The sequence below is a fragment of the Olea europaea genome, chromosome 2 (genome assembly GCF_002742605.1).
Source record: "Olea europaea var. sylvestris chromosome 2, O_europaea_v1, whole genome shotgun sequence".
Classification (NCBI taxonomy): Eukaryota; Viridiplantae; Streptophyta; class Magnoliopsida; order Lamiales; family Oleaceae; genus Olea; species Olea europaea.
In genome coordinates, this window is record NC_036238.1 from 23,011,109 (window position 1) to 23,082,619 (window position 71,511).

Below are 71,511 nucleotides of genomic sequence, written 5' to 3' on the forward strand. Positions count from 1 at the left end.
TGAATGAACTGATACTCGACAGGAGCATCATTGAATTTACCATTCTTCTTATCAAAATGTCGATGGATTTATAACATTAGCTAACATACCCCGTCAAGTACCAGAGAGACTAAGTCAATGGTGGAAGTGAATTGTGACTCATACAGAAGGATATGGTAAGGGTATCCTAAGAAATAATAAGCTTAGCCGCCTTCCATATTTAAGAAAAAGGAAGCCCAAATTCGGGGCTTTCTAGTTCAGTATCTTAGGGGCAGAATATTTGCATACTCTGAATAGGCTCCAATAAAGTAAACTAGCATTGAATAAACTTACATAAGCTAAGAATAGGATCCAAATGTGTAACTTGTTTAAATATCGTAAGTTCTTTCTTGTACCCTTGTTACGAGGTAAGGCCCAATGGCCCCTTCTAGTACTGCATTTTTATATTAATAAACGGGTAGAGACAATTCCAAACCTCACACTACACTATTGGGCAGGAGCCAAAAACTCCTATCCCAGCAGAAGTGTTTTACTTTAAAAAATAAAATTTAAAAACATTGGCATTACATGCTGGTGAGTAACTAAGTGAATATGCAAACTCATCCCACATTATTTGTGACTTATAACATGATTAATGAAGGACGGGGCAGTTTATGAGAAGACTTCATTAGTCTGAAGAATAAATATTGATAATAGAAATTTCTGGCTGAAAGAAAATAGAGTTTGCTTAAGCAGCTCGTGCAATACCTTCCATGGCTAAAGCTGTATGCACCATGAAGTGGTTTAATCTCTCACCTTCCTTCCTTTGTTCCTCTTGGTCAGGTTCAAATAGAATCACAGTGTGGAAGTTTCCATCACCAGCATGAGCAATGACAGTGCTGTTAAAGCATATGATATGTAAGAGCATAAGAAAAGTAAGGCGTAGAAGCAAGGTTTACAAACTCCTAACCATCTCCTTATAGAAAAACTATACCATACTAAAGATGAAGAATCCAGCTCTTGCTTAGATGTTGATATCAATTCTGCAAGGCGTGATAATGGAACACAAACATCCTGCGTGATAACAAAATCTCTCAGTTTTTTCAAGTTCAATAAGAGGCCAAAAGCAACTTACTAAGGTTAGCTAAGAACTAAAAAGATCCATGAATTATTTGAAATCTAGAAGGCTAAGAAGCATGAAATAGCCAGGCACAGAGAGGTATCACAGTGAGAAGGGGAAGAGAGGGATTACCACATCCAAAACGTAAAACTTTTACGCTTTACCTAGACATGCACACTAATTGTTTCCAGCCTAAAAATATGGATGTCAAATATAAAGAGAAAAACTCACCGTTATCATTGCTTCAAAATTTGGTTTCATAGCAAAGCATGCCCAAAGTGCCTCCTTTCTTATCTACATGGAAAACAAATTGAACAAATTAGCTAAACTAGAGAAAATCATCATAATTATCTAAAACACACACAAAAAATAATAATAATAATAACACTATAAGTAGAAGTTAATTTGTAGGAAGTTTCTTAAATCCCTTCAGGATCAAAATCAATTTTCATGGGACGAAACACGGAAGGTAAAATCATTTAGAAAGATATAGGATACAAGAGAAATTTATTAAAGCAAGGAACAATCTTGTCCAACAAACGTGTACATTTGAAAGTAAGTAAGGTGGGATTAAGGTTACTGGCTGATGTTACGAATTTAAATGATACAAAATTGGGATTGAAATAGTATTTTGACGTGAAGAAATACTCAGCCTTTTATAGCTAGTCTAGCATTTACAATAAAAGCAATAGTATCAGTCTTTCTACATTAAGCTACTTTGGAATGAAAATTCTATACTGCATATTTTCTTTATACATGCCCGAAGAAGCAAAAATATCCATAAACGCGTTAATCAAATAGTTTTAAAACTCTAAATATTAAAATCAGAGAATTAATAATAAATAAAAGAAGATGATTTAAAAGGCAATTTATTATCTCCAGTATTAGATAAAGAATATGGAAGCAGGAGATACCGAGTCTTGAGAGCAAAAATGCTACAAAAAGAAAGATAAGGAAAAAAGAAAAAAGAAAAAAGGAAAAGATTGTGTGCACATCGGCCCGTGATTTTTAGATGCATACCTTCCAAAGTTCTTTTTTCGCTTCAGAATCCTCTGCAAAAACAAAATCAGAGCCATTGTGCTCTGAAGCTATCTTCTGAACTATGAGCGTTTGTTCACGTGCATAAGCTTCTGTTGGACATTGAGAACAAAACAAAGTTGACGATCAAAAAATAAAAAATTTCCAACCTCAAATACTGTATTGAACTGTGAAGGACATTTAAATGCTCCAAAGAATTAAATGATTTAAATAGATTTTTCTAGTTAAATCTGTGGCACTATATGAGTTGACAAGTAAAAAACATTCTTGCTAAATTTAATCTTTTTAAACATCTTACCCAGCAAATTAAGATGAAACCGAAATTTTTAGATCGCAGGAATTTAATGGTTAGGTAGACTAATTTAACTCAAAATATGATTTGCACTAGCTGTTATGTATACCAAAAAAGTAAAGAATACAATCTGAGAACTGAAAAGCAGAATATTAAGGATACAACAGTCAAACCTACAACAGATTCAAACGTGAACAAGCAATACTTCAAATATCTAGCTACTGCCCACCCTGTAGTTGATTTCTATTTTGACAGTTGTACATTATTTTACACTCAACACTTCGATGATGTATGGAACTCAAATAGATCTTTATTTACAAATTTTCTGGTTATTAATATTTCAGGTGTGTCAAATGTGCATAGGGTCAAATGATCAAGGAATAACTCATATCTCATTGAAATAAAGGATTCTAGACGTACAACTGTTAGAATGTGATAACCAGAACACGACATGTCTAAATCAAACCCCCAAGACAATCACATTTACACACCCATGTCTCCACCACAAGAGCCATACACAAAAAAGAAGAAAGTGAAAGAGAGAGAGATGGTTACTTGTCTTGCCTCATCATAAAATAAGTGCTTGTTTTGATAGAATTATAATCTCATTAAAATTTGAAGTCAAAGTCAAATGCCGATTTAACTACTTCTTTTCATTTAATCCCATTTTAATTCTTCCAAACGAGCACTAGGATCAACTTCAATTTTAGGATGCATTATGGTAGGTAAATAAAATGACGTATGCAGTGGCCAATAATTGGAAAGAGACATGTTTCACCTGTGCCAATAAATTCGAACATCAAAGTAGGAACTTCGGGTAAATTTTTCCCGTTAGCAAGATTAATTGCCCTCACTTGAACTTCATCCATAAGCTCCACCCTTGAAACCTAGTTCGCATAACAGAACAATAACATAGTGGAGAAGCAATGGAGAAATCTAGCCTTATTAGCATATGCTATAATTACCAAAATATTCATATAAACTGAATCCAGCCTATGTAGTTCAAATGAGGTCAAGTTACAATCACTTTTTGCAGAAAGATGAAATGAACATGCAAGCATGTCACTTAAAATCCTTTGCTTACAAACAGGCACTAATATAAAGTCTACCTTATGATTTCAGCAGACATATGCAACATGCAACATCTATGATCTTGTCAGATACATACAGCTACAGAAACTTCTGAATGCCAGATTGAGTAGATTAATAGCAAATTTAGCATAAATCCTAACCTGTATGCCCGACATCATAGTGGCAATAGCAACATCTGCTGCATCTTTAATTGTAGGAAAGTTACACATTGCAACCTGAGCCATGATCAAAGCCAACAATAAATGCATATTTTAAGCCGAAATAAAACTCCAGACAAAACATATCAGATCTTAACATTTTACATTACAATTGCACCAATCAAAATAATGTCACATCTCACCTACACGTGTGTGTGAATCAATCGGAGGACATTATCATGCTCATTAGTGATACATACTGATTAGAGGAACAAAGTAGGCTCTTGACTCTTGTTAGCTTCTAATACGAGTAAGCTAACAAAAGCCATTCACTCACATATGCAATACATAGCAGCACATGAGTTCATGAAAACATGTTTAAGAGGAAGAAAAACAACGAGCTAGTGCCGAACCAATAGAGGACCACCGTTTTCAACAAATAGGGAATACCACTGAGTACTGTGGAATCTTTTGCAGACGTAGAGTAACTTCAGTTATAACACCCAAGGTCCCTTCACTTCCAATCATTAGACGTGTCAGATCATACCTATGAAGTTTACAAGTACACAAGTTACCAGGGTTCTTGAGTGAAATTATCTCATTACTCAAAGAACAAATTTTGAGGAAAAGCACACCAAATTGTTTCCTTTTTCCAGTAAAAACCAGCAGCCATACAAAGAATTGCTAAATTCCAACAAAAAAGAAGTGGCAGAAATGAATAATGGAACAAGAAAATTGAAAAGAGAAAATAATACACATTACACAGTGATTGAATTAACAGAAATTTTCTCCTCTCAATCATACAAAAGGAGTACAACCTTTTCCCTGAAAATAAATTAGCAAACCAAGTAACTCTGCGCATTGCCTTTTGTTTCAACAGCATAATGCAGCACAAGTCTCTTATAATTGGCTACAATAGTTACATATGGGGTCCTCTCTCAGCACGCACATATTGAAAACAAGAAGCTAAGGAGGACAATGATATTGACCTTTGGATCTATATAATATATATGGGACTTATTATAAACAGAAATTGAGAATTAATTCAAATTAATCAATTTTTGCTGCCATTTAATATATCAGGTAAACTTGCAGAGTTGTCAGATTGGATAGGCTACAAATTCCATATTTTCAACATTTAATGGACACATGTTTCTTTTATGGGAAAATTAGGTTTGGGCTCCCCAACTTTGCATGTGGTACGGTTATGGGCCATCAACCTACTTAAATATGTTAATATGGGTTTTTACTGACCAAAACCATCAATATGGAGGTTAGAAATACGTGCGAATTTCAGTTGAAATTAGATAAAAATGTTATATGGTTAGACATTTACGACCTCCATCTTCAAGTGATGAGACGTGACCGATTTTTCATAAATATTGACATATTGGTCAAGTTGGGGCCTAGATTCATACATTTAAATAGGCTGAAAACCAGAACCTCACTTTGAAGATTGAGGATCTATAACAACGTTATGTGGAAGGTTGGAGAGCCCAGCTCTAATTTTCCCTTCTTTCATTTATTTTATCTCTTTAATACATGTAATGTAGATAGCATCTCCAAATTTAGTTTCGTTGCAACTTCTATCGTCCTCTCCACATGTTACTCTACAAGGCATGAACTCCCCCCCTCCTATGTGTACTTTATTGTTTATTAGTAGACATGGTAAGGCATAGCCAACACCTACCACCCCAAACGCTGGGTTTAGGTTGAGGCCTAATAATCCCGCCTAGGCTATGCTGGTTTTCAAAAAAATAATAATAAAATTTTGCTGCCTGGAAAAGACCAAATTTGGATGACAAAATTACCTATGCAATTTGCATGCAGAAGGAAAGCTAAAGAAATGTTTCTGTTATGCTGCAAAAAATAAATACACTAAAAAGATAGAGATCAAGGTGAGAGTAAATATAGATGATAGCTCGCCTTATTAGTAAACGTTCCTTTTAACCGTTCTCAAACTTTCTTTCTGTTAATATAAGGTCAATCCAATATATTTGCAAGAAAGAGTACAAGCAGCAGAAATGCAACAAGTTCATACTGAAATAGAATCAGTCTTTGCTACATGAAAGGGTAATTACAATATCATTAAGCAGATAACCAGTGCTTGAAAGTGAAGATCCAGTACCAAGCATGCAACAAAAAATACGAATTCTTATGCAGAAACAAGCTTCCGAACAGAAAGTACGAAACATCTGCATAAGAATGCAACAATAACTTCTACCAGCGTCTTGCAATCGCTGACCAAGATTATAAGAATGGCATTAGCATTTGTTGAACCAGTTGATCTATAAGCTAGAGAGTGACGACATTTATGTATTTAAATTGTGCCTTAAACACGCCCCCCCCCCCCCAATTATAGGCCAGGTTTCCCATCTAAAGCCTAATACATGCACAATTGCACAGTTTTAATAAATGGGAGGCGTTGATACTCTAGCTCAAGAGCTTTATGTGATATCCTGTTGAACCATTTAATCTAAAATCCTAAGGAAAGGACATGTGTGCATTTTAAGTGCCTTCACCAGAATTTAATTGATTTACTTATTAACTTACTATACCAAGGATGTCAAACATGTGGCCAAGAAAAAGAAAAAAACCCACATAATTTCCTTACAATTTAACTCAGAGCCTCATTTTTTTAGACTGCAAAATAATCAATTGCGAATGGTCAGAGAGAAAAAAGACACCTGCTCATATTGCAGGTAATCTGTAGCCTCCTCTTCTTCGCAATCCCACCCATCAATGATATAGATAAAGGGATAGAAGTTTAGGCCTTGTAGTTGTTTGAAAATGCTTTCACTTGTGTTTTTATAGTAAGTTAAGATGCTTGAACAAAGTATGAAGATAAAGATTTTATAGAGTAAGGTAAATAAAGATATAAAAAAGGGACAAACCCAGCAGCGCTTTTCCTTGCACGGGATCCTGTCTTGACGATGTCTCCATTGGCTAGAACAACCTACAAGAAAGAAACGTTGTCAAGGTGATATACATCAATGATCAAACACACATTTAATGAAATTAAAACGAACCTTCAGATTGATGACATTATCTCGCATAGTTCCATACCTACATGCTAGAAATAAGAATAATTAACCAGACTTAATTAAATGCAATAATATTGTCACAAAATTTACATTTTTCTCACTCTAAGCTAAGGCAAATATTGTCCCAAAGTTTAGATTTTTCTCACTTTAAGCTATAGGCAAAGGTTACTTATACCAGACATGCAGATCAGTCAAGAGCATCACATGGGGCCACTGGTGGAAGAACAATTTGACTAGGTATGCTGAGCAGTGGGAAATATTATTATCATATTCTATAGCAACTTTCTCATGGCAGTTTGAACAAAACTATAATGTCAATGCATGACAGTAACCAATAAATGATAAACTAAAAATAGGGCCTGATTCAGAAAAATTCTTATTATTTTTATCAATGCTTGAATGATCAAAAGGAATGGTGTGAAGGAAATAACATCCATGCTTACAGAATTGAAGAAGACAGGTATGACCTTACAGCTAAAGAACCAGAGCAACGTGTAGCACACATTCCCCCTATCGTTGCTCCAGGACCTGCCAATTAGTAAGGTTTTATTACATAGTTCTTGAATATATAAAACATAAATCTCTTTGGTTGATTACGTAATAATGCTACGAAAGTGAGCAAATCTTTATGGTTTAGAGACAGGAGCATTTTACTATTTTCTTTCTTCACATGAAACCAGTCAAATAACTATATAGCATGCAGATATTTAAAACGAAAAAGGATATTTACTCAATTTCTAGGATTTTCACTCAATTTCTAGGATTTTCTCTACAGAAAATAAATAAACATCATCCTAAAACAGAAGATCTGAAAGTAAACACAATAGTTCTGTTGAAGATGGAAACTATAGAAGCACTGATTGACAAAGATCAAAAGAAGCTGACCTGGATCAAGAGGAAAGAATAGGCCATAAGGCTCCAGGTGCTCATTAAGTTCCATCCACCCAATCCCAGGTTCAACAACCACATCCATGTCCTCAAGATTTAATGATTTGATGTTCTACAATTTAAACAGCTTTCAAGGTAAGGAACTAGGAAAATTTCCAATAATGGTTACAGACACTATTCCAATTGATGACAGCCTCCTAATGTAGTTACTGCACAGATGTTGCAACCAATCAAGTAAACTTTTTGGAAAAATATGACCTGATAAACATATGGTGGAATTTCGGAAATAAGACCTGAATAAACATATATGGCAAGAAAGATTCAACATTTGAAGCAAACCAAAGAAGACAAAAAATCCAAGAACCACAGAGAAAAGACATCTAAGTATTATATCATGAGAAGTGCTAGGTAGAAGGCCAGTGGAAATATCAGAGAAAAACTAATGTTCACCAACTACTCAAGCCTTTTGTTGAGAAAACAATATTAATCGTATTCAATTTTTTTGTTGATCTTGGTATCCATCTGCCCACATGTTCTTTTCATCTATGTAGAACTTACTTTAAATGGACAGGACCATTAAGCTAGAAAAAATTTAGTTATCTAATCATGTTAAGTAGTAGATTTCAGATATTTTTTCTTTTTCTTTTTATTTAGGGAAATAAACTTGTATTGCATTTGGGAAATGATCATTCTCTCATGTGGTGGTTTATCTCTTTTAGATGTATGGTATGCATATAGGTTAGAGACAGTGTTTGATTATTTTCTATATCACGGTTTTGAGTAATCTTTCATGTATTTGGAGACTCATAGTCCACTTTTCTACTTTTCATCTTTTATCAATTAAACTTCCATCCAAGCCACATAAACAGAAATGATAATATGATTTGACAACTATAGTTGATTCATTTCAACACTAAAAGGGAAGGTGGGTTATCTTGTAAATCTTAAGACATCAAATCAAGTCAGGTATATACAATCTGTGGTACTCTTACTTTCATTTGAGTCATGTCGATACAAATGCCACCATTAGGGGATAACGTGTGGCCCTCAATTGATGTAGCTCCACCATAGGGAACAATAGGGACCTGATAAGAAAAATTAGTGAAGTAGAGAAGCAAACATCAAATGGAGTAGGTATTTAACTAAAATGACCAAAACGATTTGGATTAATTGATAGGGTATACTTCCTTCCATAGTAATCATTAAATTTTACTCCTCTTTCACAATTTATTTAACCACTACACAATCTGGAAGAAAAACAATTACTCATAGTACTAATAAACTCAATCAGAAACTTGGAACAAAATAGAAGCTTGGACCTTGTGCTCGTTACAAGATTTGACAATCTTTGACACCTCCTCTTGAGACCTGCAATAGGGCAAGAAAGCCAGGAACTTGAACATGATGTGATCCCAAAAGAAGAATGCAGCTAAAAGCTATGGAAATATGTTCTACCTCTTCAGTGTCATTTGCAATAAACTGCTAAATCATTTACAAAGATAAGGTAATATGTGCTCTTTATTTTTAGTTTAAACCAAAGGACAAGATGAACTACTTACACAACTTACTGCAGATCATGGAATGAAAGCTTCATTATATCACACAATTACCCGTTGATATGCAAAATACAACATGTGGTAACCCATTTCCCACACTACTTGTTCTTTCTTGTCATCATGAATTTTAATTTATAAAAGCCAATCAGTCACCCAAATAAAAGGGGAAAGAGAAAAGAAAAGAATTAGAAAATTAATCAAACAACAGAGCCCAGTTTCTTCACTTTCGATTTACAAAGACAGACACTAAAAACGGCCGAGTTTATAAAGATTTTTATCTCGTGAAAATCATGACAATTCAAAATACAAAATACTTATCAAAAAGTGGAAAATAAAGAGCTGTTTTTCAGTTTGAAAACCTCTCGTGACTCTTCTTTTTTATTCTAACACTAAAGTTACTGGAAAATCGAATGAGAAGATTAAATAAAGTCCTAGATTAGTTAGGAAATAATATAGTTTAGGATTCTTATTATTTCCTTTCCTTTTAGAGATAGGACTATTTTCCTATACATAGGTTTGGTTGTAATGCGTATATAACATTCAATAATTCAATTCTGCCTGAATTCTAAGTCTGTCTATGCCATTGATCATCAGTGTTGATAAACAGGTATGTTTATAAACAGGTTTGGTGAAACTTTTGGAGAGAAGAAGATAATAATCTTCATCTTGTTTACTTTCATTACATAGAGAAAACCAAAAATACAAGTATGGAAATAAAATAAAAATATGGAAACACAATAAACTCAATTGCACTATTGCCTAATTTGTGTGATTCTAATTTATTTAGATCTTTGGTCTGAAAATATTTTTTAGAAATTGTTTCAACCGAACAATCCTATCTGCATTATCGCCAGTGATTACAGCATCATCTATATAAATTACAAGGATAACATGTCCTGATTCAATGTGTTGATGAAATACTGAATGGTCTGTCTCACATATCTAGACCAAATTCCAAAACAACATTAGAAAACTTCTCAAACCATGCCCTTGATGATTGTTTTAACCCATATAAAGCTTTTTTCAACTTACAAACATAGTTCTGGTATTTCCCTGAGCAACAAACCCAGGTGGTTGCTCTATATAAATCTCTTCGTGTAAGTCACTATAACGGAAAGCATTTTTAATATCCAATTGAAATAGCGGACAACCAAGATTAGCAACAATAGAAATCAAAACGCGAATAGAAGATATCTTAGCAACTGAAGAGAATGTCTCATCATAATCAATATCATAGGTCTGTGTGTAACCTTCCGCAATCAGTCGTGCTTTCAATTGATCAACAATCCCATCAAGATTGAACTTCGGAACATAGACCCATCTATTGTCAATAAGATATACCCCAAGAGGTGATGGAACGAGTTATCTGCATTATCGCCAGTGATTACAGCATCATCTATATAAATTACAAGGATAACATGTCCTGATTCAATGTGTTGATGAAATACTGAATGGTCTGTCTCACATATCTAGACCAAATTCCAAAACAACATTAGAAAACTTCTCAAACCATGCCCTTGATGATTGTTTTAACCCATATAAAGCTTTTTTCAACTTACAAACATAGTTCTGGTATTTCCCTGAGCAACAAACCCAGGTGGTTGCTCTATATAAATCTCTTCGTGTAAGTCACTATAACGGAAAGCATTTTTAATATCCAATTGAAATAGCGGACAACCAAGATTAGCAACAATAGAAATCAAAACGCGAATAGAAGATATCTTAGCAACTGAAGAGAATGTCTCATCATAATCAATATCATAGGTCTGTGTGTAACCTTCCGCAATTAGTCGTGCTTTCAATTGATCAACAATCCCATCAAGATTGAACTTCGGAACATAGACCCATCTATTGTCAATAAGATATACCCCAAGAGGTGATGGAACGAGTTCCCAAGTCGTATAAATTTTCCCATAAAAATGAAGGACGTACATCACTTCAAATAAATTTCAATAAAAGAGAAACTACCACAAGAAAATATGCCGATCAACAATTTATGAATTTTCTCAGACACTTTAATCATCAAAGCATCCCAACTATCATTTTCATAACATTCCTAGACAAAAAAGAAAACAAATATATTTGGACTGCACTTTCCTTTCAAAGAAAAGAAGAGCATCTCACACAAGAAGCCATAGAAATTCTAGGTAAAATAACAAAGAGTAAGCAGTTCTATAGATTTCTGAGGATCGAAGAACTGATCTCACCTTGGAAAAACAACCACGTCAGGGATGTTCATTGCTTTATGAAAGCTATTCTGAGGCTTCCCATGGAAGTATCTATCATCATAGTCCATTGTCATGTTATCCTACATGCTGAATAACATTATAATCCATTCAAAGCAAACAAAAAGGTCTGCAATCGTATCCTCTCTTCCAACTCAAAATTCAAAAGAATGAATGTAGTTAAACATTTCCTTTTTTTTTTCACGCAGAAAGAAACTCAAAATGCTATATTCAACGAAGAAAAAAGCGTACAAGGAACTGGAAATTAACATAAAATAAAGAGTAAGATTGAGGAATAAAATGTTTGTAGTGGTGTAGGAGAAAACAATCAATACTTGATTAATGTCAAAATGAGATAAAAGACCTATGATCTACAGTTTACATGGAAAATTGAAGAACCGGGGTTCGAAAATTATTCTTTTGGTACATTTGTTGCCGAAGATCTTGTTGATTAGACAATGAAATATACACTTATCATATATCATATAGCTCTGGTTGCTAGGGGAACCATCTCGGCCAAAGGAGTTGGCAGCGGCGTTGGCATGGGCGAGTTTCTACATACGGGACAGGTGGGGTGCATCCGCAGCCACGGGTCGACGCAGCGGAGGTGGAAAAGGTGTCCACAATCCGGCAGCCCCCGGAGCATATCACTGTTCTTGTAATCTGCTAAACAAATGGAACAGCATGTGGCTGTGGAGTCCTTGTGATTCACTTTGGCCTCCGAGTAAAGCATCTTGGGGTAGCTAGTGATAGTGGTCTCATCAAGTCCGACGTCTATGACAGAGTGTTGCACTGCGTCCGACGCCGGTGGGGCAGCAGCCCTCCGCGGTGGTACAATTGTTGTATTTCTGGTGCAGTAATATGAAGCCACCGTGATGGTTGTGATTAGGAGGAGGATTCCGACGGAAACTCCGATGCCATAACCAAATCCACTGATGTTTTCGGAGCCCAGAAATCCGCCGGAGGTGGTGGTGCTGTTCATGATCTGGGCGGTAGATGGACCAATATTGAATGAGACAAAATTAAGGTGGTTTAATTAGGTCAACCATGAGGATATGCAGAGAGATAACGGAGGTTTTCAAATATGTGTAAAGTCAACGGTAACAAGAGATTGATGAGAAATTGGGGAGCTAATCAGGGGAAGACGCATTTGAAATCAAAAGAAGAAAAATGAACCGTTCAAAGTGTAAGGTAGTTAAATGATATTGTCACTTGATTTTGGCCTTGGATGTATTAGCAAAATAATCCATTAAGTCTTTATACCTAACACAAATGTTGGTGTCCAAACTCATAATCGTCTCCGACTCATATCAAATAAAATTAGGGGTTTAATAGAAAACACAAACCACATAGCAAGGTCAGATGAGAAGCTCATCCAAAGAGCTCGCTCAAGTGTTGCCATCAATTTTGAACATCATCGTTATCCCCTGAAAAAAAGATGTTTTTCGATGATATCGTCACCTCTTAAGCAACCATTCTTGAAAGAACAAGTGTCACCTTTAATATTACCACCTCTTTGATTCATTAGTCCGAATGGAGCAATGGCTGTCTAAATTGTAAGCAATAATAATCTAGGTTGTAGCTATAATCTAAGTAGAACGATGATATGTTAGTCGAATTCAACAGCCAATCAAAAACTCTTCAATCATGACGATGACACACATATCGAGATCGAAAGTGTAGCTTGATGTGAATGAGGATGGCCAACCCTTGGTAGGAGACTTATAAATAGGAGCTATGGTTCCCTATTGAAGTCCGAACTCATCCTAAACTTTGTAATACATTCTCTAAGCCATCTTCAATAAGAATTGCTTTTCCTTTTACAATATTCCAACAAATATTTTACATAATTCTTCGTAAGTTACTCTAAAATTGTCACACAATTTATAATCATCAACAACAAATATGATACATTTTGGCACGTGAAGACTAGAGATTAACATTTTAACATACAAAATTATGATCCCCTCCATACATACATGTTGGAAGATTACATGGACTTTATAGACACTTATAAACAAGGTGAGTTGGATATTTTTGGAGTAATTTTTTAAGAAGGTGGGTCCCATACGAGACTTCATCATGTGAGTTGTCTATAACCCTCTTGTAAAATATCAGCATGTACATATAACTTTAATTCAAAATTAACTTCTTTCATTATTAAGGGTCTGTTCGGTAGTAATTTTGAAAATTGATTTTTTGATCGTTAGGAGAAAAGTGAGGGCCACTTGTAAGAGAAGAAGTCAAAAATTATGATTGAAATGATGAAATAACGGTCAAAAAATCAATTTTTTTGGTGAAAAATTACTCCCAAATGAGACCTAAGTATTGTCCGTTACAATACAATCGAACAATAACAATATTTCTCTATTGATTGAGTTGTGGTTTGCAAGTTATTAAATGTCAACGGTTTTGGGTTCTTTTTATCCTTTTCATTTACGCTTGCTAGTTGTTTCATGTGACTAACTCGCTGCAATTAAATTCTTCACCTATTTAAATAACTATATTATTATTAAATTCACCTCTCTTTTTCCATGTTATTGTCAGTCTCGTATACAATGCACGTTCTATGCATCATAAAGTAAGATTATGATGTGTTATTACTTATTTTATTAGAATAAGGTGGAATGACATTAAGATGGGCTGTGCCAACATTTTGCATGTATGACATTAGGGTTGTAGGATGGAAGTTTTTCAAAATAAAAAAATAAAAAATGATATATTAAATGGGACTCATGTGAACTTCGATCTTTGATGTCCAATAAGTTGGTTAGAGCATCCATCTTATTTTATTATTTCTCAGCAATTGATATACACGGATCTGGGCGGTAGATGGACCAATATTGAATGAGACAAAATTAAGGTGGTTTAATTAGGTCAACCATGAGGATATGCAGAGAGATAACGGAGGTTTTCAAATATGTGTAAAGTCAACGGTAACATGAGATTGATGAGAAATTGGGGAGCTAATCAGGGGAAGACGCATTTGAAATCAAAAGAAGAAAAATGAACCGTTCAAAGTGTAAGGTAGTTAAATGATATTGTCACTTGATTTTGGCCTTGGATGTATTAGCAAAATAATCCATTAAGTCTTTATACCTAACACAAATGTTGGTGTCCAAACTCATAATCGTCTCCGACTCATATCAAATAAAATTAGGGGTTTAATAGAAAACACAAACCACATAGCAAGGTCAGATGAGAAGCTCATCCAAAGAGCTCGCTCAAGTGTTGCCATCAATTTTGAACATCATCGTTATCCCCTGAAAAAAAGATGTTTTTCGATGTTTTTCGATGATATCGTCACCTCTTAAGCAACCATTCTTGAAAGAACAAGTGTCACCTTTAATATTACCACCTCTTTGATTCATTAGTCCGAATGGAGCAATGGCTGTCTAAATTGTAAGCAATAATAATCTAGGTTGTAGCTATAATCTAAGTAGAACGATGATATGTTAGTCGAATTCAACAGCCAATCAAAAACTCTTCAATCATGACGATGACACACATATCGAGATCGAAAGTGTAGCTTGATGTGAATGAGGATGGCCAACCCTTGGTAGGAGACTTATAAATAGGAGCTATGGTTCCCTATTGAAGTCCGAACTCATCCTAAACTTTGTAATACATTCTCTAAGCCATCTTCAATAAGAATTGCTTTTCCTTTTACAATATTCCAACAAATATTTTACATAATTCTTCGTAAGTTACTCTAAAATTGTCACACAATTTATAATCATCAACAACAAATATGATACATTTTGGCACGTGAAGACTAGAGATTAACATTTTAACATACAAAATTATGATCCCCTCCATACATACATGTTGGAAGATTACATGGACTTTATAGACACTCATAAACAAGGTGAGTTGGATATTTTTGGAGTAATTTTTTAAGAAGGTGGGTCCCATACGAGACCCACATCATGTGAGTTGTCTATAACCCTCTTGTAAAATATCAGCATGTACATATAACTTTAATTCAAAATTAACTTCTTTCATTATTAAGGGTCTGTTCGGTAGTAATTTTGAAAATTGATTTTTTGATCGTTAGGAGAAAAGTGAGGGCCACTTGTAAGAGAAGAAGTCAAAAATTACGATTGAAATGATGAAATAACGGTCAAAAAATCAATTTTTTGGGTGAAAAATTACTCCCAAATAGGACCTAAGTATTGTCCGTTACAATACAATCGAACAATAACAATATTTCTCTATTGATTGAGTTGTGGTTTGCAAGTTATTAAATGTCAACGGTTTTGGGTTCTTTTTATCCTTTTCATTTACGCTTGCTAGTTGTTTCATGTGACTAACTCGCTGCAATTAAATTCTTCACCTATTTAAATAACTATATTATTATTAAATTCACCTCTCTTTTTCCATGTTATTGTCAGTCTCGTATACAATGCACGTTCTATGCATCATAAAGTAAGATTATGATGTGTTATTACTTATTTTATTAGAATAAGGTGGAATGACATTAAGATGGGCTGTGCCAACATTTTGCATGTATGACATTAGGGTTGTAGGATGGAAGTTTTTCAAAATAAAAAAATAAAAAATGATATATTAAATGGGACTCATGTGAACTTCGATCTTTGATGTCCAATAAGTTGGTTAGAGCATCCATCTTATTTTATTATTTCTCAGCAATTGATATACACGGATGAATTGATAATAGTCGACAATTATATAATTATTATCTTTAATAAATCTACAAATTGACAATTAGTGCACTAAAAGTACAATATAAAATTTGAAATTAAATTCACAATGTAACTTGTCAGATTTTGGGGGACTAAAAGAAGAAAATGCAAAGGATTTTTACTAAACTTTCGATGAGCGTGCAACTGAGTTTCTTATCTTTAAGTTCAAACAATCAGACTACTCAAATTTGATTTACATGCGATCATAGCTACATCTACTGCATTTGTGTGCAAGTCATGTTAGAGATGCAGACATATTCTTAGGTACTTTCAAGCACACGAAGGTAGTATAGTGTGTAGGCAGTAACAGGGACGCATGCACAATCTCAAGCAATCTCAAGCACACCGTGCTGCTTCGATGTACCTGAAAGTGTCTGATAATATTTGAAAAATGTTCTTGCATCTCTGTCATTGCCTGCACTGTGTTGCTTAAAAAACGTGCTTGTGTCCCTGCCACAACCTGCACACAATGCTGCCTTCGTGTGCACGAAAGTGCCCAAGAATCTTGAAAATGTATCCGCGTTCCTGCCACAGACGTATAAGTTGACATGGATGTTGAAATTAAGAGTAATGTTATTCATATATTACAACATCGTTTTATGTGGCACTAAGTGTTGTTAAATGTGGGATTGGGCATAGTCAGGTTCGATTCTAATCGGAAGAATCGAATCGAGTATCAATGAAAATCTTAGAAATTGAATCATTGGTTCCATATTAACTATAGAACTTAACCAACCAATTTTGATTAAGCTCGATCATGTTCTTTATATTGGAAATTTATAAAAATAAAATAGGAAATTACCCGTCATATAAAAAAGAAAAAAAATCGAAACCATTTATCATTCTTATAATCTAATAATATAAAAAAATCAATTGAACAAGGTAACAAAACAGAAATATGCTCGGGGGCTCAAGATCAATTAATAATGTCGTGGAAAATTATACCTTAATAAACACGATATAAATTACAACATTTGTATCAAAAATTAATTTTTAAGAAAATTCATACATAAGTATATATTAAAATTGTATATAGTATTTATACACATGATTATCTTCAATAATCTTAAAGGAAAAGATCTTGATTAAGATGATCGAACCACTTTGAAAATGACGAAAAAGTTGAATTCTTAGGAAAAATTGAACAAAAAATACACCTTTTCTATTGTAATTGCATTAAAGTTGTGAATTTCTATAAATGATTTATAAAATTATTTAAGTTTAAATTTTGAATACTTATTGATTTATTACAAGAGAGAGAGAAGAAATAGCATGTGAAAAGTGAAATTTTGCGCGTGAGATAATTTTTGGGTCTAATGTTTAAATATTTGGTACATATTTATGCAATACTCCGACAAAAAGAGAAATGAGGAAGAATCGAATTCATTATTGGTTTTTAAGATAGTACCAATAATCAAACCAAATCGATCAATTCTCGATGTATGGTCCCAAAATCGATAAATTTAATAACAAATCGAAATCAAACCGATCGATTCTATTCAATTCCAATCTAGCTCCCCAAAAATGCCCACATCTAATTAAAAGAAAGGCACAATTAAATAATCATGTAATTCAACTTTAATTGAACTTATCACATAATACTATATAAATGAGTACTCTAACACTATTGGTATTAAATAGCATTATTCTAAAATTAATGGAGGAATGACGAAAATATGAATTAATAAAATTGAGGAAAGATGTTGTGTCTATGCTCGTTTTGTTATTTTTGTAGGATTTTAAGATATTTTCATCATCTGAAAAATTCAAACTTAGGCTATGTTTTATTGCACCCCAATTCCATGAAAAATGGAAATCAAATTCCATATTTCCAATTTTTTGTTGTTTGATTGGCAAAATTTTCCCTAAAATTCGAATTCCACCTTTTATGCCACCTAAACTAATTTCCATGTTTTCTTTGAATTTCAATATTCTCACCAAAATGGTGAGAATTGGAATTCTCGGTTACTATAGCACTCTTTTTTTTTGATTTTTTTGTTGGCAATTGAACAAATTTTAAAAATTATTGTAAAAAAATATTTCCCTTTAAATGACAATTTCATGTAAAATAAAGTCAAACAAACACCAAAAGATAGATGATTTTCTTGAAATTTTTTTTTTGTACGTTGGCAATGGAAACAAATTTTATCCCCAATACCAATAAAATCTATCCCTTTAATTGACAATTTTCATATAAAATAAAGCCAAACGGAGATCAAAAAACACTTTTATTTCAACATTTTCCACATGAAAAATTATCTCAATCAAACACAATAATTTACAATTCTCAAAAAAATAATTTATAGGCAATTCAATTTCCTGAAATTCATTTTCAGTTCAATTCAATTCAATTCCATCTTTACAATCAAACGAACCCTTGTATGTTGAACATTGTTAAAATGAATGTCTATGATCATTATTATTATTATTATTATTATTATTTCCTTTTGTAAAATTTTAAGATATTTTCATCATCTGTAAATTCAAATTTATTGTGTGTTTCGTTGTTAAACTTAAATTTAACTATTGCATAATTGATTAATCATTAATCGTGGGATTGAAAATACACAATACGTGTGCTTGCGATATATAATTTTTAGACAACAATAGGTCGGTGTCATTTTTATAAATTTAGTGACCAAAATTCAATCACCTTAAAGTTTAATAAACAATCAAATATATTTTTCAAAGTATAGTGAGTAATCAAATACGTTTTTCATAATTTGATGAGTAATAAAAGATGCTTTTTTATGTGGTAATTTGGTAATGGTGTGACAGGACGTCACTTATGAATTCCGTTAGTCATGTAATCAATTTCATTAGATGTTTAAAATAGATGTTATGTCAATGAATAATGTTCAACGTTTGGATAAATTTAGTAACCAAAATTTGATAGTTTAAAATTGAATGGATAGTCGAAAACTCCAACGTAAACTCAAAAATGACTCAGGTGAATAATTAAAAGTCGCGTAATGTTTGAAGTTTTTTTTTCTAGGCAAACCTCCCAACTGCAAAATTTCAAAAGAATAATGCTCATTGTACACCAAGTCTTAGGGTAACTAATAATCTAGAGCTCGGTGTACAACCTAGGGTTGGCAACAGTTCAGTTCAGGGTCAGTTCGATCAAAACCATCAGCAAACCAACAACTTTTTTGTTATATCATAACTGCACCATAACCATATAAGTCAATTTCAGTTCGAGGCGGTTAATAACTGTGAAAATAAAATATTTTTCATAGGTCTAGTCATCAAATTGAAAAAAAAAATTATAAAAAAATCACATATGATGGTTATCAACTGATAGTCGAGTAAATTATATTGGAGCACTTCAAACAATTTGCGTTGTTGATCACTTACTAGATCAAAATTGTACAAAGGACCGATAGAGGGTACATTTGTAAGAAAGCGACGATTTATGGTACCAAAGGTGATGTCTACATTACTAATGACAAAATAAAAAAAGGCAAAGACTATATATATTTAATTTCAAGCCAATCCAAATGCCTAAAACTAATCAAATGATTAAATTTATCGTAAAAGAATAAGTTTTTTGAAACTAAAATTGTTGATTCAATTCGCTTCAAGAGCGAGTGAGTTGATAACCATCGTGTGTGACTGCAAAAAGGAAGAAAAGGGGTCTTGTGGAGTTTGTAAAATTGGATATTTTTATTACATATATTTTGCATTGCATTACTATTTAGATGAAAATAATAAATTTAACGGATAATCGGTTCGGTTTGGGGTGACGGCGTAAATATCATACTTACACCGGCCTGAATCGATTCATTAAAATCAAATACAATATCTATCACATTGTACTATCGTTTCGATTTTTTTGCCCCGTTCGATTCAATTAACTGCAATTTTTTATTTTAGCGTTTCAAATTGTACAAGTACAAGCTCAGGGCCCATCTGAGGAAGGCTAGGTGTACAATTAGCAGGGCCGATTTCAAAATTCTTCAACAGCGAAGAAAAACCAAACAAAATCCAACTCTCAAGCCTTTCCCAATCATCAATGGCGATTCCAAAAACCCTGAATCCAGCAGTTCCCTTTCTCATCATCCTCTCAACTCTACTCCTCTCCGGAGAATCAAGAACTGACACGAATAATGTATTCTCTCCTTGCGGCGATACGAAGGTGCAGAAGAAGGATGGCTTCACATTTGGTATCGCGTTTGCTTCAAGGTCGGCCTTCTTCTTCAACAACAACAATTCCGTTCAGCTGTCGCCGTGTGACAGTCGCCTCTCGCTCTCCAACGGAAACTCCCAGGTCGCTGTTTTCCGCCCCAAAGTGGACGAGATCTCACTCCTCACGATCAATACCTCCAGTTTCTTCCCGGTACTATTACTACTTCTATATATCTGCTTGTATTTTTTGGTATAAATTAACTAATTATGGGTCTATGCAATGAAATTAATTTTTTTTCTTGGGAAGAATTGCGTTTCTGATTTTTGGTTTACTTTTTCTTAATTTTATTTATCTGTCTGGCTGTGAAAACATATGGTTCTCGGAAATTGGGTTTTAAAAGGAGTAAAGAATTGGGCATTGGCAGTTACATTTTTCCCAGCAGAAGTGGTTACAATATGAATTTGGTGCAAGTAGGATTGGGGTGGGTTTCATCAAGAGAGATATTAAATGTGGAAGTCACATGTTTATAGAGTTCATCCACGTGAAAGACGACCAAATTATATAAATATTGTCAGAAAGTATAATTTGGGATTATAGTCCATGAGAGAATGGATTTAAGGACTGTTCTAAAGAATATATGTTAGGGGGTGCTAAGATAGACATTCTTGTTGCCTCATTGATGACTGGATCAAAACATCAGAGTGGACGTTGTGTGTGAAAAATGTTGTATCCTTAATTTGGGTGGTTGATATAGCCAAATGCACTTTGCTCTTTTAGATTTTTGACTTCTTTCGGTATTAGACTGATAAAAATACGGGCATTTTGTGGTGGATCATTCACGTCCATTTTTTGTATACAAAGGGCATGTTGGCTTATTAGTGTGGAGTCAATGCAAGGGGATATCATTATGTAGGAATACTTAAAAAACAATTGAGGGGTTGCCTAAATATATAATGTGAGCATATAGATGACACAGCTGGATTGGATTTCGATTTTTACAGTTTTCCATTATTATCAGGATGTATTATAGTTTAATCTATCCCTGTCAGTCCTATTTTGATTAAGCCTTCTCAGATTTACAAGTGTGGCAAAAAACTAATCTAATGCATTAGGTCCGGCATTCCAGAGATGCAAACTAATTTGAAAATATTTTGTGCTTCTTGGAATAAATAGTGTATAAAAGGACTTAATAAACCAATTATGAATGATAATAGGAAAAGGAATGATTTTTAAAGATCATAATGTGAGGATGATTAGAATCTAAACAATTTAATGAAAATTAATACTCAACAACAAAATAAAATGGATTGAACAACTCAACCAATATAAAACCACTACCGTTGGTGAATGTTGAGGATGATTTCGGAAGTACAAACCATGTCAGATATTTAGGTAAGTTTGATTTCAAACAAAATAAACAGCTTACGAGCTCGATTAAGCCTAAGATAAATTCCTATCTATCTTATCTTCTGTATTTTTTTGAACATCTCAGGAATCTTTTGGAGGTTATATGGTTGCATTTGCTGGTCGAAAATATGCTGCAAGGTCCATTCCTGCTTTTGTTGCAAATGGTACATACACTGTAACAAGTTTTACTCTGGTATGAAGAAAATCATTACCTCTTAGTTTCTGAGCTAGTATGAATTCACTTTATATCTAACTGGATAATTTTCACATTGATGCAGGTTCTCGAATTCAAAAAGGGCAGGCTGCAGAACTTGTATTGGAAAAGAGACGGCTGCTCATCTTGCTCTGGCAATTCTAACTTTGTTTGTCTCAACAATCAAGACTGTGCAATAAGAACTAATAACTGCAAAAACCGAGGGGGAGGAGGTTCTGTAGACTGCAGCCTTGGTATTCAACTGACATTTTCTGGTACAGATAAGCACGATTCAGTTTTTAACTCGTGGTATGAAGTTCAGAATCTTCGGCAGTATTCCCTTTATGGTCTTTATTCTAATCTCAGGAATTCTCTCACCAGTCAATACAACAGAATCCTTTAGTTTTCTTTATTCTGTTAAATTAGATTTTTCATGGTGTGGATTTCTGTTTTAACTCTTAAATACGTAATATGTTATTTTCAAGCTGTGCACTTGGTGTTCTTGTATTTTGAAGAATTATGGATGGTTGTGTATATTTAAATTCTTTCATGGCTTGAAAAGTATGATGTATCAAAACAAAACGATGCTTTGGATTTTGAGCGAGCGGTTTTCCTCCGACTGTATCTTAATTTTGAATTTGGATGTATATGTTTTTAACTTCTCATTGTTTGAAGCTAAATTATATTTGGGTTTTTTCACTTTGCCAGAAGACTTTAACAGATTCTTTGACGTAATTTGAGGTGGTGGATGATATGATTTGATAGAAAAGCTAACTGTATTTAAATTCGTCAAATGATATAATATCACATGGAATCAAAGAGTCTCACACTGTAGCATGATTGAGGATGGCAAATGCTTTTACTCCAGATCAATGTCACCAACCTGGAAGAATTACTTGTGTGTGAGGAGAGGAAATACACGAAAATGGCTCTTCCACTGTAGCAAAATTTGATATTGGCATTTGACCCATTAAATGAATTAAAAAAAAAACAAATTAAGTTAAAAAAAAAACTTCACAGTAAAAGGCGATTTTACCCTTCAAACTGTTTGAAAAATTTTCTCTAGCTGACCGATCAACCACCGGCAACTACACCAACGTTGCAGTCAACGACCTGATCTACACCGAAAATAAATAATCGGTTAGTTTTCATCACTTTTTGTTTCAGTAGAAAATTTATTGAATGAGTAAAATTAGTATTTTCCACATTATTCAGTTTAATTAGATCCATGGGCATGAGTAGTTAGATTGTGGGCATGCTAGGAGTGTGAAAATGTGGATTTTTTTGCAATTTTTGAAACTCACAGCGCCGGCAATGGCTATTTCCGGCGGGCAGGAACGAACAGTCGGCCCAGATTGAATATTTAAATTTTATTTTTTTTATAATTTTTGTAATTAATTAAATTTTTTATTTGATTAAATAGTAATTATGTTATTTATTTATTTAATTTTTATCATTGTCAATATAATATAATAATTGAAATATTGTAAAATTAACAATGTTGATTCTTTTTTTTTTTTTTTATGAAATTATCTTTAATTTATTTTTTCAAATTTATTTAAATAATATGAATAGTCTTTACATTTTAAAAAAAGGTAAAGTAATTATTTATTTAATTTTTATATTTGTCTTTTATATAATTTAATAATTGAAATATTCTAAAATTAACAATTTTGTTTTGTTCCTTTTTTTTTTTGAAATAATCTTTCATTTATTTTTTCAAATTTATTTAAATAATATAAATAGTCTTTAAATTTTTTGAAAATGTAAAGTAATTATTTATTTAATTTTTATATTTGTCTTTTATATAATTTAATAATTGAAATATTTTAAAATTAATAATTTTGTGTTGTTCCTTTTTTGTTTATGAAATAATCTTTAATTTATTTTTTAAATTTCTTTAAATAATATAAATAGTCTTTACATTTTTTGAAAATGTAAAGTAATTATTTATTTAATTTTTATATTTGTCTTTTATATAATTAAATATTTTAAAATTAACAATTTTGTGTTGTTCCTTTTTTTTTATGAAATAATCTTTAATTTATTTTTTAAATTTATTTAAATAATATAAATAGTCTTTACATTTTTTGAAAATGTAAAGTAATTATTTATTTAATTTTTATATTTGTCTTTTATATAATTTAATAATTGAAATATTCTAAAATTAACAATTTTGTGTTGTTCCTTTTTTTTTATGAAATAATTTTTAATTTATTTTTTCAAATTTATTTAAATAATATAAATAGTCTTTACATTTTTCGAAAATGTATTTAATTTGAAATTTTTTGTTTGTAAATATATTTTTCAAATAATAATTATTTTATTTAATTATTCAATTTTTATAATTTCCATTTTTTTATATAATTTAATAATTGAATACATAATATTGTTCGAAATTAACAATTTGTTTTGTTCCTTTTATTGTTCTTTTATGAAAATCTTTGATTTTTTTCAATTTATTTAAATAATATTTATATTCTTTAATTTTTTTGACAATACATTTAATTTGATTTGTTGTTTTTTATAAATATATTTTTCAAATGTAATATTTGTGATTGTATGATAGTTAGAGTTCGGTTCCCTTAATTTTGTGAGATTATGCTTTCTTTTGTTATCTCTTGTTCGATGCAGCCATGGAGAGAAGCAATAGGCTGTACGAGACGTACTTCCAGGGACATGGGTCGGTGCTTCTACCCGACTTGATGGTCGCGATCAGGGGGTGCGACCATATGCTAGATAGATTGAAGCTTGGGCTAGTCTATATCCTCGAGAGTGTGATGAGGTGTCATCACAAGAAGACTGCCATCGACATTTTTCATTTACAAGTTGTTGACGACATCGATGGGTTCAACAACTATCCATGGGGTCGAAGATGCTATGAAGACACCGTACATGTGTTCACCAGATCGCACTCGAGGCCCAGGGGGTCGATGCGTAAATACGATACATATGGATTGCCCTTAGCGGTGCAGGTAAATGTTTAATATAATCAAAGTTAAAATTTTAGTGTATTACATTGATGTTTAATAAATGTATGTGTTACAGATTTGTGTGTATGAGATAGTTCCTGTACTAGGGGCCCGCTTTGCGCAGCGAGGGGAGACACGCTGCCCTCGGATGCATCATTGGAGATCATCGCGAACGGAGGGATGTCCCACTGGGAAGCAATTATCGGCCCTCCTCGACGACATTTTTCATTTGCAAGTTGTTGACGACATCGATGCGTTCACCAACTATCCATGGGGCCGAAGATGCTACGAAGACACCGTACATGTGTTCACCAGATCGCACTCGAGGCCCAGGGGGTCGATGCGTAAATACGATACATATGGATTGCCCTTAGCGGTGCAGGTAAATGTTTAATATAATCAAAGTTAAAGTTTTAGTGTATTACATTGATGTTTAATAAATGTATGTGTTACAGATTTGTGTGTATGAGATAATTCCTGTACTAGGGGCCCGCTTTGCGCAGCGAGGGGAGACACGCTGCCCTCGGATGCATCATTGGAGATCATCGCGAACGGAGGGATGTCCCACTGGGAAGCAATTATCGGCCCTCCTCGGCGATCCTCAGGTAAGTATTATGCATTTGTGATTTATATTATACGTAATTTAAAATTCTGTTTACATGATCGTTAAGTAGTTGAAATGTCAATATGTCAGCTTGAAGTCATACCTGAGTTGACGCCATCGATGGAAAAGGAGGCTCAGGGTCTTGTGCGGGATTTAGGCGTTCCGCACACCCCAGACGAGGAGATGTCTGATCCGAGCCTGGATCGAGATTGGGTATGTGAATGAAATATAATTTATTGAATATCGTCGACGTATAAATTTATTGAATAATTTTTCATTTTATTTATGTAGGAGGGCGGTCCAGCTGATCGACGATCACCTCCGCCGAGGGCATCACCGCCACCATTTGTATCACCTCTGCCGAGAGTATCATCCCCGCCATTGGCATCACCTCCATCGAGGGCATCACCGCCGCTAGTGGCATCACCTCCGCCGGGGCCATCGCCGCCGCCATTGGCATCACCTCCATCCAGACACCTCCCCCGTGTGTCTCCGGGGCACAGTAATGATTTGTATGCCCGTTTGACTGGATTTATAGCGGAGAAGGTAGGCGCGCTACGACGAGATTTAACGGAGAGGGTCGATGATCTGGGACGAGAGTTGACAGGGAGGGTTGACGATCTATCCCATGATGTTGGAATACTACAGTCTTCCGTTGTCGACCTTCAGGATACAGTAGTGACGCTTAGAGGAGATTTAGCCGGCAGACGATGGGGGGACAGAGGGGATGGCGGAGATCATGATCGAGAGGGTGGCAGAGATGGTGATGGAGAGAGGGGTCGCCCACATTTTTGGCGTGATGAGACATTGGAGTCATTGTGGTTGTCTATGGAAAGGGTGGCCCCGATGGGGATGGAAGAGGGGACTACGGAGGGTGTGGCCCTGACGGGAGGGGCGGAGGAGGTGGCGACGGAGGGGGAGGCCCCGATGGGAGGCGGAGAAGGTGGCCCCGGAGGTTGAGACGACGCCCGGCGTGATTGAGGGTAGGAACATGCTGTTGATGAGACGGAGCAGGTGGTCGGCAAGAGGTTGAGAGTGCCGTCACAGTATGTTGTTTCCCCCTTCACAGTTGAGGTCAAGAGGAGGACGTTCATCGATGAGACGTACCCGAACTTATTCAGAGAGGTGGACAATGCCAAGTGGAAAGCGTTCGAGACAGAGTGGAGGAGAATTATCCCCGGGTAAGTATTGTATGATTTTAATAAAGCACTGTACGCTAACTCGTCTACGCTTATTTTAACATTTCCCTGTTTTTTACAGAGTTAGCCGCACGATAGGTCAAAGGACGGTCTCAGACCCTTACAAGTGGTTCCACAATATCACCACTGCGGGAGCTTGGCTCGCTGACGATGTAAGTGAACTATTCATTTAGTGTTTTTTATGTATATGTGACATTGTGTTTATTAAATGAATAACTCATACTTTTTTGGTGTTTCCTGCTGCAGCACATCGACCTGGCCATGGACTTGCTGCGAGATCGAGCTCAAAGACATCCAAAATCATTTGATGTCCATGGTCGAGTCATATTAAACACCGAGTTCCTGCGTGATGTTACCATAGAGTATCAGTCGCTCGAACTTATGGGTATCGAGTACACGGTGCCAGAATATATGCTCGAGTGGGTGATAGGACTGTCACCGAGTGTCGGGGGAAATCATGGGAGGGTTGTACACATATGTACATTCCAGCGTGCATTAATAAATACTATGTTACGCTGGAGATCGTTTTTGCTGACTCGACTATATATGTGTACGATCCAGATCATTCATGTTTGACACAAGGCCAGTTGGAGCAAAACCTGAAGTCCGTGGCTATAATTGTTCCTATGATGGTCAGATGAGCGGGGATAAATGTACAGGACAGATTGCAGATCGTTCGGAACACGACGACAGCGCGACAGTCCGTAAGGTAATTGTTTGAACTTTGTTGTTTTCATCTTTCAAATTTAGTTTTTATTTACACAGTACTGAACTGATTCATTCTTGTTCAATTGTAGCGGCGACTGCGGCATATTTGCCATTAAGTACGTTGAATTTTTAAGTATAGGACATAAGGTTGATGGAATCAACCAGTCATGGATACAGAACTAGAGAAAGAAGCCAGCATGTGATTTGTTCGAATTTAATGCTAACCCGTAAATTTCATTTATATATACGTAACATTTCAATTGTAAATTTAATTATTTTTGTAATTATGAAATAATTGTAAATTTGTGTTCAATGTATATAACATTCAAATTGAAATTTTAATTATTTTTTTGTTATTTTACACGTATGCCGAGTATGGAATTATTTTTTTCATATGAATCATTATAAATACCATTTATCAAGAATAAATATTGAATATGGAAGATTTATAAGTAACAAATATTAAACAGTGTAAAGTAAAAGGAAATATTATTCATTTCACGTACCTGTCTAGTCGTCATTTAGGGGAATTTGACTGGTACAAAATTGCCAAGTATGCTCAACGGCTCTGCACCGGCCACACCTACGCGGTCGAGGAAACTCTCTGGTAGATGGTATTTTAGATGTACTTGGACGTCTAGGACCACGCGGTTCAACTGCTGGTGGTAACAAATTATGAAATGGGAGAATGTGCTCGGGAACTTCCCACTCGACTTCATTCGGCAGGGGAATATAGTCTCGTCATATGCTGTTCTCCAAGACTCAGTCGTATAATACAAAGAGCATAACGTTCTCGCAGTAAAGCCTCAATACATGGCTACTGCAACTACATGCTCACATGGAAAACTCTCCAACTGAAATCTCGTACAAGTGCATGTGTTATCAGTCAAGTCCACCATATATGCTGTATTACGTGCACATTGCACAGAGAAGTGAAACTCATCTAGTACTTCCACATTCAACTTCCTCGCAACCTCTGCTACCTTAAACAATTTCTTCTCTTGAGCTGGGGCCAACACGCTAGTACAACTCTGTGATGCCGCACGTCGTCATGAAACCACTGTTGTAACTTGTTATGAATGTTCTCAATCATTGCGAGAATTGGTAACTTTCGATCCTTCTTAAACAATGCATTGAGAGACTCCGCGTTATTCGACGTCATCATGTTGTATCGACATCTTGGAAAGTATGACCGCGCCCAATGTTCGATCCCCATCTTCGTCAGATACTCCAACGCCGATAATGATTTACTTCCTATCTCGATCATGAACTTATTACACTCTTCAGCACTGTAAGCTTCGGCTGCTCTCCTGAATAATGAAACGATCCCCGATACCTAGTTTTCAAATTACCTTGTATATGGTACATGCAATACCCGTGATGTGCTCCAAGAAAAACTTCAGCGATACCGTTTATTATAGACTGTCCCTGATCGGTTATAAAGGTAAGGTCTTTGACTTCCCCGATCACTTCCCTCAATTTAGAAAAGAACCAACGCATGGACAGATCATTCTTGCTGTCGACTATGCTGAATGCAATAGGGTAAATTTTGATGTTGGCATCTTGACATGTAGCAATAATTAATTTGTCTTGATATTTAGTTTTCAGAGTTGTACCATCAACTAGAATTACGGGTCGCATTGCATTTCGAAAATCCCGAATACATTATTCGAGAGCCATGAAGAAATACTTAAAACAGTTATCGGCCCCCGTCTCAATAAAAAATGCCGTGCCAAGATTAGTTGTCCCCATGTTATGGCAATACCTAGCCAATTTAGCATAGCTCTCTTCAGCCGATCCCATTAAATCCTCCAATGCACATTCTTTGGTCTTCCACGCTTTCTGGTAGCTCATGACCACTTTGTACTCTCGACGGACGTCGTTAATGATGTCCGAAGGCCTGTAGATCGTCCGTGGATCCTGATACTTGTGCATTATTTGTCGACTAATAAACCATATTCGAGCTTGCCTGTAATCGTTTCGAAGAATTCCCACTTTGCAAGTATGTTCCCGTGAATACTTGCAAATTACGAAATACTCATTCGTGTCCATCTTACTTGCTCTCAAGCGCCAATTGCAACTGTCTTCGATGCAAGCAACTGTCAACAATGATTTGTTTGATTTCTTTACCTTGAACTCAAAGTTATATTTTAATGTCAGCCGGTGCACAGCTTCCTGCAAATCTTTCTTGGTTTCAAATAGTTGCTCGACCTGCAAGTTCTCATCATCGGGAGCCACACAGGAAGAATTGGAGGATGGTCCACTTGTTCCAATCTGTGAGCTCCCACCTGGCTCGTGTCTCTGTCAGGATAAAACAATCAAATTCTCATTTGTAAACTCGTTTATATTCTCATTGTCTTCAACTCTCGACGGAATTCTGCGCATAACAGCGACATCACGATCAGAACCAACTGTCTCAGGAATACCCACATCATCCGCAGGTACTATTTCCACTGTCTCCCAAAAACTTCGATCATTGTTATCCGCCCTATCTGAATCTTCGCGTTCACCTTCAATAACATCCTTCGTAATTAAAGTCACATCAAGAACAGTCGGAGTCCGATGCATTTTATTCAATTCTAATAAATAATTCAATTCAGCATCATTAGTAACGAATATCGGTGGCATCGGAATGGATGAATCCCCATAACCGTTGAATAGATATCTCAATTGCACATCGTATTGAGATTGATCGACATTCAGCTTATTTTGCAAATCATGGTACATTTCTAAGTATGGTGTACTCTCTGTTATAGGAATTACAATACAACCACGTATGTTACTCGTCCATCTCCATTCCCACCGATTATTTTCATTCAATTCGAAATCACCAAAATAACACATGGGAATTATCATATCTGTATGAGGAAATGGTTTTGATCAACTTCATTTATTAATTATAAGAAAAAGGCCAACAAAAATCAGCGCAAAGTCAGGTAATTGGCTGTTTAACAGCAAACAGCCAATAGTCGGCTGTTAACAGCCAAGCAGTCGGACTGTTTTCGACTGTTTGGCTGTTAATAGCCAAAACAGCCAGTTTGGCTGTTTTTGCGCAGGAGAATACGATTCTAAAGATCTGTTTAATTTTTTTTGATAGGTAAAATCTGTTAAAAAAAATTTATGCTAACTACTATGTCGACATAAAATTTCTCTATTCAAACGTATACTAATTTACTGAAAACGAAATTAAACATGCATAAATGTACTTACCGATTTGAAGTAATTGATATGAAAAAAATTTTCGGCTTCAACGTTTCAAAGTTTTTCTAAATTTTGAGATTCAAGCAGATGAAAAGATGAGAGTTTTTCCTGTGTTGGAAGCTCGTTTTGAAGTTTTTATAAGTGGAAAAGTGTTTGGTTTTCAATTATTAACTAAAAGGGTAGTATAGTCATTTTAACAATATATTGTTTTGTAATTGTACAAAATATTTAAGGGCATCTTTGTCTTTTACCATACAAGAGGCCAATGTCATAATATTCATGATTTTGGAAGTCAAAGTGGAATTCAGGTCCTTTGACTGGGTCAAATTTAAAAGTACCTCGTGTGACGATGAGTAAATTAAATTCTAGACCCCGTTTGATAGCCATTTTCTTCAAAATGTATTTTTCTCTATCTTTTTTTCAATCACACATTCTTTATTAAAATAATATTACACGTAAATAAAATTTTTTTCCTTATTTTCTAACTACATATTTCACATCAATTTACTATTTTAAAATACATTTTTACATAAAAATATCTATCAAACATCCCCTAAACTGCTATAAAATTAGGACCGGGCTATGGGTACAGGAATTCAAAATGGGAGTTTTGACAGAAAATATACAGAAATTTAAAATGGCTGAGTTGGCATAAAATGACAATATAAAATTACCAAAAAACTGGGTAAAAAACGAACAAAAATCTCGCAACCCGATTGACTGACTAAACCCAAACGAGTTCCCCCATTTTCCCCGAAGAAAAAAGCTCTAGGTCTTTTCCCGAATTTGCTGGAGTCGCGACTTCTCCCGCAGCCAAGTTGACAACCGCAGTCTCCGTCTCTAGCGTCGACGACGAGCCCTCATAGTGTCCATAGTGTCCATCACTTTTACACTGTCCATAGCAACGATTCGCAGCCAGCGTGCCCTACGCTCGAGTGTGCGCTAGAATCAGCCACTGCCCTCACCTCCGTCCCCAGTGCCGGAGTCACCGCAGCCATACATTCATCCCTTAGCATCAACGTAAGTGTTTGTGGAGTTGTTGTTTGACATGGTTCTCAACTTTTTCCATGGTTATTTATAAATATCATGTTTGAATGTCCAAAGTTTTCCCATTATACAAGTTTGGATTTTGGATGTTGATTAATCTTTGTTTGAGTTACATTTATTACGAGACTTCTTGGTTTGTGAAGATGGGTGCCACCAATTTAGCTTTGTTTGTAACTCGGTTTGCATAAATGTCTTCACTGATTGTTGAATTCTGGCACCCGTTGGTTTAATGGGGAAATCAAGAATGAATTTCCTACTCCGGTTATTCTGAATACATGTATTATGAGAACTGTTGTTGTTGTTTGATGAAGATGAATGTCCTGCACCGGTTTGTATAATGGGAAAATGAAAATTAGTATGCCAGTGATACTTAAAAACACAGCTTGATTGTTTCATGTATGTATGACTGAAACCCTGAACTTTTATTTAATTATGTCTGTAGGGATAAATCTGAATTTCACGTATGTACGATGGATGAAAGATGAACTTTTATTACGAGATATTTTCAATCATTTAACTACGTCTTTGATTTTTGACGAGTCTGTTTCATTTTCAGACCTTGGCTAGAATGAGAGGAAGAAATTTTGGAGTTTGTCACGGTTGCAGAAGCAGTAGGCACTACTTTGAACAATGCTAGTTAAAACTTCGATGCCCTAGTTGTGACCACGAATATCGAAAATGTTTTGAGGTCGAACGAGAAACCAGTAACAAAGGTCGATTGTTCTTTACCTGTAGCAATGACTGCAGGTACTTTGATTGGGTGAAAGATGAAGATGTAGGCGGGGAATCGAGTTCCATTCAGCATGCGGTTAATCAGTCGCCCGACAAGGAAGACGAAGAGCTGCCAAGACTCTTTGATGGGCTAGCTAGAATTAGCGAGAAACGAGACGTTGACATGTCATTGCACTTGACTTTTAGCAAGGGAAAGGGAATTGCCAACTGTAATGGGAAAGGAAAGAGGTCGGATTGAGGGGTTGATTTGAGTCATGTCTTCGGTCGAGGCACTAGTATGATGTGAATTTCAGTTCGCATAATAATGTATTGGTCGTATGTATGTCTAATTTGTATTTCATGGTGATTTATAAGACATTGAATGTTTTCATAAAAATATGCTGTTTCCTTCCAAGTTTTGTGCCAGAAATTTGTACCAAACTTTACCTAATTCAAGCTTGCATCCTTCACAAAATCAAACACAGCTGCATACCTAGTAAGGCCGATGTTATAAATAAAAGTAAACAAATTCTTCGAGAAAGCAAAACACTTATATTCTTTCCCATTCGTTGGCATATAATGTAATAGGATCCCCATTCGAAGGAGAGTTTTTGTACACAAAATGAAATGTGAGACACGAAATGAAATGACAGACACAAAAAATTCATGAAATGATGTCAAACATAAAATCCCAAAATCATAGAAAAACTTCTGTTTGTTTGTTTATTCATTACAGCAGAAGTTATACAACAGTAGAAGTTTCTTCATTACAGCAGAATTTATATTCTTCAATGTCCTCGACGAGTTTCATGAAGCTACTGGCTGCTTACCCCATTTCTTGACGGAACAGGTTCGACCCTAGTTCAGACAACATAGTTGGCGAATGTTGCTAAGGTTTGTCACGTCTATTATGCATGGACTGCTCAGATTTCTTCTTCTTACTCTTCAACACCTTAAAACATCCCATATTGCTTGCAAAAATCTGTAGATACTCACTAGGCAGAATGATGTCCTGTCATTATACAAAACAAAAAAGAAAACCAAGCTAAGCTTATAACATTATAGATATCATTAACTTAAAACATATGATTTCCAATCTTGCTCAGGAAAGTAAAAGAATTATGATTGAAGGTTAGGTGCATTTCACCATCATGTATAACACTGTTTAACATAATGAAGACTATGAAAATTCAAAAAAAATGAAATACATCCAAGAGTCAAAAAAATCTTGCCAGCCATCGGTAAAGATCAGCTGTAAAAATTTAGAAAGCAAAAAGCAAAGAGAACAGCTTTTCAGCATGTGTATTATGCAAGCAGCACCTGTCTGAAAGCATATATTGCAGCTAACTTAAAAGCAAGTTCACTGGAATCCACAGTATGGGCTGCACCATCATTGAGAACAATACGGATATTTTCAACAGGGTAGCCAATAAGAGAACCCCTACACAAACAGATCCAAATTTTGGTGAACAACCAAAGAGCATTATATATCTCACATACACACATAGAGGGCGAGGAAGAAGATATCAATGAGTGCCACAAACCTCATCGGTGCAAAGTCCTTTGACAATATATAACCACGAGAGGAGATTACTAACTGCAGATGAGGCTAGAAAAAGTGCAATAGAAACATACCAATGCAGAATTAAAAAATTAATTAGGGATTCTTTACTTCCTAATATCGTAAGTTTCAGTTTATTTCATTGAGAAGGTTTGTTCTACCACAATGCTTTAAATGTTGATACAGATGCAATTGAACACAACAAACTATCAAAGAATCAATGATAAAGGAGAAAAAAGTAGGGAACAAAAGGAAGAGAGAGAGAGAGAGCTCTTGGAAATGTATTCAATAATAATGAAAAAATGAAGCCATTCAAATGAATTACTAAATGGTAGCATTCACCCAAATTCTCAACTTATGTATAAAATATCTCCAACGATCAACAACAACTTAAAAAACACAGAATGAGTTCAAATTAACTAAAATTAGTCAATATCAAAATATCAACAAAACCATTTCCATTGCAACAAAACCATTTCCATTGGTTCTAATTTTTCCATATCTATGCTTGTAGGTGAACATGAGTATAGCAATACTTCCAATGTCGGAGGAATTCAACTGGAATAGTGCTACTGTTGGTCTAATTCAGTCTTCATTCTTCTGGGGTTATCTGCTAACACAGGTTTTACGCATTATATTGCAGCATTTGAAAAGGAATAATTATTTTCCCATCTTAACGCAACCTTTTACAAAGCATCTGGCAGTAAAATCATTTTTCTAATGCTAATTAGAAAAATAATAGTTGTTAAGAAGCATGTTGCTTCTGTTCAACTATATCCTTTATTGCTTTTGTATGAATTCCGATTTAATCTCCAATGTTATAGTTGTGATGGATATATTTACTATTTGAGAGAACTTTGGAATTTATACTGGTACAAGTGCCATCTGAAAATATCTTTAAATGGTGACTCCTAAAATTTAAGGGAATGAAAACTTATATGACAGGGGCATACATTTCATAGACCAACGAAAGCACATATTGTCAAGCAATGCAATCCCATGAACATATTGATAAAGGCAGAGGGCAGACCAAAGTAGCTTTGTGTCTTTCATCATCTCAAGCAGCCCTCAGATATCAAAATTCCGATTGCATTAAATACCTAATTTACATGGTAAACATTAAAGGACAATGTGACGTACCTTCTCCCCGAAAATCATAAGCGCGTCGCACCTTGTTGGGGAAAATCTGGATAGAAGCATGGCATAACACGACCTGATTTACATGGTAAACATTAAAACACAATGTGACGTCAAGAAACATACATAAATACCTAACACAAACCTTCTGCGTTGACCACGACATTTGTGGTTGCCGGATGGACGGAGTATTGTAATGGTGTCGGCATAGGACATTGTGGTGGTACAGACGCCTGGGCATCGATTGATCTCTCTTCCACATTACTTTGAGTAGCTCTAGGACTCTTCCCTTTGTTCGACGGTGTGGTGGCCTGCATGTGCAACAAGTGAAATGATTAGTTGTTACGAATTCATTATAAACAAAGATAGTAATAGTAAAAATACCTTCGTCCTCTTTGAACTACACTCTAATGGTCCTTTCCTCCGAAGTTTTTTCGGTGCGCCCTTTCTATTAGAAGTTACTGGATCCAATATGCGTCCACCGCTACTGTTAGGCTAGGAGTAGACAACGCTTCCAACACTTGACTTAGACTTTCGTAACTCTTTTATTTGCGATGTCATCCACTCCATTATAGTGTGTGTCCATACTTCGTCATCTGCTGCTAGGTCCGCCACCTCTGAAAAAATTTGGCACATCTCGTCGTACCTCAACTGTCCAGGACTACTGACCAATCTATCATAATGTACTGCGATCCTCGAGTGTGCACTACTAACATCTCGTCTCCACCTCCTTAAGATTGTATCCCTCCGAAATGATACGTAAAAAGATTTTTTCTTGCGGTGCTCGTGAAGAACGACATCCTCACGAACCTCGTAAGTCGACCAATAATAGACATTGGCATTTTCAGATACAACGTCGTAGTACACTTTCCCGGTGAATTCCTACTGAATTTCTTTGAACTTTTCGATGGTATAAACCGATTGAAATTGCTTTTCCATTTCGTATGTTGTTGCACACGGAACTATCTGGGAATAAGACCTAAAATCTGCCTGGAACTCCTTCTCCACCTTATTTCTTAATGCTCTTTCGTACTGCTCCACAAACTGCTTCAACGAGGTTTTCGAATGCACATATCCATTGATAAATGCATTCATGCTTTCACTTCATTGTGTCGTGGACATGCCTGCCCAAAATGTGGTTTTCAAAAAACAAGGCACCCACCGACCTCTGTTCTCATATAATCCTGATAGCCAAGCATTATCATGCAAGTCATACACATCGAGCATCGACCTCCAACCTCTTTCGAATTCTTGTACATTCTCCGCATCATATACCAGACCATGTATAGCAAAAAATGTTGAGCTCTTTTCAACGTGGTATGCAAACTTTTCAGGCAACTTTTTCATAATGTACCATAGGCACCATCTATGCTTCGTGTTTGGAAGAGTAATCTGAATGGCATTTTGCATTGCCCAGTCCTGATCAGTAATGATGGCATTAGGAGCTTGACCATGCATACACTCAAGCCAAGTTCTAAACAACCACACAAACGTCCCTGTGTCCTCGTTCGACAACAATCCACAGCCAAGCAGTGTGGATTGACTATAGTGATTTACGCCAACAAAAGGGGCAAACGGCATGTCGTACTTATTAGTGAGGTAGGTAGTATCAAAAGTGACAACATCACCGAACTCCCTGCAAGATTGCCTACATCTATTGTCTGCCCAAAAAAATTCTTTAGTCTGCAGTCATCATCTAAGTCCATACTAAAGTAAAACCCCGAGCATCGTGCCTGCATCTTTGAAAAGTACGCCTGTATTGCCAGGGCATCTCCTTCCCCAAGATGTAGTCATCTCACCTGTTCAATGTAGTTCCGACAATCCTTCTCCATAAAAGTCGTGTTCTCATATCCACCAGCCTCAACAACTGCAGAATTATAACTCTTATGCAAGGGAATTCCTGCCATATCATTCACCTCAAGCTTTCGTTTCACACTTGCACTCAATTTTCTGTTGCATCGGTACAGCCTAGACTTTGATGGGCTTGTTTTGTGATTGTGGTCAAGGTACACTTTGTTAATCCTCCATATTCCCAGAGTATCTAAAGATGCAGATATTCTTACTTTACAATCAGTTTGACATGTTGGTTGCGGTTTCAAGGAATCGCCTATAGCATAAGTTCTCCGACCTTCATGATTACATGTGAATGTCACATATCTCATAACTCCATCTTCCCCCTTTTTTGCACCGAAAAGCCAACGGCGTAAGCATATTTTTTTGTAGAAATCAAACATTTCCTTCTCATCACTAAACGTCATACCCACTTTAGGCACTAACACCATATCTTCTCCTACATTTTCATTGTCCACCATATTCAAATTCTCCATAGCGTTCTCATTATCAGATTGTAGCAACAAATCAGGATTCCCATCTTCCATAATTTCGTTTCTTGCCACACAAATTATAAGAAGCAATTAATGCATCTACATATTTTTAGCTATTCCTTGAGCAACTTTAAAATGTTTTTCAGGTGAGTGATTCTATAAGGTTTGGAAAATTTCAGAGGTATACCAAAGCTAGCACTATCACCATTGCTTGCAGCCACGATGAACTCGTACAGAGAAGTAGGGATCAATTGCTGTCTCATTATGGTGATTGGCATAGTGAAACATTTTTATTTATTTTCAAGCAATTTTATATAGAAATTTATTATTTTTTTAAATCCAAAAACTATAACATAAGAAAAAAGATTACAGAAAAAAGCGCTTCTTGAAATTTTAAAAAAAAATTACGTGATTTTGTTTTCAAAAAGTTGATGCAGTGAAATGCTCAAATGGTTCAACAGCCTTTAATCAGTCGCCCGGTTCATTGTTTTGTTACAAGAAATCACTTTGTTAATCCTTCATTATTTTCCCATGAAAGCCATACTGGAAAAGCTAAGAAAATGCACAAAATACGCAATAGGTCAGAAGATGCTAGAAATAATTACCACGGGAGGAAGCTGGAAATGAAGAGGAAGCTGGAAATGAAGACGGGTTATGGTACAATATTCATCTCCATAGCCAAGTCGACTCCACCCGATTGACTGCCAAGGAAAACGAAATGGGTACCAATCGCTCGAAATGCAAGTTTGTACGGTGCCCTCTTAGCTGGGATATGGTCGTCGGCGCCGGTGAATTTCAGATGGACTCTGGTTGTCTTCTATTTTGGGAGGGAAGGGCTGCTGTCTTCTATTTTTGGAGGGAACAAATGAGACTTCCTGGTAAAACAATGGAGACTTTTATGTTTTTTTTTTCTTTTTCTTTTGTTTTCTTTATTTTTCTCTCTCTCTCTCTCGCCACATAAGTCGAATTCAAAAATCTGTGAGTTTCCTGTAAAAATAGTCTGTACCTAGAGTTTTTTTTCATAAAATTACTATTACACGTTAGGCATGTGAACAACAGGGATCGTGTCGGGATTTGGACGATTCTTCACTGATTCGATGATATGATGCACGTGTAACCTAATCACTTTTCTAAAAATCACAAGATAATTCACCTGTCAATTCAATAATGATTTTGCACTCCATGCTCGTGGAACATTAAGAATTTTTGCAGTTGGCTTAAAAATCCTTATCAATTATGCATGTTTACATCCAGTGAGATCTTTATGTATGCGGAACTTTCTGTTTACGCTGCAGCTGCACATAAAATCTCAAGCTAAAACTACAGAGCAGTCATTGCTCAAATCACTCTCCAAACTATCATCTCATTTTCTTCATTCAGAGAGCCATGGTGTTACTACTACTACACATAACAGACAAACCCATAGACAATACTTGGGCAAGCTCTTACTTTCACCAACCCAAACAAGTAATAATTCCATTGTGTACTATAAAACAGTCCACGCCCAAATCATTTTATGTGGATTCGAGAACAATGTGTTTCTTAGTAATGTTCTTATTTCTTTGTACTCGAAATGGGAGTCCATACTTTCTGCCCGTTGTCTGTTTGATAGAATGCCTGAAAGAAACTTAGTTACTTGGTCTTCGATGATTTCTGTATATACTCAAAATGGGCATAGTGAAGATTCCTTGATATTGTTTCGGGAGTACAGAAAAACTTGCAAGGAGAGTTCTAATGAATATGTTTTAGCTAGCGTATTTCGATCTTGTACTGAATTGGGTAGTGTTGAAAATGGGACATGCTTGCATAGTTTTATTATTAAGGTTGGTTCTGATAATAATGCCTATCTGGGTACTTGTCTAATTGATTTTTATTCAAAAACCAGTGATATGGAGTCAGCAAGATTGGTTTTTGATGATATGAAATTGAAAAATGTGGTGACATGGACTGTGATCCTGACTGGATTTGCCAAAAGTGGAAGGGGTGATATTTCACTGAATTTGTTTAGGCATATGGTAGAAACTGAAGTTGTTCCTGATAGATACATGATTTCTAGTGTTTTGGTTGCGTGTTCAATGCTTGAGTTTCTTGAAGGGGGAAAGCAAGTTCATGCTTATGTGCTTAGGAGGGGTGGGGACATGGACGCTTCACTGGGTAATGTGATTATGGATTTCTATATCAAGTGCGGTGATGTGAAAAATGGAAGAAAAGTTTTTCACCAGATTGTGGTTAAGGATGTGTTTTCTTGGACAACAATGATTTTTGGGTACATGCAGAGTGGCCTTGATTTAGAGGCTATGAAGCTGCTTACTGATATGAACAGTCTAGGTTGGAAACCAGATGGATTTGCTTGCAGTAGCGTCCTCACCTCGTGTGGTTCTGTTGGTGCTCTTGAGCAGGGTAGAGAAATACATGCTTATACCATGAAGACCAATCTTGATACTGATGAATATGTGAAGAATAGCTTGATTGACTTGTACTCAAAGAGTGACTGCTTGATCGATGCTGAAAGAGTATTTCACGACTCGGAAAATGACAGTGTGGTCTCTTATATTGCAATGATTGAGGGATACTCAAGAAAAGGAAATTCGTACAAGGCACTTGGCATTTTCACCGAGATGAGGCTTAATTCGATCCCACCAAGTTTACTAACGTTTTTTAGCCTTCTTGGAATGTCATCTTCACAAATTGCATTGGGAGTATGCACGCAACTTCACTCTCTCGTGATCAAGTTTGGGTTCTGTTTTGACATATCTGTTGGAAGTTCCTTGATAGATGTTTACTCAAAGTGTTCATCTGTTAAAGATGCGAGGCATTTATTCGAAGAGATTGGTGACAAAGACATTGTAGTTTGGAATTCCATGCTTTTTGGCTATGCAAGTCAATCAAAAAATGAGGAGGCTCTTAGGCTCTACTTAGAGTTGCAGCACAGTGTACAGAGGCCTAATGAGTTCACTCTGCTTGCCATGCTAATGGCATGTAGTAATCTAGCATGTCTGTTGCATGGTCTCCAGTTCCATAACCAAGCAATAAAGCTGGGTCTCGACTCTGGTCCGTTTGTTACAAATGCACTTGTCGATATGTATGCAAAGTGTGGAAGCATAGAAGCAGCACGAAAAGTTTTCAATTCTATCGTTCATAAAGATATTGTGTGTTGGAATTCAATTATATCAATGTATGCGCAGCATGGGGATGCTAAGACAGCTCTTGAAATATTTGAGGAAATGAAAAACGCAGGAATGCGTCCCAATTATGTCTCCTTTGTTGGTGTGCTGTCGGCATGTTCCAATGTGGGGCTTTTAGATGAAGGATTCAATTACTTTGAGTCCATGTCTAGATATGGGATTGAGCCAGGAATTGAGCATTATACCTGCATGGTTTCTCTATTTGGTCGAGCTGGTAAGTTGTACGAAGCAAAGGCTTTTATCGAGAAAATGCCAATACAACCAGCAGCTATAGTTTGGAAAAGCTTTCTCGGCCCATGCCAAGTCACTGGTAATCTGGAACTGGCTGAACATGCTGCTGAGATGGCCATTTCAATTGATCCAAAGGACAGCGGTTCATATACCTTACTCTCAAATCTCTTTGCGTCTAAAGGCATGTGGATTGATGTAAAGAAGGTGAGGGAGAAAATGGAGAAAAATGGGGTGGTGAAAGAAATCGGGTGTAGTTGGATAGAACTAAACAACGAAGTGCACTTATTCTTTTCACGAGACAGAACTCATCGCGACACTGATTTGATTTATGCTCTGATTGGCCGCTTGATTAAGCATATGAAAGGAATGAGTTACGAGCCTCCCATGTTATGTGATTGATGTTCTTCAAATGTAAAATCATTCTAGTACTCAAAATTCTTCTTCCCTTTTTTGAATCTCTTTATTTTTGGGTGCATAAATGTTCTACACCGTGCTAGATATTGAGATATTTAAAGCAAATAGGCTTTTAGCAACTACATCTTGTGTAAAGTGAAATGTGTTTATATGGTTATACATTGACCATTGCTTTTCCATCCATTTCAATAAATTTCGGGTGATATATACTTAGAATATTCATTACAGTGTTAGCATATTCCTTCTATTAATCACCCAAATTTAATGGTAGCTTATCACACCATGCGTAGTGGTAGTTGATCTCTAAACATCTTTTATGCATTCTCGACTTTTAACACAACAAATTTTACATTAATTAACAAAAAGAAAACTAATGAAGTGATCGATGTCAAAGAAAAATTGATGTCGAGTAATTAAATTGAAAATTTTCAAATCCCCTGTTTGGCCACCATTTTTTCAAAATTAAAATGGGTGGTGATGCTATCAAAAAATATCACCTGAAAGATCTCGAGTTTGATGGTCGAACTTCACTTTGATGAACACGACCAGTCTGTGAATACCTGCAACAAAGGCAACGAGGTGTGTGCTCGTCGCCCCTCCGATACTTAAGTCGGATAGGGATTTTAGTGCGTGAGGTTATAAACTGAAGATAATGAAAAAAGTACCTTGATGTTGAGCCTTGGCCAAGTATTTATAGGTATTGGTGAGGGAGCTGTTGAAGGATTCTATTACTGAAACAGTCATGTTCCTCTTAGGACTAGGTGTTGGAGTTTAATTAGAAGTGTATTGTTAGAGTTCTAATTAGTGAAGGAGTAGATTTAGGTGGGTTCTATTTTTTGGAGATTAAGTTGACGGGTAAAGTCGAATTAGATAATAACCCCGACCTTAAACAGGCGTGACACGCGAAGATCAACTCAGGGGTCATAGGTCGAGGTCAAGGATTGTGGGCAAAATGAGGTCTAGTTCGGGGTACCCAATCCGGAGTCATCAGGTGGAATATTATTTTTTTTTAAAAAAATAAGTGGTTGAAAAGAAAGGAAAATTCTTCGATTTATATGTAATATTATTTTATGAAAAATTGTGTGATTAAAAATATAAGAAAGAAAAATAAAATATAATGTAATGGGACCAAATGGGGTTGAGGTACGTACAACTTTAGAGCATATTTGGTAGAGATTTTAATTCAATTAATATCAATTTTTTCACCGTTATTTCACTATTTCAATCATCATTTTTGAATCTTTCTCTAACAAGTACAACCCACTTTATATCTAACAATAAAAAAATCAATTAACAAAATTCATACCAAACAATCACTTAATTCCAATTTTATCCTCTTCCGGTCTTCCCCACCCAATAATCCATTTTCTTCTCTAAAAATAGTCATCAATTTCACGATACAGGAAGCATTTCGAATCCGAAGAAAAATCTAGGGTTTCAAACTCGATTTCTTCTCCAGCTGTCCCTCCACGTTATATATTATTATTCCCTCGCTTCTTCCTCAATCTTCAATTTTTCAGGGAAATTCACCCTTCAGAAATAAACCTTGTCCAGTTTTCCCAAGAATATATCATTCCCAGAATCCCAACAGTGAAGATTCTGGGAATATTCACCTTGATTTTTCAGCTACATGTTCAGCCTCCACCGAGCTCGAGGTGATTATCACGCGTTGTGTTTTGAATATGGTAATGTAGATATTGTGAAATTTTAGAGTTCTTGGAGTTGAGGGATTTTTTTCTTCTTAATTTTCTTTGTAGGAAATATTTTGGCTACGAGATGTTGGTGAAAGCGTCGATAATGTGTGGGATTGAGGAAAAAAGGGAAGTTTTTACAAATAATCTCGAGGGAATTTATTAATATTCCCAGAGGGAGGTCTGGAAGCGTTTGATTTTGTAAATACTCGTTGAAATTAGTTTTGAGCATCAAACTAGATTCTTCGAGTGTTGAATTTGAATTGGAGTGTTTGAGACTTAGTGAACGAGTGTTAATCGATGGATTCTGAGGATATGCCCCCATCAATTAGTGTGGTTGAATGTTGCAACTGCGGGTGTAGCTGTTCGACGATGAATGGGTCATTTTCTGGTACGTGTCTCCGGTCTGTGAAACGGAAGTTCAATGAACTTAATGAAGAGAACCAGTTCACAGTCCCAGGGCTCATTTTACCACAAAATGCTCGTGTGGAAATAGGAAATGAGTGTATGGCATTGCGTGAAACAGTCGGCAGCCAACAGCAGACGATTCAAGACCTCATAGATGAGTTGAAGGAGGAGAGGGATGCGGCCTCCTCAGCTGCCAATGAGGCCATGTCGATGATTCTGAGATTGCAGAGGGAGAAGGCAGAGATACAGATGGAGGCTAAGCAGTTTAAGAGGTTTGTAGAGGAGAAAATGGCACACGATCAGCAGGAAATGTTGGCGTTGGAGGATTTATTGTATAAGAGGGAGCAATCAACTCTATCGCTTAGATGTGAGGTGCAGGCCTATAAGCATAGGATAATGAGTTATAACCTGACTGAGGTTGAGGCTGATGGAGAGAACAGTATAATCCGGTACAATAGTATAACTGAAAACCTTGATGGGCAATTTGAATTGCCCCCTTGCGAGCTTTACCCTCCTCTGAGGTGCAATTTTAGTGAGTCCCAGGTTTATCCTGATGGTGATGATGAAGATGTTGACGTTGAGAAATATGCAGTTGGGGAAACACCTCGTTCTAAGGTTCATTTGAAGGATTTTGAATATCAAATCAATCAATTAGAAGAAAGTCCTAGGATCATTCATCCTGAAGCAGAACTTGGTGGTGTTAAAAATATGTTTGAAAAGGTGATAGTTGGTCAGTCCCCAAGGCAGCCTAGGCATTCTAGAAAATTCTCAGATGATAGTTCAAATTCCTTATTTGCAACGGGTAAAGATTTGGGTCCAGAATCTCCAAAATTTGGTGGAAGTTTTAAGAATGAATTTTTGCAGATGGAGAACTCTAATTTGAGGAAGGTGGACAATGCATCAGAAGTTGGAGATGACATGAGTGACAGAGTTTATACAATTGATTCTGTTCACCAGGAGGCTCTTGGTCTGAAGGAGCCCAAGGCTTCTGTAGGAATGGGGGATGACTATATGACGACAACTCCTCCAAGGGAGTCACCTTTTTGTTCAGACATTAAAGATCCAGAGATCCAGAAGCTGTATGCTAGGCTTCAGGCTCTTGAAGCCGATAGAGAATCAATGAGACAGGCAATTGTTTCTATTGGGACTGATAAGGCACAATTTGTGTTGTTGAAGGAGATAGCTCAAAACTTGTGTAAAGAAATGACACCGGAGAGAAGGATGCCTGTGAAGAAGCCATCAGTAGTTGGAAATTTTTCCTTTATGGCAATATTCAAGGTGATCTGATACGCATAACGACTATCATTTCTTCATTTAGTTGTGATGGGTTCAAATTGGGATTAATTCGTTGCATGCCTCCAATTATGACGTGTGTTTGTACTTCATCCTGCTCAATGCATTTTGATCAGTTTGCTTTGTGGACACACTGCATTTGTGACACATCTGATTCTTTTGATTACATTGATATCTTTCTAGATTGCCCTTGTGCCATTTTTTATGCTTTCAGTTACTGAATTGGACTTGGTATAGTTTTATATTGTTATTTTCCTTATTGGAGTTTTTAACATCTTTTTTCTGGTTCTAGTCTCCATTCCAAACTTTTTAGTTCACACCATCTGATTCTGATTTCCATGCGGTTCTATTTTTAAATTGTGTTATATAATTACTTCTTCGCTACGTATTATTATTCTTATTTCCAAGTTTTATTTGACATAAGTAAAGACTGAAAAGCAAAAGCTTTTTCAGATTATTTTTATGTTGTATATATCTTTATTTTTCCCAAGTTTTTTCTTATGTTCTGCAATTATCCAATCAGTTCGATTGTATGAAATGTTACTATAATTTTATCAAATTTTCCTTGTTCTAGAATCATGCCTCACATCTGTTTCATAATTGCTCACTGTATATTATCTCGTTTTCATGTTCAGTGGATCATAACCTTGGTTTTCTGGAGAAGAAAAGCGCGCAGATGCAGGTGAGTATATCTTTACTGACTCTGTAAGAGAGATATCTGTTCATTAAGTAATTGCTTTAAATAATCATGCTGCAAATTTTGCTAGGTTAATTATTTCTGTTCTATATATATATATTTCCACTTAATCAAATTGCTTCAGTAACTAGGATGTATGAACTGCAGATCATATTTTTTAAGCTAGTAAACAGTAGTTGTCATAAAATATTATTCTCCAGATTTTACTTTGGACATTGACTTTGGCATTGAGTAGAACAATATGTACCTTCTTAGTATGAAAGGGCGGTCATATAATTTTTGTCCCGGGACAATGGCAGCCTATGCCAAGGGTACTCAGATATGTTGATAGATATGCAAGCCTGGACCAATATAACTGTCTCTCAAGTCTGTAGCAGAAAAAACTGATTGAGAGGATTGCATGCTGGATGGACATATATTCATCTGATAATTTATGACTAAGTTAGGCCATCATTTAGTCTTGTAATTAGTAAGTTATTTTCTGGAGCCAATGAAGAAAATGTACCTGAACTCGTAAAATTTTTCTTATGATTTTAGATACATGTTCGGGTTATCGAGCAACAACAACGCAGGCTTGTTAATGCTCTTAGACAAGGGACCTCATGTGGGGCAGTGGAGATATCTTTCAAGTACACGAGTATAAAACAGATACCTAGTGCCTCTTTTCCGCTGGTGAAGATTATGGCCATCTATTTGAACAGAGGAAATGTTTGGCACAGTCGTAGACAGGACTCGATAGTACAATGAACAAGATCTTTAGCCCTTTCTCTTTAAATATTATCGAGTGCTATCCATTCCACCTTATCAAACACACCGTGAGAGGATTCTAGTACCACTTTCCATCATCGGGGTATGCATATCTTTTGGATTCCTTCTTGGTGCGGAATTGAATTATTTGCAGTGTGCTTTTACTTCCATTTGTTGGTGTAGGATGCCTTCTACTGGTTGATCAGCAAATATTGTATTCTTCTGCGTATTCTCTTTTTTTTTCTTTTTTTTTTTTTTAACGAGATGTCTCAGCTTACGCCAGACTATATCCTCGTCCCTGAACTTCCAGCCCCTCAGTAGCTCAGGGAGGTAAATCGCGGGATGTGCCCAAGTTGACCAGGGTTCGAACAGCCTTTATACTCCTGGCTCCAAGGGAGCCTCCTCCATGGTTATTACATCACCAAGCTGTTCCAACCCTTCCTCTGATTATTACAACACTCAGCTGCTCCAACCAGGAATCGAACTCCCCACGTCGGGGTTGCGAGCCCCGCACTGTCCTTCCTTTGCCAACTTGGATGTGCCCCGGGGGGCTTCTTCTGCGTATTCTCATTTGGCTTAGAGAGTGTTATTGCCTTGCTGGTAAGTTCCCTTTCGTATATTACACATTTATGTATGATTTCTCAATCAAAATTCCGATGTCTATTCTTTTCTAACCGAATCATTTGGAATGATTTATTGTACGCGACACAGACAGATCGTTGGTCATTACCTTTACTTATCCTTTGCAATGCTTCGTCCTTTTGACTTTCTCAAAAGATTATTTCTTGAGATATTTTTGTGAAGACAATTGTGATTGGTGAAATTGTGAAGAGATTTGTTTGAATTTGATGATATTATCACGATTTAAAAAGTAGCCATGAACGTGGTGTGGTTTTCGTGATAGACCACCGGTCTCGATTTGGAGTATCATCAGGTAAAACTAGTTGGTTCAACATGAAAGACGAGCCTGACCAGTTGAACCGGATGGTTTCTGTTTCAGTTTGGTTACATTTTAATGAATGTTCGTTCAACCTATATTTTTATTAATTCAACTTCATAGTTTAGGAAAACCCATTGCAAATAAATACATTTGAAAGACACTGCTATAGTAAACGACGTACTTCACAACAACATTCATGTATAGTTCACATTTTTCCATCTAAAACTCGAAACAAATGACAACAGTAAGTCCACAGAAAGACTAAACTTCACCTGTTTCAAAATTCCTTAACTAGATTTAATGACAGACAAAGTAAAAATCAAATTCAATCGACAAATTTCGTTCCTGTTGATCGGTCATGATTTCCCTAGGATGTCTAGCATGGCACTTCTCATGCGAGTGTCCTTAACCAAGCAAGTAGCCTCAGTAGAGCAGCATCAAATATTCGGACTTTTCCATCTGGATCAGGATAAAACCTCGAAAAGCTTGAAAAAATGTTTCCAGGAAAACATCCATTTCCTCATCAAGATGCATCAAGTATCATTAAAAAAAAAAAAAAAAAGGTTAAAAGAAGTATGATTTTATACTCAAAATCCAAACAAGAAGACAAAAAACTTACTGAAAAGTAACTTATAAACTTTTCAATCATGCTCTAAGTCAGCAGCCACTCGACGGGCACACATTACTCCTGAAAAGGCTACTGCTATAACACCTTGGCCTGGAAAGCAGCTATGTCCCACACAATACACACCATTTATAGCCTACAAATCCATAGCACGAGCAGTTTACAAGAAGTGCTATGGAATAGAGTATCATCTTTTCATTCATTTATAGAGTTAGAGCAGAAACAAATGTAAAAGATTCACGTACGGTTGTATTGAACAGCAATCCCATTAAGCCCTTTGGGACTCGACGTGGTATTGGTCCATAGGTACCACCATCACAAGCCAGGTATCGCCTGTTTGTCTTCGGTGTTCCTACCTGCCATAGTTAGAAGCACCATACAGATGTCAAATTAATTCCGAAGCCTGAACTGACATAACATACAAAGATGAGACTATTTTCTTCATCAGTTAACATTTAACAACACGGCGCTGTGGCTGAATTTTGATTTCTCTAGTTTCTGATAGGTACAAATATTAGAGTTACTGCCAGTAAAAGAAAATATCTAGAGTAGAAAAGGAGGAACTTAGGTTTCAAATGATTAACAGAAAAAGTGAAGCAATAACTATTTGGCCACAAAAGTAACGTACTTAGACATGACTGCATCTCTCAGAGTTTTGGAAGTTCGGAATGCAAGACTGGTTTTTAGTAGAATACTGGGTAGTCCTATGCTAAAATCTGGAAAAGATATTCTGGGGACCTAAAATTTCCAGCAGCATAATACCACCAGAAAACTTAGGTTCACTCAATAATTGATTTCAAGATTTTTTTTCAACTTCTCAGCTCTTCTTTTCAATTTGAACAAGCATTCCATAAATCATCAGGATTTGAAGCTTCAATAGTGCACTGAATGTCTATACAAATGCTAGGTTGGAATTCCGACTTATACCTCCTTAAAAACAATGGATGATTTAAGCCCTGGGAATAGTTTCTTCTCAAGCCTGTTAATTATTTTTCTGCCGCAAGTTCCTTCTTTGCCTCATAATCTTTGTGAGAGAGGCCCTGAAAGGAAATTGCCATTTCCAGTATTTTGGAAAAATAAACAAGAAAATATTGATCGACAACAATAAGCATTTTATAGTAAAATATCAAGTAAACATGCCTCCCAGTCTTCTATGGATGAAGTTGTAAAAATGTGAAGAATATGGTTCCCCTCTGGAGCTAACAAAAAATCAAGAACAGTTGGGATACTTAAGAATATACTTCCATATGACTTCTCTAAATTCTTTCAATGATCCTACATACTCAAGGAAAGACAGAAGTGAATCCATCTGGAAGAAAATCATGGAAAATACTGCCGATGAGACCCCAGTGGCGCTTAAACTCACTGCTTTTCCGTTTTCAAGGATAATGTTCATTGCATTAATTTTATAAAGTATCTCGCTCCCCTGATTAACCAACCCTTTTGCTAATGCCTTTGCAGTTACTCCAACTCCACCGACAGGGTAGTTGATTACCTCGAAATATCTGTCACACAAAACCTATGGTAAAGAATGTGTAAGAAAGTAGTATATGGATAAAAATGAAAATGGAAGGAAAGCTAATAAGCTAGAGTGCCATTCCTGCATTGATCATTGTTGTCTGCATGAAATTCGCTGTACTCACAATGAAACACTGCCAAAAAAACCAACAAAATGGATTTCGAGAGTTGAACAAGGCAAGTAATGGGTGCTCAAGTCCAAAAAATTAAAAACTATAATTAACTGTATGGCAGCCAACCTCTGCAACAATGAAGGAGATCCTTTATTTAATTTCGAGCTATGTCACCCATGTTGCGGAAGCTCTCTCAAAAGATCTTCAAACGGTGGTTTTCTAGACTCAGTCCAACGTACCTTTCTCTACCAACAACCAATCCAAACGGCTCCAAACCACAACCAATTGATTCATCTTGATTGCTATTCAATCTTACCTACGTAGGACAAGAAAGGATGATGATTTATTGCCACAAAGGTTAAGAGAAAACACCATAAAGGTATACTATGAAAAAACCACCAATTGCACACGTTATACAAGCGTTCTGGACATTTCTGGACACCTTTTTCTCACACAAAAGGGGGGCAGCCGGGATTCACTAGTTTCTTCTCTCAAAATCACACAATCATCATATCAAAGAGGCTAGGGTTATATTCATATATATATTCTAGGGTTAGGCTTTAAGTTGGGCTGTTAAAGGGGTAAACGGGCCAAGATTCAAGCCATCCATAAGAAATACAATTGGGCCGGGTGTAGCTCATGGACTTGGTTGTTGGACTTATTTCATTCATCGGCCTATGCCTATGAAATAATATTAACCCACGTTAATATCATAGCTCGGGATTTATTGGGTATCAAAAACCCAACAAATCTCCACCTTGATGCCCAATAAATCTGCAAACAATCAAAACATACAGTTAACACTTGCATAATCAATGTAGCCAATAAAATTGGATCACAAACCTTACCTCGTGTTTCCAACTTGAAACACATACCATACATGCTCCATGTACTCACTGGGCTAAGGTCAAAAACACCCAAGTAGAAATAAATATTTAACAGTAATCAATCAAGAGCAAATACACATGCGATGACGATATACTATAGGATAACACACACAGATCTTTTCAGAAACACGTTCACATAGAACCATAGATTAACACCAAATCAATCAAACCACGGTCAACCACATATGCAACACATGCATAAATAATCCTAAGAAAAGATCTCACCACACTTATTCTATCCCATTCCATGTTGCTCACACCTCGAGAACACATATCTCCTCTCATCGCCCACCACGCTCACTAGACAGATCACTCAACTTATGTCTAACTGGTGAGTCACAATAGATCCTAAGTCCACGGGATAATCCTATATCTCCACATCACTTCTCCCAATCTACGTGGATAATGGGTCTTCACCTAACAGAAGTGATAGAAGTGCCTCTTTCACACTCCACCTGATCAGGGTCTCTTTCCAGATAAAGGATCCTAGACATTTGATCACATCTCCACTCGTGATCCAAATGTCACAGTCTACATCCCTCGGTACAAACTACCATGTACCCTTAGACATCTATACTCCACCTCACCAAAAGACACACAATACACTGCTAATGCATCCTAACCCACTATGCATGCAAGCAATTACACCAAGTAATCCTAATGTCTCAAATTCATGCAAATGCACATATCAAACACATTGAAATGTAGCAGATAATCATGCAACAAAATTTAGACAATCACACACAGATGCATATGCAGTGACTAGGTTTACACTCAATAAACCTCACTGGGGTCATAACTCGACCCCTCAACCAAATTCGTCTCACCTCTCATCTTTCCCTTCAACTTATCTTTCTTCTTGGGACAGTCCCTAATAAAGTGTCCAGACTTACCACAACTGTAACACCTTTTACCACTAGACTTGTCTCGTCCCTTGCCCTTCTTCTTACTACCCTCATCACTCGAGTCACTACTCGAATCACTACCGTCTTGAGTTCTACCCAAATTCATTTGCTTAAACTTCATCCTACTCCTCATCATATGTAACTCGCCACTCCTCTTATCCTCTTTTTCAACCTTAATCTCCATCTCCTTACTCTTAAGTGAGTCTATGACAATCTCGGGTGTTAAGGTATCCCTACCATACTTAATTACATTCTTAACTTCCCTATATGAATCAGGCATGGAATTAAGCAGGATAATAGCCTTATACGTTTCAGATACCTCTTCATCACAGTTATGATGTCTTGAACTAATTTGTTAAAGACATCCAGATTATCATCCAAATCCTTTGAAGGATCCATTTTAAAGCTAAAAAATCGTTCAAGTAAGTACAATTTATTAGGAGTTGACTTAAGCAAATATAAGTCCTCCAACTTTTCCCAAAGTTGTTTTGTAGAATCCAGTTTTCCTACTTTTCTTAAAACAGTATCAGATAGGTGTAAAATAATTGAAGTGTATGCAAGTTCATCATACTCTTCTTTTTGTACTTCTGTTAAATTTACAGGAAATTTGCCATCTATGGCCTTTAAAGCTTTTTATTGGACCAAAATACCCTTCATCTTTTGTTGCCAAATTGAAAAATCCCCTTTCCCATTAAAAATTTCAACTTCAAAGCGTGAAGACATTTTTAAAAAACTAGAACAACCAAAAGCACAGATAGGTCACACAAAGTTATCCTACGGCCGCAATATACACCGTTCTAGATTCCCAGAGTTTCGTAAGATTCACGATCTTAGATCAAGGGAATGTTCGAACAAGTCAAGTCCAGGTGTTCTAACAGGAATCAATGCAACACGAAGGTATGTAAACAAAAGTTCGAATTTCCACGCAACAAGCCTCACACAGTGACTATATGACAAGTAAAGCACAAAATCAATTACCAACTTGCAATCAAAACTCAACACTTCAAAAACAGAGCAAATAATTCCTAAATTTTCTAGCACAAGCAATGGTTGCCAAGCAATGACAACCCCCAATCCTAACGATCACCCCACACGATGATCTGGTAATGCTGAAATTTAAAACTAAGTTAAGTCAATATACCAGAGCGGACTATCTGAGTCCGTAAATTATGAGAGTTGCGAATTTATCACTTTAGGACCACCACTATTCGTCCTAAAGTCTCTGGAAACTGTAGCAACCAAAAAATCACGATCGAGTTCCGAACGCCCGAAGAACAACGCTATCCAGATTCTTCTGCGTACCCTGAAACAGAAAACTTTCAACACGAAAAATGTCAGAAATAATATAAGGAACAAACTGCCTGAAGAGACCGTCACCAGAAAACTTTTCACGCGCCCGCACGCGCCGTCTCTTCCCTCTGCGCGTGGTCCTCACGCGCCACCACACGCGCTGGCCTGCAGGGTTCCCCTCCTCCTGCACGTCACGCCAGTGGTCTCAGTTTTCCCAAACTCCTTCTGGATTGATCAGAAAACGCGAAAAATGGAGACTGATTTTAACAGTTTTTGGACAGCTTCTTCGATCTGATTTCTGCTGCGTTTCTACCTATTTTCTGGACGATTTCTGGTAGATTTCACGAGCCAAAACCTTCACCTTGAAGCTCTGATACCAATTGTTGCGGAAGCTCTCTCAAAAGATCTTCAAACGGTGATTTTCCAGGCTCAGTCAAACGTACCTTTCTCTACCAACAACCAATCCAAACGGCTCCAAACCACAACCAATTGATTCACCTTGGTTGCTATTCAATCTTACCCACGTAGGATAAGAAAGGATGATGATTTATCGCCACAAAGGCTAAGAGAAGACACCACAAAGGTATACTATGAAAGAACCACCAATTGCACACGTTATACAAGCGTTCTAGACACTTCTGGATACCTTTTTCTCACACAAAAGGGGGGCAGCCGGGATTCACTAGTTTCTTCTCTCAAAATCACACAATCATCATATCAAAGAGGCTAGGGTTATATTCATATATATACTCTAGAGTTAGGCTTTAAATTGGGCCATTAAAGGGGTAAACGGGCCAAGATTCAAGTCATCCATAAGAAATAGAATTGGGCCTGGTGTAGCTCATGGACTTGGTTGTTTGACTTATTTCATTCATTGGCCTATGCCTATGAAATAATATTAACCCACGTTAACATCATAGCCTGGGATTTATTGGGTATCAAAAACCCAACAACCCACATTTTGTGGAAAGTAGTAGGCTGAGATGAAAGTCAAGAGCATCCATCAAAATAAAGATGTAAACAAGCTGTGGCTTATGGTACAAGTCATCAATGACATCAACATTTACAGAAGTAGAATTGTAATAGAAGATATTCAACTTGTAAGGTATACCGTGTGTGGGTTTGGGATGAGTTTGAAATGCTTAAGTATCACCAATGCGTTGAAAATTACCTCCCCGGTGTCTAAAATGCACAAACGATCATACGCTTGACTTATAGTAAGTTTCCAAATTTATAATGCTTAGTACAAGTACATCCAACAATATTAATTCTTGTTTGATACCCATTTTTTTCTCTTTTCAACCACACATTCTTCAATAAAGTAGTATTAAACACAAATTCATAACTTTTTCCTCATTTTTTAACCACACATTCTCCATCAATCTACTATTCCAAAATACATTCATACTATAAAAATGGGAAACAAACAAACTCTTAGTTAAGATGTACTTTTATATGGTTATACATGACTGTTTTTTTCTTTGATAAATATTTACATTAAACTGCATTTAGGGAGTGCATCCATGCATAAACCAGGCAGTATCTTGATATACACGAGTAAAACCTCTGGGATTAGTCTCTTTTTAGCATAAAAATGAAGTTCTGTAGAGGATAGGATTAAATGAGGTCTGGTCAGGTGATTTGATCCCATGACTTGATTAATTCTCTGAACCACTATAGTGAATTTACTTGGTACGTGTTTTCTTTTATTCCAAGCTTGTTTTGCTACTTTAGATGTACCATAGTACCGTATCAAGTTATATGGACTCACCTTCATGAATGCACAAGACCTTGTTATCAGGGGGAAAATACAAACTAAATGGAAACCTGTAAAGAAAAAGATAAAAAATTTGACACTCAATGGACCCTTTCGATCTTATAAAAACTTTTTGTAGCTTGGGGATAGACAAAGTAAAAGAAAAGAAAGTCATCAGAATCAACTCAATTAAAACAAATCTTCCAGCATGCTCCATAGAATCAGAGAATTCCTTTTTTTTCATGGGGAAATTTGCTGACAAGTTCATCAACAAAATCACTATATTCTCTGTGGACTTGGACTGAGAGAACATTGGGTAGATGGTAATGAACTGTGGTTGGATCAGGTAAAACTTGCATCCTACGTCCAACCACTGAAAATGCTTGTGTAATCAAATTTAGATTTCCCTGAAGATATATAACAGATTCAGATCCAAAAATTGAGAGAAAAACAAGATTATTAAACAAACATTTCGGGTGGAGCATTGTAAAGCAAACAGAAAGAATAATGTAAACTGTTTATACAAATCGCAAAGGACAATATATTTATCCTTTACCATAGAATTAACACTCAGTTTGGTCCCCTAAAATAAAACAAAAGTAAATATAACTTGGAGAATCATGCTGGAGCAACTACCAAAAGAAGCATAGAATAATAAATTTACTACTTGTATTCTTTAGTTTCCAAAACCAATAAGAGGTCTCTAATAATGATTCAAAGGAAATATCCAAATAACACAGCTAGTTTTTTCATTCAGTGGCATGCATTATTCAAATAGATCACACAATATTCCATTTACATGAACCGGTTTCTGATTGGAGTACAACTAATATGGCCGGGAAAAAACTGAATTTCATTCCTCTGTTAAATAACCTTATAAAGTTTAAGCTACTATATAGGGATACATTTATCTATTTAAATTTGCCCTCAACATGCCCCCTTCACAAGTAGGGTGGTTTCATTTTTCATCACAAGATCGATGGTTCACAATTGACATAAATAATTCATTACATTCGAGTGTAGGTTCACAACTGTCACAAATAATTCAATACATTCGAGTGCTCTGATACTGCATTATACTCACTCATCCAAAAGTTTAAACTATTAGAAAGGGAATACATTTACTTATTTAAATTTATACTTCAACAAGTACTTAAACAGCCAACCTTACCGCCGAAACCGAACATGACAGATGAACCAACATCAAATTTCAATCCGTCTCTCTCGTAGAACCCTGAACTCCCAACGGGAATCACATACTGCTCCAGAACTAAAACCTTGGCTCCCTTAACTGCCAGCTGCGACGCAGCCACTATTCTGCCCATTCCCGATCCAATGACAATGGCATCATAGTTATTAGTATTCCTTTCATCTCTATAGCTACCGTCGCTCTCTGTTACTTCATCTACATCCACCACTGATTTCAACCTAAAAATATCTCTTTTTCTTTGTTTACTCCGGTGAAACTCATATTCCAAGCCTTCAAGCTGGTGATCACTAAAATTTTGTTCCCTCTTTTCTACACTTGAGTTTTTGATTAATTGCAGGTGCAATCTTGAAGTTACTGAATAACTGACTACATAACCCAAAACTCAAAACACCCATTTCGCAATTATCAGTAAAAACAAAAGGTAGTCTCGATGGTTAACAAGTAACCTGTGAAATTTACAGGGCCGTGATTACCAATAAAGTGTGGATTAAAAAAAAAGGTATTCTCGAGTCCATGATACCTTCCTTCTGAGATGAGACAAATATTATTGCGAAATTTTGGACATATTTGTTATTTATTTGGTGGTTAATTTGGCCGGGTTTTAGAGAGATTGAAAAAGAGTCTCCCTCCGTATCTTCTGTTGAAATGGAAAATTGACATTCGCCTTGTTCTCAAAGCCCAGTCCGCTGCACTGAGTCTTTTGTCCCTCCTCCCCCTCGTCGGGCGAGAAGAAAATTAGATATTAAGGTGATCTAAATTAAGTATGGATTATGTTACATGTACATTATCTTTGACACCATCAATGGACAGTTTAAAAGAATATTTTTTGGCCCAACTATTTTTTTGAAAACAAAGAGGATGTCATCATTAATGTAATGAAAAACCGTATACACAGCGTCATTTAATAAGTTTTATCAAGTAAAAGGAATTCGATTCAAATTTTGCTCTGAACTATAACTTTATAAAGGTGTGTACCCTATCTCCTTCTTTGCTTGGAAATATAGCTCTATAATGGTCTTTCCCCTATCTCTTTCATTCGTCCATGACTATTTAATTCTATATTCTATTTGTTTTTAAATTGTGCCTTGTTGTCTCTCCATCTCTATGGACTCCATTTGTTTTTTTCACATGATATTTGTGAAGAATGTGTCTGATGATCGTTCTAGTGGATTGCAAGCGAATTCAATGTATGTCGAGCATGATCAAATGACACATCTCTCAAAAAAGGAGGGAGAATCATTAACCTACATACATGATCATCATGCGCTATTCTGTTGATGGACGCATCCTCACGGCCATATTGAATCTTTATAGAGGAAATTACATAAACACAGGTAGTTAAGTTTGTCAATTCAAAAATCAAGTATTAGGTTTACTTAAACCCCCGTTTGGCCCTCATTTTCGAAAAATGAAGATGGGTGAAATAGTAAAAATGAATGGTTATAAAAAAGGGAAAATTTTTCATTTTACGTGTAATATTATTTTATGGAAGATTGTATGATTAAAAATAGGAGAGAAAAAAATAAAATATAATGTAATGAAATTTAATGGGGGCCAAACTGGAGCTAAATAAAAAATCAGGTAATAATTCAATTTATAAATATCTAAAATAATAATAATAATAATATAAAATTAAATTATTTTACATACCCCCACGCACATCCGGCCAAACCCTTACATCATTCTCCTCTTCTCCTCCCTCTCTATTTCTCTCTCTTTATTCAAATTCACAACTGTCGCCATGGCCGCCTAACCATCACCTCCACGGCCACATTATCACCACTTGCACCACCACCACCACCTCATCCCGTCCACAGATCACACCATCCACAGATCGTCTCAATAGTCGCTGTTGCTACTTATCAAGTATGGCAAATTGGCGGTGTGCAACTGTATGCATTGGCACAGTCCCGTGCGAAGCAACATTGAGCACTGTCGTGCCATTGCGAGTAGTGGCATCGCAATTTTTGCATGGTGGTTTCTTCCTCTGTGTGCAACTGAATTTGTTGGTGGTTGATGGAGTTTGTCGATAATTTTTCTAATCCGATCTGTTGTGGGGTGGTTTGTTGGTGGTTAGTTTTTTATCTACTGGTTAGTCGGAGTTTTGAGGGTTATAAAAAATTAGTGTGTACTTACTGAACTAGTTTTTAGTTTTAGTTAGTCTCCTGTTTTATTATTGAATAAGTCAGTAGAATTTCTCGGTTCCTATTTTTTCTGGTTTGACTGAATCAGTTAAATATGTGTCAATAAAAGAGCTTATTGCTCCAATCTGGTAGGAGGTTGTTAGCATTAGTTTGTTATATTTTTCTTGTATATAAAGACCCATGCATTTGACTAAAAAGTGGGCAAAGGAAATAAAATCTTTTCCAACATTTTCCCAGTTGTTTGCTCTTCACAATTCTTGTTTTGTTTCATGGTATCAGAGCCTCGTTAAAAATTCCATTTGTTTTCACTCTTCTTGTCTATCGAAGTTTGTCTCGTTGGAGAAGTTTGAAAGTTGAAGAAAACTGTTCATTTCCAGATGGAGTTTATTAATGGAGGAAACAACTCTTCCACGCAGCAGGGTGTTGAGAAGCTTGTAGGCACAAATTATAATTACTGGAGAATGTGTATGGAAGCTTACCTTCAAGGTCAGGATCTGTGGGAATTGATCACAGGTGCTGATACAGAAATTTCGCCTGAAACTCCTGATAATGCCGAACCACGAAGAAAGTGGAAGATAAAATGTGGAAAGGCCTTGTTCGCTTTGAGAACGTCAATCAGCAAGGAGTTCATTGACCATGTTCGTGATATCAATTCTCCAAAACAGGTTTGGGAGACTCTTGAAAGGTTATTTTCCAAGAAGAATACAGCAAGGCTGCAGTACTTGGAAAATGATTTGGCGATGACGATTCAAGGCAATATGACAATTGCAGAATATTTTTTGCGGGTCAAAAGTATATGTGCTGAAATTTCAGAACTGGACGCAAGTGAGAATATTAGTGAAGCTCGCCTGCTTCGATTCACTATTCATGGATTGAAAAAGGAATACTTGCCGTTTGTCACTTCCATTCAAGGATGGGCAACTCAACCAACTGTTGAAGAACTAGAAAATTTGCTTTCTAACCAGGAGACTTTGGCAAATCAAATGAGCAAGAACTTCAATTCAAAACATGATGCAATTCTGGTCTCAAGAGAAAGGGATAAAAGCTCAAATGATAACACAAATAGGAAGAAGATAGGTGACACTTTGCAAAGTAATAAACCCATCAGATGCTACAGGTGCGGAAAGATTGGGCATATCAAGAAAGATTGTCGAGTGAAGCTATCTAAAGCCAATCTTGTTTGTGAAGATGAAGAAGATGATCATCTCAATTGGGAGCAATGTTTCACTACATAGGCAGTAGAAATGAGCAGAAAAACTCTCAAACCTGAAGAACATAAAACACCAGTTAACTATGTCAATTACAAAGATGAATGGATTATTGATTCTAGTTGCTCTCATCATGTTACTGGGAATGACTTATTATTTTCAGAGCTTCGGCAACATAATGGAGAACGAGTTATCATCATAGCAGACAACTCAACTTATCCAGTAGTGAAAGAAGGAGTTGTGAAGATTGGTGCTCCTAATTCAAATGTGAGGTTAAATGACGTTTACCACGTACCAGGTTTGAAGAAGAATTTGGTTTCTGTATCTCAAATTACACATTCTGGGAAATATGTTCTGTTCGGTCCTAATGATGTGAAAATTCTTGACAATTTAAAGAATATTGTAGCTGATGTCGTGCTTGTCGGTGAAAAGAAGGATTCTCTATTTGTAATGTCAGTAGGAGAGGCATATGTAAAGAAAACAAGTCAGATTGACAACTCAAACATTTGGCATGCTGGACTCGGTCATGTTGGCTATCAAATGTTGCAGTTGATCTCATCAAAAAGGTTGCTAAATGGAATATCAGCTCTCAAGAATGTACATGAGGATGTGATTTGTCAAGGATGTCAATACGGAAAATCACATTGTCTACTTTTCAAGAGCTCATCAAATCATAGATCAAGACCATTTGAGCTAATTCACGCTGATTTGATGGGACCAACAAAAACACCAAGCTACAGTGGTTATCACAATGCTATGGTTTTGGTCGATGAATATTCCAAGTACGCTTGGGTGTACTTCTTGAAGGAAAAGAATGAAGCATTAAGCAAATTTGTTGATTTTAACAGCACTACAAAAGGAGAGTTCGGGGAGAAAATAGGCTGCCTGAGAACTAATAATGGTGGGGAATTCATGTCAGAAGAATTCTTTAAATATTGTGATAGCAATGGCATTAGACAGCAAATGACTTGTCCGAATACTCCGCAGCAAAATGGAGTTGCAGAGAGAAAGTTAGCTCATCTCACTTCAACAAGCCTCTCTTGGTTGCATGACAAGAATCTTCCTAGAGGAACTTTGGGCAAAAGCAGTTCAGTGTGCGTGCCATGTGATCAATCGACTACCTCCATGGCCAGGTAAAGAAAAAGCTCCTTTTGAAACTTTGTACAAGGAAAAGCCAAATGTAGATTACCTTCGAGTATTTGGTTCTACTTGCTATGTTCACATCCCTAAAGCAAGTCGAACCAAGCTAGACCCAAAAGCCAAGAAATGCATATTTGTCGGCTATGACTCAAATAGAAAAGGGTGGAAGTGCATGGATCCAAAGACAAAGAAATTTGTCACTTCTAGAGATGTTGTGTTTGATGAAGTGTCTTCTTGGAATTCTGATCAGAAATCAACTGTCATGAGTGATGCTTTCTATGATAATCAAGACAACTTGGAGTTGTCTTCTCAAACCAACGTGCAAGTACCCTGCAACGACTCCAATTATCAAAGTGATGAAGAATTGTTAAGGCAGAATACTCAAAGTTCAGACGAAGATGAGCAGGAAATTAGAAGATCTACTAGGCAATCAAAACCGCCAGAACATTTAAAAGACTATGAAGTTTATCTCAATCATTGTACTGTAACCACAGCTTTCTTTCTTGGAGCACTATGTGAAGACGAACCAACAAGCTATGAAGAAACTAAAGACTATCCAGAATGGCAAAAAGCAATGCAAGAGGAAATTGATGCTCTACATAAAAATGAAACATGGGAGCTTATACCTAAACCATAAAAGTGTAAACCAGTCACTTGCAAATGGGTTTATCGCTTGAAGAAAAAAGTTAGATGGCACGATTGACAGATACAAGGCATGCCTTGTTGCTCGTGGCCTTTCTCAATCCTATGGATTAGATTATGAAGAGGCTTTTAGCCCAGTAGCAAAGATGGTTACAGTAAGGTCCATCTTCTCACTTGCCGCTCATAGAAACTGGAAAATTTGGCAACTCGACGTCAAAAATGCATTCCTCTACGGCGAGTTAGATCGAGAGGTAATAATGGAGCAACCACAAGGATTCATATCAAAACAATTTCCTAATTATGTTTGTCGGTTGAAGAAGGCGCTATATGGTCTCAAACAAGCACCACGTGCATGGTATGGAAAGGTTGCTCAATATTTTATTTTTTGTGGCTTTAAAGTTGCTGATGCAGATTCTAGCTTATTTGTAAAACTGGAATCAGATTTGCGGTTGTTAGCATTATTATATGTTGACGACATAATAATAACTGGAGACAATGTGGAGGAAATTTCCCAGCTAAGAGATGATATTTCAATTCGGTTTGAAATGAAAAATCTGGGTGAGGTTGAGTGCTTTCTTGGCTTAGAAGTGCTGAAACTTGATCGGGGCTACTTTATTTCTCAAAGCAGATATGCAAAGAATCTTTTGGTTTGTTTTGGCTTGGGGGAGTCAAGAGTAACAACTACTCCTATGGAAACTCATATGAAGTTAAAGAAAGAAGAAGGAGACCCAGTGAAGGATACTAGAAGATTTAGATAACTTATTGGTAGTTTGATCTATTTAACTATAACAAGGCCAGAGATCTCATACTCAGTGAGTATCATCTCTCAGTTCATGCAAAATTCAAGAACATCTCATCTTACTGCAGCCAAAATAATTCTACGATACATAAAAGGCTCTCTTGCTTATGGCTTACTGTATACTACGGAGAATAAATTTCTGTTGACAGGGTTCTCTGATGCAAATTGGGAAAGAGATGAAATTGATCGTCGATCCATTTCAGGTTATTATTTCAGCATGGGGTCAGTGGTTGTTTCTTGGTGTAGTAAGAAGCAAGCCACTATTGCTTTGTCTAGCACTGAAGCAGAGTATATGGCAGCAACAATGGCTGCACAAGAATGCATGTGGTTAAGATATCTAATGGGAGACATTTTTTTAAAGGTAAATTATCTAGTGCCGATTCACTGTGATAATGAAAGTGCAATTAAGCTTGCTTTAAACCCAGTTTTTCACAGAAGAACAAAACATATTGATGTCTGCCATCACTTCATTCGGGAGAAAGTGCTTAATCAAGAGATCGAGTTAAAAGAAGTCCATACTGAAGATCAAGTTGCAAATATATTTACAAAACCGTTGCCTAAGCCTAAATTTGAAATATTTAGAGCTGCTCTTGGAGTTGTTGATCCTAATTATGCACTAATGGGGAGTATAACAAATTAGTGCATACTTGCTGAACTAGTTTTTAGTTTTAGTTAGTTTCCTGTTTTATTATTGAATAAGTCAGTAGAATTTCTCGGTTCCTATTATTTCTGGTTTGACTGAATCAGTTAAATATGTGTCAATAAAAGAGCCTATTACTCCAATCTGGTAGGAGGTTGTTAGCAGTAGTTTGTTATATTTTTCTTGTATATAAAGACCCACGCATTTGACTAAAAAGTGGGTAAAGGAAATAAAATCTTTTCCAACATTTTCCCAGTTGTTTGCTCTTCACAATTCTTGTTTTGTTTCAGTGGTGGCGACAATTGTGGTGTTTTGCGCAGGTATTTGTGGTGCAATAGTGGTAGTTCAGTTGACGAGGATGGTGTTGGGTGGTGAGATGATGTGGAGCTCGGTTGGTGTCGGTTGTGAAGTGGGGGTTATTTTGTTGAGTGGGTGGTTGAAATTGCGATTTGCAGCGGCAATTCGTAGAAGAAATTGGGTGGCGCCTGTCTAATTTGAACCGGCATCATAGATCTCCTGTTAAGAATTTCTGGTGGATTATTGGGAAAATTGAACTTAACATTCTTTCCCTAAAGACAGAACAGTGCCGCATCAAACGCACGTGCTGCCCTCTCCACCGTATCATAGGAGCAGAGCCAAATCCTTTCCCTGCTATTGGGCAGTCTACTTTCAAGCACAAATTTCCCCTAATTGCACTTCCTCACTCCCTTATTCTTAGCAGAGGAATGATTAGATGGGTGCTGCTGATTTTTTTGGGGCACTGTTTTCACCATTGAAATTTCGATGTTTAATTAATTATTTGTTTTTCTTGTTCTTTTCTTTGGGTTGGGGAACGAAATGGTGGCGTATATATATATATGAGAAAGAAATGGTAATTTTTGTTGGTGGTGTGGCGTAGGCCGTGATGGTGGTGGTGGTTTTTTGCTATATTACAGGTAGTAGAGGCAGTGTTCATTTTGTTGATTGTGGTGGTGCGATGCAAGCAATAGTGAAAGGTTGCAGTCATGGGCGGAGCCATTCAAGGTCCAGTGGGGGCAAATGCCCGCACTGGACCTTTGGCCCAAGCCCAAAATCAATCTAATTTTTATTATTTTTTTTAATTTAGGTTTTTCATTTATTTATAGTCCAGTCCATACACTAATTTGCTCAAATTCCTAGTGTACGATGACATTTTCTGACTCTTTCCCCGCGACAAGAAATTAAAATTTTTCTTTTAATTTGCTCTCATTTTGAAAAAAAAAAAATTTCATCTCTTTCCTAAAACCCACATTTTTTTGGACCCTCAAATTTGCAACAAAAACTTTCTTGATCATGTGAGTTTTCTGTTTTATATTGGAGATTTTTCTATTTAATATTAGGTATTTTGATTATGTGAATGTTGAATACTGGTAATATTTGTGATGGATTCTTGAAATCTTGATTTCTGTCAATTAGCTAAAAATTAGTGATGATTTTCTAGTGTCTACCAATTTATAAAAATTAGTAGTTGTTTTCTTATCAATTAGTATCTAATTGTCACTTGTGATTTATTTTAGTGCCAAGCGCCAATAAAGAGATTCTTTAAAAGGAAATATTTCGTAGAAAATATTGATGAAGAGATATCGAATAAAATTGATTTTAATGTTGCACAACTTGCCACAAATCCTAAAATAAGGAAGAAGATCATTATTTTATTAGTGTTGTCGCTATATCATTTTTAGCATTGTCATAATATCATTAAATCCATAACCGAAAAATTCAACCTTGATTAAATTTTGCCCGCATTGGACAAAATTCTTGGCTCCGTCCCTAGTTGCAGTAGTGTGGTGCAAGTGGCAATTGTGTGGTGATGATTTGTGACCAAAATTGGTGTTGGATCAAGACTGGGGGGGTGTTTGGTGCATGTTACCGACTATTTGGACTAATTATTAATCTGTGACTAATAAATTAATTTTTGACCAATAAATTTGGAAATATGTGACTCATAGGTAAACTGTGACCAGTAATTTGAATGATCTGTGATCTCGAAATAATATGTGACCTGAAAAATTTTTGATTTTTGATCATGAAATAACTTGTGACAAATTAATTTGATGATATGTGACCGATAAATAAATCTGTGAACTATGATTATGAATCTGTGACCATTAATTCTATAACTATGACTTTATTATATTTTATTTAATAAATGTTTTTAATTAATTAAATATATACCTGAATTTTAAATTTTCAAACTATCTACATGATTTTTGAATTGGTGTAAGTAATACACCTGGATTATGAATTTTTCCCATCTTTATGTTATATAATTATAGAAATTAAATTTTCTATTTTTACTTTTGACACCACTTTATTGAACTATGTTAATCAAAAATATTAACATTAGATATATCATTACAAATATAGACAGTACTTGTATAATTATTTTACAACTTGCATCTAGGATTGAGTGTTGTAGAATTTATAAAATCGTTATATTTCATCGCAATTGTAGATACATTAATAAAAACTAAAAGAAATTGTTTATACACCAAAGATGTTTATACACCAAAGATGTAAGAAAGCATACGATAGTTGTCGAGATGATATTACATGATTTATGACGTGAATATTATTGAAGGAGAAGTGCTACAAGTACAATACAATATACAGTAATGTTGATAGAGTCTGCAATTAAAATAATATTGATCTCACGTTTGTGAGAGAGCTGTAAAAATTACAGCACAGTAGTACTATACAAACATCATTTCTCTTATTGAAGTGTAACAATCGGTGGCAACTAAAATGAAAGTAAAGTAATCCGATTGCAAACTAGAGCGAAAGTTCATTTGATCACTAGTGTTGCGTCACGTGGAAATTTGAAAGCCCATGTAATGTAGATCTAACACGTGTGAATAAAGATCTGATTCCAACTAATTAAAAAAAAAAGAATAATTTCAGCCACGTTCTCAAATCTTTGTAAATTTTATCTTAACATTTTATTTGTTGTATGCATGGTCCCAAATCTTTCAAAGTTGGAAGACGAACGGATGTTTCCATTTAAATTGTCGTTAATCGACCTAGCAAATTTGAAATTGACCAAATCTAAAAAGGGTGTATTGGTAACATTACATTTTTAATATAAAATAATTTTAAAAATTAACAAAAGAAAAGAAATAAAAGGAAACTATTCGTCTTCTCTCCAAACTCTCCCCTACCCTAGTGGCTGCGTGGGTTGGGTTTTAGCCTATTAGGTAGCGGGGTGTGGAAGAAGAAGAATAATTTTTCATATTTAATTTTTTTAATTACTTTATTTGTTTTATGTAGAAAAATATAAAGTTACAATTTTGTCCTTATATAAAATTTGATTTAAACCTAGCCAATTTTTTAGCAATTTGAACAAATTCATCTATTTGTCATCCAATCGCACATGCTTGAAAGGTTTGATACCTCAAGTATAACAAATGAAAGATCAGGGTAAAATTTAAATGTTTAGAGCCGTGACTGCAATTATCTCTTAAGAAATAAAAACCAGTCCCTTATCCATTTGCATCTCTTCTGCTCTTTGGACATAATTTGTCTCTCTCTCAGATCCTTCTCTCTCCTCGGATCTTGAAATCTCGACAGTGAATGGGTCTCAGAATGCTATATGGCCTGGTTTTTCTGACATTTTCCAGCGCCTGTTTCCTCTGCTTGTATCTCATGCTGCAGCCTGTGTTCTACTTCACCTCTTGAGAGATAGGTGGTTCAGCGGCGGAAATGGACCGGCGAGATTAGTTTCTGTTAGTGTGTATTTTCAGATCTGGTTTTTCCCCTTCTTTATTTATTTTAGATGGTGTGGTATGCTTCGACGAGAATGGTACTTAATGGTTTTCGTTGGACTTTCTAATTTATAAAAAATATATGTATATTTTTTTTTATTGAAGCTTCCTGATTCTTTCATTCATTTTATTTTTGTCTAGTATATGCTCCCAGAATATTTGGAATTATTAATTGATAATAAGGTAACATTTTTAATTTGAACTAATTAATTATCGATTTTGATTTGGATAAAATTAGGGCTTGACATGGTTCAATTCGATCCTCGAAATTTTCGGGTATTTAGTAAGTGAAATCGTCAGGTCCAAATTTAATTATGAAATTGTTCGAGTTCGATTCGATTCGATTTCATTCGTTTTTCAAGTTCCGTATTATAACTAAATTTTTTGATATTTGCAAAATTACATCGAACTAATGATATGTATAATTTTAGCTCTTACACAATAACGTAGTCTAATTTTATGTGTGTTTTTTTTTTAAATTTGATTGCTAAAGTCACATGACGAAGAAGATAGCGAACTCAATATAATTAAGAGGAGCGTTGTTGAGTTTCAATTCGATTTTTTTAGAACTATAGAAACAACATTACGGTAAAATAACAGATTTGGATAAAATTTAGATCAATTTGATTAAGTTGGCTTTGAACTGAAAATTAGAAATAGGAAAATCATATTTTTTTTTTGTTTGAACTAAATTAACTAGTTAATTAATTTATTTAGAAATAGTTTGACTTATTTAAAATAAATTAATTAAAAAAATTAGGGAGATTTGATTCTTATTTGTTTATTCGGTTCTTGATTTAGAATCGAGGGGACCGTACCAAATACATGGATTCTAGATTCAGATACTCATTTTTAATATTTAACTTAAGAAGAACCGTCAGTTTGGTTAGATTTAGTTTGGATTCGATTTGATCGGTTTGATTCGAGAGTTTTGTTTAGCCCTAGATAAATTAACAGGTGACTGAGGTTTGGTCCACTCAAACTGAATTGCTTCGTGGATGTTTCTAAAATTTATTTTTTTTCAAAACATATTTTCAACTGTACATTCTTACACAAAATAATTTTTCACGTACGTTCAATCTTTTTTCCATTTTTAAAACACACATTTTTTCCAAAATGAGGCTCAAGCAAATGCTTGTGATAAATTGACCTCTTACCTTTTTTCTTTAACAAAAGAACGTCTTTAATGATATGTACTTGATTTTTTTTAATATCCTTTTAAAAATGATGATGCCAATGAAATTGAGCGTAAGTTAATTTATTAATAATTGGACCTCTCCCTTGATATTTCAAGTCACTCGATTGTAAAATGATATTTTGTGAGGTGAGACTCATTTAATTATGATAATATAGTTCGTTAAATACAACTTTGAACAATTCAAGAATTAATTTAAAGAAAGTTTATAATGTAATTGTTATCACATGATTTTGGAGAAAGAAGAAGGCGAGATTCACCTCTGATGTGCTGGTGCTATCTTCAGATTTTTAAAGAAAGTCACGACGATCATTTGCCAAGACCAGTCATTTGGAGTCGAAAGTTGAAACCAAGATGGCAAGACTTTTGAAGCTATGACTGCCAATCGGCAAGTTTTGTATAAAAGCAAGATATAGAGCCTTTAGAATATTTTTGGGAGATTATTTAAACATGAGATACTATTTACTTTAAAGAGTCAACCTTTAAAATCATGTTTCAAAAGACTCTTTAAATTAACATTCTAATTTAGAGCGCCAAATTCACACTACATAACTAAATACAATCAAAATATTTCAATTTTCAATATATGAAAATAATATAATAATCTAGAAAAAAAAGTTAGTCAAAATAAAAGATGGAGAAGAAAATAAATATTTTTTGGGAATAGTAAAATTAAGAATTAAATATAAAGAGCTTGTTGGAGTGTTTCAAAATTTTTACTCTTTAAATTTATAGACTCTCTAAATGATAGAATATATTCTTTAAAAATAAAGGGTCTCTTGGATATGCTCTTACAGGGTGTAATTAATTTTTGAATTAATCTACTTTTATATTATTTTTGTACATTAAATTTGACATCTTCCTATGCGTAAGAAATCTGTTCAGAGATTTAAATTAAGGTGGTATTTGATAGCATGAAATTACATGGAAATGAAATTCCAATTCCATCTTTTTCCATTTTTTTGTTGTTTGGTAGCACAATTATTTCCATGGAATTTCAATTCTTGATTGTCTTGAAAAGTCTGGTTTTCCATCTTTTCATTGGAAGGTGGGAATTGGTTTTTTCGGGTACTGTAGCAATTTTTTGTTTTTTTCATTATTATTATTATTTTATAATGGAAACAAATTCTAAAAATTATTGTAAAAAAATATTTCCCTTTAATTGACAATTTTCATTTAAAATAAAACCAAACGAACACTCAAAGATAGCTGAGTTTCTTGAATTTTTTATTTTTTATTTGTTTTGGCAATGGAAACAAATTTCATTTTCAATACCAGTAAATTCCATCAATTTAATTGACAATTTTCATGTATAACAAAGTCAAACGAATATTAAAAAACATTTTATTCCAACATTTTCCCCGTGAAAAATTATACTAATCAAACACAATAATTTACAATTTCCAGGAAAATAATTTTTAAGGAATTCAATTCCCTGAAATTCGTTTTTAATTCAATTAAATTTCATTTTTGCAATCAAACGGACCCTAAGTGTTGTTAAAATCAATTATCATTATGCCTGCTACACTAAACAATATCAACCAACTTAAGAACTGTGAATGAAGCAAAACTATTAATTTTTTAATTGTTAACTGATATTTTCGTGATAGTTGCCATGCCAGTGGTTGTTGGTGAATAATATTTTTCATGCGGGTGATAAGGCCATCTCCAATCCTGTACCAAATTTTATATCAAATTTTGTACCAAATTAAAATCCATCTCCAACCACTAAACAAAAATTATATCAAATGAACAGTGTTTAACCATTTTCTTTCCTTTTTTTATTATTTATAATTTACTTATTTGAAATATTATTTATTTAATTATTTCATAAATACATAAATTACTAAATAAATAATTACATTAAATTATGAAAAAGATTAAATTCATTAATAAATATAAAAAATATAGAACAATTAATAAAAATACTACAACAACGAAAATATGAAATCATGCCATCAAAAATAGTACAATGTATTTCGAATTTGGATAGACGATATTACGAAGTCGCTAAATTTTTGTAATTTAATTTTCAAAATTTATATGTTCATCTCACAAATAATCAATTAATGTATTTTGAAATGCAATGTGAGTTTCTTTGAATTCCTGAAAATGTCGATTCTCGTCTTCAACAAACTCAACTTCTGGCCTTGACGCTTCCGTCCATTCTTGAACTAGTGCATCAATGTTACGTTCGTCATCGATAATCATGTTATGCATTATTATGCATGTAGTCATGATATCATCTAATACTCGTTTTGTTTGGAAATTATTTTAGCGATATTGGAGGATCTAGAAGTGATCTTCCAGATTATTAAACTATGCACTTTTTTATGTATCCTTTTTTTAAAAATAAATTTAGATTATCGTATGTATGTCGCTATTTAATTTATTTCGTGTTAACTTTAATAAATAATCATGTTTGATGTATTTTAAATTGTTTTCATTTTTTAATTAATTTATTAATTATTATGTCTTATATTTAAAATTTATTTTAAATAAAAAAAAATAATAATATTTTATTATATTAAAAAATATATAGCACAAATGACATAAATACCTTCAAAAAATTTATTTGAAAAATGTTAAATAAGGATAAAAGGGACATTTTACACTTTGGTGCAAAGTTTGGCGTTGGATTGGAGCAACTTTGCACCAAAAAATGGTGCAATGATGTCATGGTTGGAGATGCCCTAAGAGCTGGATTTCTTTTCGCATGCTATCTTTGTTTGTGAAAGAGGAATTTTTGAAGCCCCTTAATTTTATAATTTTGTGCTGTAAACTCATTATTCATGCTTTGGAATTAAGCCCTTGTTTGGTGTTCATTATTTTTAAAATACATTTTTTTTATAAATTTTGAATCACAATTTTTTAATAAATAATATTATGTGTAAATCTAAATTTTTTTCCTTATTTTTGAACAACACAATCTCCATCAAATCACTGTTCTAGCCCCTATTTGAGCCTAATTCTTTGAAAAAATATATATATATTTTTAAATAGTGTTTTGATATCATTTTAATCACACATTATTCAATAAAATAATATTACACGTAAATCTAAACTTTTTTCTTATCTTTTAATCATACATTTCACATTAATATACTATTCAAAAATTTATTCTTTTGAAAAGAATGGGTTCAAATAAGGGCTTAAAATGCATTTTTGGGAAAAAAAAAAAAAGAAAAAAAAAAAAAAAAAAAAAGGCAAAAAAAAAAGAAAAAAAAAAAAAAGAAAGAAGGCTCAAACAGGATCAACAACCGTTATTACATATAGATTGATTGTGATTATTTCAACGGCAATAATTATTTCTCTTTTTGGCACTTTGTAAGTGATGATTAATTATTTTATCTTAACGCAAAATCCCATTTGTAGTTTTTGATAGAGTTGGACAAAATTTTCAAATCAAACCGATCGAATCGAACCCGACGGTTCTTCTTAAGTTAAATAACTGAACGGGTACGGGGTATCCGAATCGAGAATCGAGGGGTATGGTTCGATTCTTGATTCTAGACCAAGAACCGAAAAATTGAATTTTCCTAATTTTTTAATTTTTTTATATTGAATAAATCAAATTATTTTAATTTTTTCTAAATCTAATTTTTTGGCCCAATTTTTTGTTTCATTTTTAATTTTTTTTTTTTTTTTTAGCCCAACATCAAGCATTCAAGCCTATTTTATTCTTCTATTTTTGGCCCAACTCTAAATCTCTAATGTCTAACCCACTAAATCCAAGTATCCAACCCTAAATAAACTACATAGTTCATATGAAATTGAAAACCTATACATCCACAGGCCAAAATCGAAGCCGCCCCGTTCGGCCCCCGTCGAAGCGGTGAACTCCGAAAGCTCATCGAAGCTAAAACCTCCGACCATAGACCATTCGAACAAGGTAGGAAGTATTCTTCCCTATATTCACCAGGGTTTATACAGTTGTTCGTTCCAGTAAATCCTTAATTTAATATCTGGTTTCATTATCTTTTTCCCTTTTTAATTTTTTGATAAAATTTTAAAGTTTTATTACAATGTTGTCTTTAGAGAAGAGCAGCAGAAGCGAATTATTGACTACATTTCTTTTCTTTTTCCAGGCAGGCAAATAAAGAGTCGTCTTTTAAGATGATAGAAGAGTTCAGATAAATAATGAGAAATCGGTGGTTTAGTCTTACATGTGCAACAAGATAGCATTATTGTAGGAAGATTCATGACTGCCTCCTATCGGTTAGCAAATTCTCGTAAACATGTGCATATGATGTAAATTCTTCATCTATTACATGTTGGAACCTTTCACAATTTTTTATAATCTTTTTGTAGATTCAACGGGTTTCTGAATTTCGAGGTTAATCAACGGGTTTCTGAATTTCGAGGTTAAGTATTAATTGATTTTTATCTTGGTTTTTTTTTATTATGTTGTATGAAACGAGTATTCACTTTTCAAGAATCAAGAAAGGTAATAAAAGGGACAACTTTCAGGAGTGATAAAGTTATAACATGATTAAGTTAATTATTTTGAACCAAAAATTCATAGTAATTCACAAACTTGCTAAAGGTGAGGGAGATTCTGGAGTGATAAAGTTATACAATTTGACTCTGCCATTTGATGATTTTTTTTTTCCATATTGTTTGTGCAGGATTTAATCAAGTTTCTCATTAAAGTGATACCAGTTTTGGATGCTCAAATGGGAGACCAAAAACAACCTAATGAGAGGTCGGAAATATGGAATCATTTCACTAGGATACTTGATCGAGAAAGAGCAAAATGTAATTATTGTTGGAGAACTTTTAAGGCTGATACTAATAATGAAACT

The 71,511-nt window shown here is 35.3% G+C and overlaps 7 protein-coding genes, 1 long non-coding RNA gene and 1 pseudogene across 11 annotated transcripts in view; 5 read left to right on the plus strand and 4 right to left on the minus strand.

Annotated features, from left to right (window-relative positions):
• The window catches only part of LOC111367081 (D-lactate dehydrogenase [cytochrome], mitochondrial-like), an 11,917-nt gene extending 474 nt beyond the window's left edge, over positions 1 to 11,443 (minus strand). For both annotated transcript variants that reach the window (XM_022987795.1, XM_022987786.1), the window contains exons 1-14: positions 11,333 to 11,443; positions 8,889 to 8,937; positions 8,562 to 8,654; positions 7,567 to 7,681; positions 7,149 to 7,209; positions 6,667 to 6,703; positions 6,532 to 6,593; positions 4,088 to 4,184; positions 3,641 to 3,715; positions 3,187 to 3,295; positions 2,099 to 2,208; positions 1,310 to 1,372; positions 953 to 1,032; positions 727 to 857 (exon numbers count right to left, since the gene is read on the minus strand). In XM_022987795.1, the coding sequence (XP_022843563.1) occupies positions 727 to 857; positions 953 to 1,032; positions 1,310 to 1,372; positions 2,099 to 2,208; positions 3,187 to 3,295; positions 3,641 to 3,715; positions 4,088 to 4,184; positions 6,532 to 6,593; positions 6,667 to 6,703; positions 7,149 to 7,209; positions 7,567 to 7,681; positions 8,562 to 8,654; positions 8,889 to 8,937; positions 11,333 to 11,427 (1,177 nt within the window). In that variant the 5' untranslated portion in view covers positions 11,428 to 11,443. The remainder of the gene's footprint in view (positions 1 to 726; positions 858 to 952; positions 1,033 to 1,309; positions 1,373 to 2,098; positions 2,209 to 3,186; positions 3,296 to 3,640; positions 3,716 to 4,087; positions 4,185 to 6,531; positions 6,594 to 6,666; positions 6,704 to 7,148; positions 7,210 to 7,566; positions 7,682 to 8,561; positions 8,655 to 8,888; positions 8,938 to 11,332) is intronic.
• Positions 11,444 to 11,709: 266 nt separating this feature from the next.
• LOC111376146 (RING-H2 finger protein ATL70-like) lies at positions 11,710 to 12,533 on the minus strand. The gene has a single exon (XM_022999090.1). It carries the CDS (start codon positions 12,330 to 12,332, stop codon positions 11,832 to 11,834), a length of 501 nt encoding a protein of 166 aa, XP_022854858.1. The 5' UTR covers positions 12,333 to 12,533; the 3' UTR covers positions 11,710 to 11,831.
• A 7,444-nt stretch (positions 12,534 to 19,977) lies between these two features.
• On the plus strand, positions 19,978 to 22,409 carry LOC111367093. Its single transcript, XM_022987807.1, has 3 exons — positions 19,978 to 20,395; positions 21,678 to 21,785; positions 21,871 to 22,409. The coding sequence occupies exons 1-3, from the start codon at positions 20,072 to 20,074 to the stop codon at positions 22,186 to 22,188; spliced, it is 750 nt and encodes a 249-aa protein (XP_022843575.1). The 5' UTR covers positions 19,978 to 20,071; the 3' UTR covers positions 22,189 to 22,409.
• A 3,906-nt stretch (positions 22,410 to 26,315) lies between these two features.
• On the plus strand, positions 26,316 to 26,854 carry LOC111376155. The gene is made up of 3 exons (XR_002699418.1): positions 26,316 to 26,542; positions 26,622 to 26,712; positions 26,807 to 26,854. It is a non-coding gene; the product is annotated as an uncharacterized LOC111376155 (long non-coding RNA).
• Positions 26,855 to 36,029: 9,175 nt separating this feature from the next.
• Positions 36,030 to 37,303, minus strand: LOC111373972 (protein FAR1-RELATED SEQUENCE 5-like). The gene is made up of 2 exons (XM_022996576.1): positions 36,725 to 37,303; positions 36,030 to 36,608 (listed from the first exon to the last, which is right to left on the minus strand). Exons 1-2 carry the CDS (start codon positions 37,301 to 37,303, stop codon positions 36,030 to 36,032), a joined length of 1,158 nt encoding a protein of 385 aa, XP_022852344.1.
• Positions 37,304 to 37,634: 331 nt separating this feature from the next.
• LOC111367100 (pentatricopeptide repeat-containing protein At4g39530) lies at positions 37,635 to 41,301 on the plus strand. The gene has a single exon (XM_022987816.1). It carries the CDS (start codon positions 38,518 to 38,520, stop codon positions 41,062 to 41,064), a length of 2,547 nt encoding a protein of 848 aa, XP_022843584.1. The 5' UTR covers positions 37,635 to 38,517; the 3' UTR covers positions 41,065 to 41,301.
• Positions 41,302 to 42,440: 1,139 nt separating this feature from the next.
• On the plus strand, positions 42,441 to 46,759 carry LOC111367109 (myosin-binding protein 7-like). 2 transcript variants are annotated; one of them, XM_022987829.1, is made up of 4 exons: positions 42,442 to 42,734; positions 42,837 to 44,456; positions 45,107 to 45,153; positions 45,706 to 46,759. In XM_022987829.1, the coding sequence occupies exons 2-4, from the start codon at positions 43,071 to 43,073 to the stop codon at positions 45,809 to 45,811; spliced, it is 1,539 nt and encodes a 512-aa protein (XP_022843597.1). In that variant the 5' UTR covers positions 42,442 to 42,734; positions 42,837 to 43,070; the 3' UTR covers positions 45,812 to 46,759. The 2 variants fall into 2 exon arrangements, with proteins under 2 accessions (XP_022843606.1, XP_022843597.1); XM_022987838.1 differs by having other exon boundaries at positions 42,441 to 44,456.
• Positions 46,760 to 47,002: 243 nt separating this feature from the next.
• On the minus strand, positions 47,003 to 56,821 carry LOC111373983 (annotated as a pseudogene).
• Positions 56,822 to 70,452: 13,631 nt separating this feature from the next.
• Positions 70,453 to 71,511, plus strand: part of LOC111376170 — a 1,684-nt gene continuing 625 nt past the window's right edge. Inside the window, exons 1-4 of one of the 2 annotated variants that reach the window (XM_022999114.1) lie at positions 70,453 to 70,598; positions 70,795 to 70,924; positions 71,018 to 71,042; positions 71,335 to 71,511. The exon at positions 71,335 to 71,511 is cut by the window's right edge and continues 625 nt beyond it. In XM_022999114.1, coding sequence (XP_022854882.1) covers positions 70,908 to 70,924; positions 71,018 to 71,042; positions 71,335 to 71,511 — 219 coding nt within the window. In that variant the 5' untranslated portion in view covers positions 70,453 to 70,598; positions 70,795 to 70,907. Of the gene's footprint in view, positions 70,599 to 70,794; positions 70,925 to 71,017; positions 71,071 to 71,334 lie in introns of both variants that reach the window. The other variant, XR_002699421.1, reaches the window with a different exon arrangement.

Excerpts from the sequence above, each read along its gene's own strand:
- LOC111367093 (XM_022987807.1), top strand. The coding sequence starts at position 20,072 with ATGGCGATTCCAAAAACCCTGAATCCAGCAGTTCCCTTTCTCATCATC. Across the intron at positions 20,396-21,677 it reads ATACCTCCAGTTTCTTCCCG|GAATCTTTTGGAGGTTATAT; the intron begins GTACTATTACTA and ends TGAACATCTCAG. Across the intron at positions 21,786-21,870 it reads CTGTAACAAGTTTTACTCTG|GTTCTCGAATTCAAAAAGGG; the intron begins GTATGAAGAAAA and ends ACATTGATGCAG.
- LOC111373972 (XM_022996576.1), bottom strand. The coding sequence starts at position 37,303 with ATGGAAGATGGGAATCCTGATTTGTTGCTACAATCTGATAATGAGAAC. Across the intron at positions 36,609-36,724 it reads GTCGGAACTACATTGAACAG|ACTAAAGAATTTTTTTGGGC; the intron begins GTGAGATGACTA and ends TGATGACTGCAG.
- LOC111376146 (XM_022999090.1), bottom strand. The coding sequence starts at position 12,332 with ATGAACAGCACCACCACCTCCGGCGGATTTCTGGGCTCCGAAAACATC.
- LOC111367109 (XM_022987838.1), top strand. The coding sequence starts at position 43,071 with ATGGATTCTGAGGATATGCCCCCATCAATTAGTGTGGTTGAATGTTGC. Across the intron at positions 44,457-45,106 it reads CCTTTATGGCAATATTCAAG|TGGATCATAACCTTGGTTTT; the intron begins GTGATCTGATAC and ends TTTCATGTTCAG. Across the intron at positions 45,154-45,705 it reads AGAAAAGCGCGCAGATGCAG|ATACATGTTCGGGTTATCGA; the intron begins GTGAGTATATCT and ends TTATGATTTTAG.
- LOC111367100 (XM_022987816.1), top strand. The coding sequence starts at position 38,518 with ATGCGGAACTTTCTGTTTACGCTGCAGCTGCACATAAAATCTCAAGCT.